This window comes from Heterocephalus glaber, unplaced genomic scaffold (assembly GCF_053883595.1).
Source record: "Heterocephalus glaber isolate CG9 unplaced genomic scaffold, H.glaber_assembly_v1.0 deba00001606, whole genome shotgun sequence".
NCBI lineage: Eukaryota > Metazoa > Chordata > Mammalia > Rodentia > Bathyergidae > Heterocephalus > Heterocephalus glaber.
In genome coordinates, this window is record NW_028258377.1 from 11120166 (window position 1) to 11192254 (window position 72089).

The 72089-nt window shown below is 45.8% G+C and overlaps 1 protein-coding gene and 1 long non-coding RNA gene across 3 annotated transcripts; one reads left to right on the forward strand and one right to left on the reverse strand.

The window, feature by feature from the left end:
• Positions 1 to 21571: 21571 nt before the first annotated feature.
• Positions 21572 to 28321, reverse strand: LOC110345492 (uncharacterized). 2 transcript variants are annotated; one of them, XR_002388874.2, is made up of 4 exons: positions 28006 to 28321; positions 27787 to 27835; positions 26445 to 26491; positions 21572 to 23633 (listed from the first exon to the last, which is right to left on the reverse strand). It is a non-coding gene; the product is annotated as an uncharacterized LOC110345492 (long non-coding RNA). The 2 variants fall into 2 exon arrangements; XR_002388876.2 differs by lacking the exon at positions 27787 to 27835.
• Positions 28322 to 43709: 15388 nt separating this feature from the next.
• On the forward strand, positions 43710 to 51754 carry Cxcl14 (C-X-C motif chemokine ligand 14). The gene is made up of 4 exons (XM_004836209.4): positions 43710 to 44145; positions 44311 to 44416; positions 47833 to 47946; positions 50508 to 51754. Exons 1-4 carry the CDS (start codon positions 44082 to 44084, stop codon positions 50521 to 50523), a joined length of 300 nt encoding a protein of 99 aa, XP_004836266.1. The 5' UTR covers positions 43710 to 44081; the 3' UTR covers positions 50524 to 51754.
• The last annotated feature ends 20335 nt before the right edge of the window (positions 51755 to 72089 follow it).

Here is a 72089-nt window from a genome sequence, read left to right on the forward strand (position 1 = left end):
ATGCTATTGTGAAAGGAATTGTTTGCCCTATTTCTCTCTCAGTGAGTCTGTCATTTGCGTAAAGGGAAGCTATTGATTTCTGTGTGTTGACCTTGTAACCAGCTACTTGACTGAATTTGGTTATTAAGTCTAGAAGACTTTTGGTGGAGTTCTTGGGGTCTTCTATATAGAGTATCATGTCATCTGCAAATAATGACAATTTGGCTTCTTCATTTCCTATCTTTATTCCTTTTATTTCTTTCTCTTGTCTAATTCCCATGGCTAGTGTTTCCAGAACTATATTGAACAAGAGTGGTGATAGTGGACATCCTTGTCTTGTACCTGATTTTAGTATGAAGGATTTCAGTTTTTGACCATTTAGTATGATATTGGTTGTTGATTTTTCATAGATGGCTTCTATCAGTTTGAGGTAGAGACCATCTATTCCAATTTTTTGTAGGGTTTTTATCATAAATGCATGTTGGATTTTGTCAAATGCTTTTTCTGCATCTATGGAGATAATCATATGGCTTTTGTCCTTGGCTCTATTGATATAGTGTATTACATTGATTGATTTGCATATATTGAAACATCCCTGCATCCCTGGGATGAAACTCACCTGATCAGGTTGTATGATCTTCTGCATTCTGTTTGCCAGTATCTTATTAAGGATTTTTGCATCTATGTTCATTAGTGAGATTGGCCTATCGTTCTCTTTTTCAGTTGGGTCTTTCTCTACTTTGGGGATCAAGGTGATGTTTGCTTCCAGGAATGAATTTGGGAGTATTGCTTCCCTTTCAATTTCATTGAATAATTTAAACAGTAGTGGCAGCAGTTCCTCTCTAAATGTCTTGTAGAATTCAGCAGTGAAGCCATTAGGGCCCTGGCTTTTCTTAGTTCGTAAGTTTTTAATTACATTTTCAATTTCATTGGTTGATATTGGGTTGTTCAGAATTTTTAGGTCTTCTTTGTTCAACTTTGGTAATTCATATGTATCTAGGAATCTGTCCATTTCTTCTGTGTTGTCCATCTTATTGGCGTATAGGTTCTGGAAGTAGGTATTGATGATCCTCTGGATTTCTGCTGTGTCTGTTGTAGTTTCACCCTTTTCATTCCTAATTGCATGGATTTGGGCCTTTTCTCTCCTTTTTCTGACAAGGTTGACTAAGGGTTTGCCAATTTTGTTGATTCTTTCGAGAACCAACTCTTGGCTTCATTGATTTTTTGTATTGTTTTCTTAGTCTCCATTGCATTGATTTCTGCTCTGATCTTTATAATTTCCTCCCTTGTATAAGCTTTGGGTTTGTCCTGATCTTCTCATTCTAGAAGCTTGAGGTTCAGCATCAGGTTGTTTAATTGGGCACACTCTGTTTTCCTAATATGATTATTCACTGCTATGAATTTCCCTTGTAAGACCACTTTCATTGTGTCCCATAGATTCCGATATGTTGTATTTTCATTGTCATTTAATTAAAGGAATTGTCTGATTTCTTCTTTAATTTCCTCTGTGATCCATCGGTTATTCAGAAGTGTGTTGTTCAATTTCCACGTGTTTATGAAATTTTTTGAGTTTCTTTTGCTATGGATCTCCAATTTCGTCACACTATGGTCTGATAATATACAAGGGATAACTTCAATTCCTTTGCACTTACTTAAACATGTTCTATGTGTGAGTATGTGGTCTATTTTGGAGAATGACCCATGTGCAGCTGAGAAGAATGTGTATTCTGATTTTGTGGCGTGGAAGACTCGGTGAACATCTGTTAAGTTCATTTGTTCAAGAGTTCGATTGAGTTCTAGTATTTCATTATTTATTTTTAGTCTAGTTCACCTATCTATTTGTGACAGTGGGGTGTTGAGGTCCCCCACTACAATTGTATTAGTGCATATATAACTTTTTGTGTTCATTAGTATTTGTTTTATATAGTTGGGTGCACTAGTGTTTGGTGCATAGATATTTATGATTGTTATCTCTTCCTCTTGGATTCTTCCCTTTACAAGGATGTAGTGTCCTTCTTCATCTCTCTTAATCAGTGTTGGTTTGAAATCTACTTGATCTCCCAAGAGGATAGCTACTCCTCAGATACAGATTTAACCCTTAAAGAATTCTGGAGGAAACATTTCAACATCGTTTCTTGTGTGGGGTTAATTGAGAAACCCTTGGCCAATGTCTCTCTAAGGACACTGAGATCTGTCTGTATACAGGAGAGTGACTTTGAAGGCTGTGTAGAGGAGACTGACCTTTCAATTGACCAACTTGAGTTACAACCATCCCATCCAAATGAATTGAGTTTGTAAGTCAAGGGTCCACTGTACCAGAAAAAAATCTAAATCTAGAATTACTATTCATTGTAGATTCCAAACTTGGCACCATGAGAGCTGACTTGTTTGTTCGAATGAAATACTGTTATTAGATCATCCTCTCATCTACGTGTCTAACTTAGTCCTGTCTAAACAACTCACATTTACTTTCTTACAGTTATGGAGGCTCAGTTATGAAGTGCAAGCTCAGAAGCCAGCATGGCTTGGAGAGGGCTCTTCCTGGCTTGCAGGTGGCTGCCTGCTCACTGTGTGAACATGGAGGGAGGAAGAGAGGGGCAGGAAAGATGGAGAGGGAAAGAAAGAGCAACCTTTTCCTTTTTATAAGGTCACCAAGCCTAGTGAATAAGGATTCACCCATATGACCTCCTTTATGCTTAATTACCTTCTCCAAATGTAGTCATACAGAGGGTTAGGGCTTCAACATGCATTTGGGTGGAAGGCGGTACACATGATTCATTCCATGGCAAAATCTGTGATGAATTTCACCATGCCTCAAGTTCAAAGTCCTTCCGGTCCAGGCATCTTTCTGTGCAATCTGGGAGGATGTCTGTGATTAATCTGTGCAACCCACTTTCTCACAAGAAACCTATAAAAATAATCTCTATCTACAGCCTGTCTTCTTCCTGTTGCTCAGATCAGTGGCCCCCATGACCCACAATTACCATTAAACTGCAGAGATAGTTACTCATCTGAGGCCTGCAGTCCTCCCACATAACCTGAAGCTATTGCCATTTGTCACAACAGATCATTTCTTGAACTCTGACAGCCAGACCTGGGAGCAGGAAGAATGTTCATTTTCCTCACCCTGCTAGAGCTTCAGAAAGAACTCGGCTCAAAATAGATGCTATTGAAGCAGGATATACACGAGGAGGTACACAGCCTATCAATACCTCCACACTGGCCTCGCCTCACCCTCCAATCCTTTTGACTGTGTGAGAGCCATACTGGAAGCTTTGTAATCTGAAGCCATTAAGTATTCACGGGCCTGGCAACCACAAATAGCAAATGAATTGGATTTCTCTTTCAAATTAGGATAATGACATTATCTGGGAAATGATGATAAAAAGAGTTCAAAATATTGGTTTGAATTTTCTTCCCACTGTTCTTCTCAGGCTCTTCTCTCTGCCTTTCACAATCTTCCTGTCCTGGTGGTTTGGAGGCCCTTGTGTTCAGTGGCATGTAACCAAGACTACGACAGGACAGGCCAAAGTCAACTTTGGCTTTGTGTATCTATTGTTTTCAAGCCAGAAACTTGACTTTTCCATCCTCTGCACTTCATCATCAGTCCCCATTGCTCTCTGAAGTTTCTCTCCTAAATATTTCTTGAATGTGCCTCTCTTCTGCATTCCATGTACCCCTCCTCCAGTGCAGGCTGCTACTTTTTCTCTCACCTAGGGAAGCACACCTGCCTCTTCATAGGCCTCTATGCCTGTAGGTTCTCTTCTGTAATCCAGCCTTCTCACGGAAGCCTGAGTCATCCTCCTAAAACACCCAGCTTCCAGCTACTTTGCCAAGTGGAATCTTTTAGTGGTTCCCCATGATCCTCAGAATAAAAGCCTACACCCACTGCAGCATGGCAGATGAGGTCTTGTGTGTCCTGGCCACTCTTCTAACTAGTGATGTCACCATGGACCAAGCCTCCAGAGGATACTCAAAAAAGATAGTCAAGACACAGGAGATGTCACACAAAGGGTAGTCTTACACACCTATTTAATCCTAATCCTCCAGGGACCAGGACTTACATGAGTAAATCACAATATGTAGTCCCTTATCTCTAGGAAGGAGGTATCTAAACCATAGCAGAAACACAACTGACGTGTCTCAAAGACCTCTTCTTCCCTTGAGTTTGACTTCAAAGGAGTTCCCTTTCCAGTGTCTTAGATAAAAAGCAAAAATACCCCACAGGAAGTTGTGTCTATTTAAATTCACATTAATGATTGGATTTAGAAATTTCTTAAGTCATATGGCTGCCCTTCATATAGGGATAAGCTGAAAGCAACCTTACAGAACAACATTTTAAATGAGCCACTCTCAAAACAAACTCTCCTCTCCAGAGTAGCCCTATTCCATTCTTCTATGATTATAGTTGTCATTTTGTACAATCAGAATGACTTTGACAGTTATGCTGATCCAGGGAGAGGAAAGGGGACAAGTCAAGCAGGACAGATTAGTTCTGGAAAATTAGTCATGTGCTGTGTTACCCTGGAGTTTTCAGCTTTGAATGTGGCCTCCTGGAGCATTAAGTAGGCCTGAAATCATTCTAAAATGAGAACGATTATAATGGAGGTTACAGAGAGCAATTCTTGAGCTGTCAAACAGACAGGAACGGTGAAAGATCAAAGGCTACAATAATGCAAAAGCACAAGCCATAGCTGCACTTCCATATCTTGGTCATGAAAGTAAGAGCATACTCTGGGCACTTTCAGATCCTTCCCAAGAAACTCATTCTTCCATTGAGAGAGACCTACCATGAAGAGTGCAGCATCAGCCAATGCTTTAAATGAGGAAGCTCCACTAAATGTCCATGTCCCACTCATTTTCCTTCTCTTCTAAACAAGTTATCTCCCCTGCTCCCAAGCTACCTGGAGAAATCCACACTTAGCACATCAGGTCTGTGATCATCACAAGCCAGCCACAAAATTCCCCATTATTTGAAAAGAAAACCACACGTGCTTCTACCTAGATGCTTCATGCCAGAAATTCAGGGTTGATACTAGAAGAGAAGGGCACACAGCTCTCACACATTCTGTTCTTCCAGCCTGCCCTGTCCTCTGTGGATAGACCATGGACCAGTGCAGAGGTGGTGCTGCCACCTTCAGGCTGAGCCCAGCTGGGAGGTATAGTATCTGAGGTGTAGGACTTGAATGGTCCTCAGCCTCAATCCTGCCCTCTTCACCTCTTACCCTTCTATTTTTAGCATCAGAAGGGAGAGAGCGATTTAACTTCCAACATTCCATCAGCTTGCTCCATCCTGAGATTCTTAGCTCTAGATGCTTAATTCAAGTCTCTGCCCAGTGCTCCCCAGACATTTTCCCCATAAGAATGAACATAGCTGTGATTTTCTCCAAGCTTTCCTCATGGTGCTGGGAGCTCAGCTTTCAAAGCTGAGAAAGATTTTTTAAATGAGAAAGGGTAGCAGAAGAAGCCTTTTAAGGAGGCCTGATGGGACTACAGCAGTCAGAAGGAAGCCTATCAAGCCCATGTGTCTGAGGGAATTGGCTGGGCACAAAAGCACCCTCTGGTCCAGACCTCAGACAAACTGAAAGATCACTCTGCAGAAGATGACTAGGTTCTGTCTCCCCAAATTCTCAGCAACCTGCTACATTCCACCTGAGTCATTTATTTCTTGGAGCAAGCATGATCTTCTCCCAAGTCCGGGAAAAGAACAAATCCCCCTAGTGGAGGTAGGGAGGTTCCCAGCAGGATCATGTAGGGGAATTTTGATCAGATCATCAATTTGGGGGGTCTTGGTACCTATAGCAGTTACTGTTGGTGCCTTGTCATTCCTCCATCCCCTTTGACTCGCCATTCTCATGTCAACCCTATGACTTCCAACTGCAAGTTTCTGAAAGCCTTTGCTCTGGGATTTTCCCTGCCCAGTCGGGACTGCTCAGCCCATGTACAGAGCAGGCCATAATTTCTAGGCAGTTAGAACTTCTACCACTTGGAGAAGCTCTCAACCTGAAATGATTGAGGAGGTGAGGCGTCAATACCCCAACTTCCTCATTCCTGGTTGCAATAAGTTTGACCACAATTCTATCCTATCTCCCAGAGTTCTCAAGCCTGATGCATCCTCAGTTGCCCCCAGGGTTAGCCTGCTGGATATCAAAACCTTTATTGATTTCCTTCTCTCTCTTACTTTCTCTCTCCCAATCCCTCCCCTGTGTCCCTTGGAATGAAAAGTTAGGTCTGTATGACTTTGTTATGGCCTCATGCAGTCATAGGTGGGATTTTTCAGAGGTGGCTGGATCTAGAGTATGTGATGCTGGGATTAAGAATGTGATGCTGAGATCAAGGGTGATTACTAAATTAGTCCACTGATTTTTTTGGCATAATTCTGGGCAGGATTAAATTCTAGATATAAGTGCTAGGAATAATTCTGGGTGTGAGTGCTACCTCCTAAGGCCAGGTAGCCTGGATAAAACATAAGGAACAGAAAGAGGGCTAATGTCATCACTTTTTGCTACTTGCTGCTTGGTACTTCACTGGTTTGCTGCCTTCTGCCTGCCATGAACTGTTTCTCCTCTGTGATGCCCTTCTGCAATGCCCCTCTGCAATGCCCCTCTGCCATGCCACCCTGCCTTGGAGCCAGCCAAATATGAACTGAAACTTCTACAAACTGTGAGTCAATTAAACCTTTCTTCTTTTAACTTTGAGCATTGGGCATTTTGTCTGAGCAATGAGAAAAGTAGCTAAGACAGACCTCAAACCCAAATTCTTCCCACAGCACCAGGCTAACAATCCTTCTAGTTCCTATGAACCCTTCAGAGACAGACACTGTAGCAGGGCACTATGGAATCCTGTCTTTGTGGCCCACGCTGACCTCTGAGGCAGCAGCTCCTGCATAGTGCTGAACTCTTGGCATTCCATGCCTGTTTTCTTCATTCACATTCCAATACAGGTGTTTGGCTGTATACCTAAATCCAGGAGGTTTCTGTTTGTTTCTTTAAGCTGGACTGCTTTATAAAGGCCATAATGATGGGAATTCTGGCACTGGATGCCCATTTAGGTCTATTTTAGCCTTGCATTTGTAAAAAGACCCACACTGCCCAAAGCAGAATAGGAAATTTAGTGAAATCCCCACCCTTAAAGTCACAGTTTAATGTCTGTCTAATTGTTGAGGACTTTAGGAAAAGAGACCATAGCCTAATTTTGGAAATTAACCTAGCACCAGCTGTAGCTTCCTGACCCCAGTGTTGTGGACATATATCCTTCTCTTCACACATATGCTCATCTGGACATGGGGTGGCCTCAGGGGGCTGAGGCATACCAGATGAAATCCCACAAATCTCCATTATTAAATCCATGAGATATTTCAAATCCCACCCTCCACCTTGGTAATGACACCTCTGACATCATTCGACATCATTCTAAATAGGAGAGAGGGAGGATGACTGGAACAAAAGAGGGAAAGAGGGTCCGCAGGTGTCTGTCCCACACCCACCATCCTGCTTTCTGCCATGTTCCTGGAACAGTGAAGAGGTCTTATTCCTGGGAGATGAGTCTCCTCCTGCAACCCACTGTTCCCCAAGAAGGATGATGAAAGGGACTGTTACCCATGGAGAGATGTGAATCTGCACATCTCTATCTCTCTTCATCCAGATCCTCAGGCTGCCTTAAGCTAGCTGGGCCCACTGGCATGCCCTCCCCAGGGGTCCACACCTAGTTTGACTTCTTTTCCATTCTCCTCTCCTCTACCAACTTACTTTTGTCCTTCTCCCCAAGCAGATGTAAGGGAAGTAGCCTATATTCCAAGTTGGGTTCATTAGAGGACAACCCAACTCCAAACAAGGACTTATAAGATATTCCGCCCTTGCCTAACGCTCCTTAGGGATTATCCCCAGGCTGCTAGGAGTATGGACTTTAGAAATCATAATACTTCCATGGAAAGGCTTTGCTTAGGTACAGATCAGCAAATGGGGGATTGATGGTTAACTCTGAGAGGTTGGAAGCCTTAAACTCCACCAATAATTTCTAAACATCTTCATGAATAACATCCCTACAACCATCCCCCCATATCCTACCCATCCTTCAAAGCCTGGCCAAATGCTGTATTCTCTAGAAAGCCCTCCCTGATTTCCTATGCCAAAAGGGGCTTCTCTTGCTCCACACTGCTCTGAGCATCCTTGCATGGAGCCTCACATCTCCCTCCCCACTGTGCATACTCCAGCTTTGTCCAAGTACAGCAGGTTCACAACAGGCAGGACCTGTCTCCCTCATTTCACTCCCACTCCTCATTCCTCATTCCCCACATCAGCATGGGGTCTTCATGAGGAGAAATACTCAAGGAATGCTAAAGAAGAGAAATAAGTAAAGAAATAACTTTTCAGGTCCCATCACGACAGAGGTGACAACAGGAGGACATTTCACGATACCCTATTTCCCTAACACGAGCACGAAAACATGCCATCTGAGCACAATACGGTGCTGATAGAACTGGGTGGGCCACCATCCCCTGCTCATACCACAGCCAGCTCACCACTACAGATGTTGACTCCTCAGCAAAATGGGAATGGAAAAAGGAAGGAAGAGTAATGAGGAGGAGGAGGAGGAGGAGGAGGAGGAGGAGGAGGAGGAGGAGGAAGAGGAGAGAATCATCCAGGTTCCAGTAAAAAAAAAAAAATGTGAAGAATGTTAATAGAAAGGTTTAACACAAAGAAAAAGTTACTGGGGTCATTGAAGAGCAGAAAGGCCAAACAAAGAAAGAGCAACCTAGAGCTCTGCACTAGCAGGAATTTGCTACCAACCCTAGGCTGAAGGATAAAAAAAGAGAGTTGGCATTACCAGAGCCAAGGCCACCAGGCAGTAGCTGGGCCACGGAGAGAGGCTGTCAGTGGAATCTGGGACCAGTGTGGAGATGCAGCCATGCCCCTAGACACTGCCCTGAACAGAGAGGAGGAACCCCATGCCATGTTGCTTCCTGCTGCCCTCCAGGATCTTGCCAGTGCCTCCCAATGGCCAAACACGTCCAGAAGGTAAGGGAGTCTGAAAAGTGCAGGGTGAGCAGCCAGCCACTCTATGAGGCAGAAGGAGGGGGTGCTGAGAGTAGCAGCCCATGGACCAAGACTCTCCTCCATTTCTCTCACAAAGTGTCTCTGCTCTCTCTCTCTCTCTGCCATGTTCTGGATTGTCCTTGGTTCCCAGGAAGTCTCCTTTCTCCCTGCATGCCTCACACCCCTTGCCAAGTGAGGCCATGAGTGGGGCTGTGAGCCTGTTCCAAGAAAAACAAGGCAGGCCAGGCAAGGTAGTTTGCTGAACCTGGGGTGATCAGAACCCTGGCAGGGCAGGTCTGGTATGGCCAGTTTAGGATTAAGGGCAGTGCAGCAAAAGACATTCACTCAGCTGGCCCAGGAGACCTCAGAAGTGCCCAGCTCCTTTAGCTACCCTCATATATTCCAATGGGCCGTAGGGTCAACTCCCAGTATGGTTGATCTGGCCTCTTAGGGCTTGTTAGGATGCTTAGACTTAAGGCAAAGACCCACCATTACCCTCTCACTCATTCTGATGAAGGCAGTAGAGTGGCCTGGTCCACAAAAGGGTAGAATCAGGAGGCCTGCTGTGCAGAAACACACACACACACAGACACACACACACACACACACACACACACATAATTCATGCACAGGTGCATAAACACATATGTACCTCTGAACATTTTCCCAAAGTTCTCCTTAAACTGATTCTTTATTTTCCCTTGATAAGCCAAGGCTTTGGCTTGAGGGCCTGATGTCCTAGCATTAAAAAGCCACTGTTCACCAGAAACATAACATCAAAATCTGGAAGCCAGTGACCAGTAATGCTGGTAACAACCAACTCTGACATTTAAGCAGAATGCTCACATGCTGTGAATGTTTACAGGATGATATGGAAGAAATCCCACTCTGCAGAGAAACAGCTGGGTGTTTAAAAGCTTTGTTTACACTTGAGGATCTGCCTCAGGAACTTGACATGTTAAATAAATTCATTGCCACCCACCTGGCCCAAACTTTCATCAAAGAAATGCGAAGGGATGGATGAGTGGTTCAGTCTCTGACCTTAGAGTGTCCCCCTCACTACCCTAAGTTGGCCTGGCCCACCCCTCCTCCTCACTGTTTGGAGGTTTTCTGCATGAAAGCTCATCCTTGGTTTTATGGTCTGCCACTGGTCATGGAGAGGCTAAGGGATGCCCAAATGCACAGAAACTCGTGGCCAGCAGTTGTGGTTCACCAAGATGTGACCCATGTGAATCCAGGGGTCCTCTTCTAGTTGTCAGCACTGGCAGGAGAGTCTGAGGAGGTTTGTTTCCCACATTCCTGCCTCCCATCAGTGACTTTCTTCCCCCTGTTCTACATGAAAAGAGTCTTTTAAATACCCTAAGCCACCACACCCCTTGGAGCCTGTGTCAGGCATCTTGGGATTGGATGACATCAACCAAGCCATAAGCTCTAGAGCAAACTTCCCAGTTGGATTGCAGGGCCAGGCAATCCATGGTAGAGCTCTGTCGCTCCATGCTCTGCCCCTCAGACAGCTCCTGTTCTGCCTGGAGGGCCCGAAGACCCACTGAAGCCACAGAAGAGCAGTGATGGAAGAGTGCACAAGAAAGTCCCTGACAAGTCATAGCCCTAGGAACAAGTTCACCTGTCAGTGGGGAATTGTAGTCCAGTGCCAGCAGCCCTGATAGGCTTATTTCCTGCCATCCCCATCACACACCCCTCATGTGGCTCTCAGGGTCCCTCAATTATAGGACACACCTTGGGCTCTCATGGTGTAAGTCTCAATGCCCCAGTCCTTGTCTTTTGTCCTCTTGTAAGGCTCTTTTCAAAAGAGCCTTTTTCTGAAAAACCCTTGCCTTTAAGAACCAAATCAACTATCACTCTGTGAGGCCATTGCTGGTCTCACTTGGCCCAAATTGGGGCAATCTCTCCTCCCTCTGATTACCATGGCTGCCATGGCCCTTGTCTTGAATAAAAGACAGTAAGGACCTTTGAGCCCACGGCTCATATTCCCCAGTGCATGGCAAGCCTCCCAGGAACAGGGATCAGGATGTGTCACCAAGTCAGGGCCAGGCACACTTGCATTCTACAACTCATTTCACATCAAGGAGACATTACCTCTTCACATCATATTAGCAGTGCTCCAGCACCTGATTTGGAGAGTAGGTCTGTTCCCACATCTGAGCTGCTGGCCAAAGGCATAAAAGTACAGAAATCCCCTCTCTCATCTGATACAACAAGGAGGAGCCACACCAGCCAAAAATACATACTGTGTTTTCCATATATCTGCACACTCAAACAAGCACCAAGTTGGAAAAATTTGATAAAGCCTCCTCCAAGTTTGGGTCAATTTAAAGGATCCTTTATCTTGCCACTACTTATTTAAGAAATCCCACAAAAATGGGCAAATCAGAAAGGCATGTTCACCTTACAAGAACCTAACACAGAAATCCATTTCCCTTGGAGCAGTGTTTTCCAAATGGTCATTCCCACACATTATCACAATAACAGCATCATCTATTCACCACCTGTGCTATGACTTACTTTATGCTTTTTCGTATTAACATTAAGATAACTCTTCTATTTAAAACTTGGCTTTAGTCATTCAATGCATTTTACGTTTCACAATGGCCACTAATCTAAACACAGAACTATGAACATTTCAAAAAGTCTATATAGGGCTGGGGATTTAGCTTAGTGGTTCCACCACCTGCCTTGCAAGCACAAGGACTCGAGTTCAATCCCCGGTACCCTCCACCCCCAAAAAAGTCTATATAACCTAAAATCTTTTTGCCTCCACCCAGGTCATGTATATCCCACTTGAATGTAGCCTTGGTGTGATCTGCCAGCTTCTTAACATTAGGAAATAAGAGGTCAACACTCAGCTCTCTTCAATCAGGGATCAGGAACAGTGGTCACAGTGCCTGGCTCCTTGGCTCTCAGGATGACTCATGGACCCAGGGCTGCCCTGGGCCCAGCCAAAGAAGCTACTGTGAGCAGAATTTGCAAATGCTGGGAGGCCAAAGGCAGAAAGTCAAAGCCAGGCTTTGTGCTCATTTCAGGGAATAACCACACCCACCCCAGGCTCCCACCAACACCCTTCTCATCCCCAGAGCACTCCTGCAGATGTAAGAATTAGCACAGGGAGCCCTTTCACACACACACACTTCCTGGAGCTGAAGGCCCAGAGGAAGGTGGGCTGAAGAGCCCTGCCACCTCTTCACAGGGCCAGGGGCAGAAGCCCTGGCAACAGCCATAGCAGCAGCCACTGTCCTAACAACCTGTGTTTGCAGAAGGCTTGCTGTAAGATCCCTCTTCTGAGTGATGGCTCGCCTTCTGCAAGGCTGGGGAGAACAGGAGAGCCATGACAACTCTGATGTGCAGGTGCCAGCTAGGATAAACACTTGCCATCCATTCACTTGAGCCTCAAATGGCCCCTCAAGGTACTTATCACCCAGGGGACTTTATTTATAGAAAGAGGACCTAAAGTGAGGGTCAGAATGCTAAAGGGAAGGGACAAGTCCAAGGTCACATGGCTCCTTCATAGTAAAACAGCAAGAGGAAGAGTCCACACCCAGTCTGTATGGTTTCCAACATCTTTGAGCCTTCTGCTCCTTTTCCAAACCTGAGACCAGCTTTCCCCAAACTGAGCTGGCATCCTCAGGTAGACAGTGTTGTTCTTTTGGGGTGACCAGAGAGACAACACTCTCACAGGCCATGTCATTGGAAAGGCATCCTGGCTTCAGAATTCCCCACCAGCTATTCTGGGCCAGCGAGCAACCATTACACTAGCACAAGGCTGAGGGCTGAGATAGGAGTAAGAGGAAAGAATGCTCAGCTAGTGAATTATATCAGCAACCTCAACATTTTCCAAGAGCAAGCTTAATACTATAGATCTTTTTCTTTCAAAGCAACAGAACCAGGAAGAGTTGTCCATGCATCATACACCTTGGCCTTGGCAGCATATTGATAGGAGTTAAGATGGTATAGAAGATGCCTTGTGATGCAACTCTCCTTTGTGCTAGGTCTGGGGAGTTCATGGTGAAGGACTCAGAAAGGGTTCTGGCCTCTCTGAGAAACCCTGCTACCCTGTGAGGCCCCACATACACTAAACCTAGTCTGCCCATCCACCCTAACACCTCCTGCTCCTCTATTCTGATTCTGGTGTATCTATTTTTGCTTCACTGACCTTATTAAATCCAGGACTACAGTCTATTTCATTATTACCATTTTTTAGTGAAAGTTATGTCAAAATCTCTTGCTTAATCTCATCTGTTTTATTATCTTTCACTAACTTTTCTCTCTACAAATATAATACCTGTACATTGCACAAAAGTGGAAAATCTAAAAAGTATGAAGAAAAACATGAAAATTGCTGATATCCAACCACCCAGACATAAAGCTCCATTAACATGTTGGTACAGTCTCCTCCCTTCTTTCCATCTTTTTTCTATGTCTTGAATTATTTTTAATAAAAAAAGTCATGCTACATATAGCTTGTATTCTGCTGTTTTCACTTAGTACCTGGTGAGCATTTTCTCATGTCACTTAATGACAGGATTCTTTTTTTAAAAAAACATGTTTTCTAATGACCACAGAGTATTCATTATATGAACGGGCCATGATTTAGTTAAATGTTACCATATTGTTGGATATTTCAGCTGTTTCCAATTTTTTTTTATTAAAACAATGTTACAAGAAATACCTGCATACGTAAGTCTATATGTGAATCGCTGACCCTTCCTCAAGATAGATTCATAGAATTTGAATGAATTCACAGAATGCCTTGGCCCCTCAGTATGGATATTTTTCAGGCTTTTGAGAGAAAAGAAAGCACTTCAGCAAACTGGTTCAGCGTGCCCACTCATCACCTGAATATCAAAGTGGCCACTTGACTGCATCCTCAACATTTGCTGGATCATATAATATTTAAAGTACTTTTCCTTATGAAATATGAAAAATGATATATTTTCTTTAATGTGCATTTCTGAATGTTAGTGAAATTTGGCATTTTTTCATATGTTTATTGGCCTTTAGTTTCTTCTTTTACGATCTGGTTATTAATATCCTTTGACCTTTTTTTATTGTACATTCATATTTTTCTTTTTGAACTATAAGAAATATGGGAGATAATGTAAATATTTCCTCATATTGTCTTCTGGCTTGATGATGGTAATCTTGACATTTATCCCTTTCAATCATCTGGAAAGTATTTGGATATATGTTATAGGGCTGTAATTCCCACACTATAATAGGAATTAGGTGCACTACACCCTCACATACATATACTCTGAAGTAAAGCTTGAGAATCTACACTTTAAGAACTGTCCCCAAGTAATTCTGAGGCCTGTGGACATGCTTCTAATAAACACTGATATAAAGTGAAAATGATTTTTTTGGTAATTGACAAATTGCCCCAGTGTATATATTGAATAACTCTCAATTACTGTGAAATGCTAAATAATAAGTTACATTTTACTATTCATTTGGATCTATTCTTAAGCTTTTTTCTCTTCTGTTGATTTCTTGCAATTCTTATGAAAGAACTATAATATTTATTAGTAAGGCCTTGATGTATACATAAGTATTTCTACATCAAAATTCTCCTGACACATATTTTTTAAAATTTTCTTGACTGTTCTTGCCAACTTGTTAGTGACTAGACAACTTTTGTAAAGTATCTCCTTGGTATTTCCATAAATTGAAAGCTTAATTTAGAGAAATTAGCATTAAAATGACAGTAGTATCTATTTAGCCATTTCTATGTAGCAGATACTGCTCTAAGCACCTTATATTAAATAATAATTGTGTGGGATAGGTGTTATTATTATTATTATTATATCCATTCTATAGATGGAAAATTGAGGCCTAGAGATATTAAGTAATTCTACCAAGATTACTGTTTTAGTTACTTTCTTGTTGCTGGGACAAAATACCCAACAAGAAGTTAAAGGAGGAAAGTTTATTTTAGCTTACAATTTGCAGAAGTTTTCAGTTCATAGTCAGCTGGCTCTAAGGCAGAGCAGAGGGGCATGGCAGGGAAGAAACAGTTCATTGCAGGGCAGGCAGAAAACAGGAAGTCCTTCTGCTTTCTTTCCCTTTTTATTCTGTTCATACTACGACCTATTGTTTGGTGCCACTTACACACAAGATGTGTCTTTTATCTTCAGTAAATCCATTCAGTAACATCCAGAACTATGCTAAACCAATCAGTGGACTAATCCAGTACCACACCCATGATCCAGTATCACAACCAAGATCCAGTCACTCCCAAAAGCCCTGCCTATGAGCCCATGAGGCTTGAGGGTATGTCTAGATATAAGGCATAACAATAACATACCCAGTAAGTAGCAAAACTGGCACTTGGATACAATTAATTTAATTACAGTGCTCTTCCTTTAGGCCTACCTGCAGCACTGTCTCACATTCTTCACAACAGTCTTTTGATTCATGAATATATTATGCTTTTCCACTGATTCAAATCACCTTTAATGATTTTTGGAAATGTTTTGTAATTTTATGAGTATGCATTCTATTTTCTTATTCAGTTTACATGTAGGTATTTTATATGTTAGACAATTAAGAAGAGATCTTTTGTATTAAACCCTTCCAAGTGGCTAGTATGGTGTAGGACTGCATAACTCTGTAATCATAAAACTCCCCTAGCCCCTACTGTGATTCAATGTGAGTAAATAGATAAAGATGCTTCCTAGTTCCAGGACACTAGATAAGATCCGTATCAGCCATAATTATCCAACTCTTTGTTCAGGACACCACTATCTATAGAACAATCTACAAAGCATCTGCTGACTATCAGTACAAATCAGGCTAATTAACATACAAATGTAAGACCACTAACCTTTGTTCCTTCTTCTGTAAATTTTGCCTGTTAACTTCCCTGCAAGCCCCTATAAAAAGAGCCTCGGACTGTGGACTGACGCCTCTCTAAGCTACTTTGCTTTGGGAGTGCCGTCTGGCCAGACTAAGGTCTGTTTCACTTTCCAACTTGTCCGGTGTGTTCCTTCCCGGGTGTTCTTCGCTGCAGTCAGCTCCTTGGAGCATTTGGTAAGGCCCTTGGTCTTACATTCTGGAGGCACCGCTGGGATCCCCGGGTGTGCTCCACTACAGTCAGCTCCTTGGAGCATCTGGTAAGGCCCTTGGTCTTACATTCTGGAGGCACCGCTGGGATCCCCGGGTGTGCTCCACTACAGTCAGCTCCTTGGAGCATCTGGTAAGGCCCTTCGCCTTACATTCTGGAGGCACTGCTGGGATCCCTGGGTGTGCTTCACTATAGTCAGCTCCTCGGAGCGTTTGGTAAGGACAGCGGTCTTACAATGGTAACTCATGAAAGCTATAGATAGAAAGCATTTATGTTGCCTGGCCACCTTACTGAACTCTCTTATTAATGTTAATGTTATTGCTTTTTATTTTAATTAGTATATGTTTGCAGTACATAATGATTACATTCCTTGTGGAGAGTTAATACCTGTATGTAGCACATCTTAGATCTTTTTTATCCCCTTCTCCTTCCCCATCCCTCCATCGTTTGAGAAAGATCTATCTCCCCACTTCCTATCACCTATCCTTTATTTTGGTCTTCATTTATATTTTGGGTTTCTCATATAAGGGAAACCATGAAATACTTAAGCTCGTGTCTCTGATCTATTTCACTTAACATTATGGTTTCAAGGTGCATCCATTTTCCTACAAACAACTCAAGTTTATCTTTCTTTATGGCAGAGTAGTACTTCACTGTGTGTAAATACCATATTTTCTTTATCCATTATTCTGTTGATGGGCACATAGGCTGCTTCCAAGATTTAGCTGTTATGAATTGTGCTGCTATAAATATGGGTATTTCTATTGAGGCTTTTAATTTTTCTTGAAAGATAATTCCACAGTTTTAAAGTAGTGGTATTATTGTTTCTTCTTTTCAGTAGCAATGCCTTTTTTTCAGGTTCCATACAAAAAGGAGTGATATTAAGTAGTAGAGATGGGAAGAAACATTCTTATAATATTGGGAGTTTTAATGAGAATGTCTCTTTTTATTCCTATTTTCTACAATGTTGACTGTTTAGACAAATACGCTTATCATGTTAAGAATATATTCAAAGGGATCTAGAATTTTAAATTTCTAACAATTTCTTCTTTTTAAAAAAACTTTCAAAAATTTATCATTTTAGCTTCCATCTCTTCTTAAAGAGAAGATTTAGAATGTAATTTACACTGAATATGCAGAACCATCGATGGCACATCCATTTACTATAATATTTGGAAACATCTGCCCTCATATTAATTCATTCTCCAATACTATGTTTCTTGAAATCAGGCGTCTACCTTTTATACTTCTTTCCTGTGTTATTAGGGTGTCATTTCTTGCTGATGTCAAAGCACCTGTTTTTACCTCTCTCTATTTTCTGATTTTGCATAGACATGTGAAATGAAAACTCTATTTACTAAAATTATGTATAGAGTGAGAATAAGCTCTCTGTATGCAATTTTATGTGAATAAAAGTGAGAGTCTATTACACAATGCAATTTGGACTGTTCAGTAGTTGTGAGCTCTGGAGAGCAGAGGATTCCAAGTAGCTGAAGTACTGGGCAAAAAAGTAAACATAAGCATGCTTTAGGAGGTTGGACAATAACAAAGGAGTAAACTACATATTAAAATAGAAAAGTAAATTAATTTAAATACATTCTTTAATCATTCAGTTGGTTTTCTTTAAGTTTATTGGGCATTTTCATCCTAATATGTAAATGATGGAAGAAATTGTTATCAACATCCTCACTACCCTGTAAAGAGTACAGAAGGGGGATGGTAAATAATCCATCAGAATAAATGAACCTGAATATATAGATTCCAGACTTAATGAAGTATGAGGAACTTTACAGGAACACACACACAAATAATTATATTAAAAATCAGCACACAGATGAGGGTTGGGGCTGTGATTTTCAGACCCAAAACAATATAGTAAGTCAGGTAGAAATGTCACAAGAGGAAATGGGTACCACACTATGTGCAGCGAGAAGGCCACAGAAAGGCCATATGGATGGTTGCCCTGGGTCACTGCACTACTCCTGGGCTCTCCATGTCACAGCTGGCCCCAGGCTCAGCCTTGGTCCCAGACCAGGCTTGCTTTCTAGGTAAATGAAAGTGTCCATATACTTGTTTCCCGACTTTTGTTACCAAATGGCCTACAGACACTTACTTTAAATAACTATACATTCATAACTGACTTTTAAAACTGAATTTTATTGCAATTTATGTACATGATTTTAAAAATCAGTAAAAACAGATACACAGTTAGGAGTAAATCTTTTATCCTGCTCCCCCAAACAATCTTCTCTGTACAACCATCAATTTCTGCTGTGTCCTTCTAGAGATATCTGTGTATATAAATATACACAAATCCCCTTTTTTTTATATTGGTGATAGGTAATTATACACTCCTCTACACCTTTTGTTTTCCACTTAATTATCTATCTTAGAGGCAGATATAATCCTTAACCAAATGGGCTCAGTCTACTTCCCATGGTCTTTGTAAGGAAGATCTGTAAGCCACGTGCCAGAGATGGTAACGGGGCTCAATGTGTGTCCTTCTGCCTAGGACATGGCTTTGCAGTTCTGCACCTCTGTCTCCTCTTGCTCACAACTTAGTATGTAGGTTACCCTTGAAGATGAGTCTTTCTTGATCACACTATTTAAGAAGTACCCTCTTCCCTTACCCAGCTCCCTTCTGCTCTACCTCAGAACCTTGTACGTTTTCTTCATACCATGTAACATGGTAACCAACCATTTCATCTGCCCACTTATTTGCTGGTTCACATTAGTCTCTTCTCTACAGTTCTAGGGGGCCAAGAGCTCGAGGGGGCCATCTCAGTCACTGTTGTATTCCTGGCACCCACCTTATGTTGTATGACAAGTGCTCAGTGTATTCTTGGTGAGTAAATAAAGCAATGTTATGACTTTGCAAAGTTCCCTAACTTCCTGAGTGAAGTGTAGGTAAAGTATGAGATTACTGGGTAAGGGCCCCAATTTACAGATGAAAAACGCAGGTTTAGGAGGAAGCACAACTATCCAAAGCCATATAAAGGATCGATAGCAAAGCGATAGTTACAGCTCAGCTGGTATGATTCTAAGACCCATGCCCCTTCCACCTCCAGGAGATGCCAATTTGTGTCCATTGAATCTCAGCTTCCAAAATGTCAGCCCTTGTTTTTAAATAAAATCTCCAATTGATGAACACACCCTATTAAAGGACCATGGCCCCTTCACACTCCTTTCTCCAATTAAGAGCTGAGGATGTGTTCCAGGCCACTCCAGGAAACAGCAACTCTTTCAAAAGATACAAACTGTTCTCTTTTTGACAGAAGTCAGGGGTCTTGGACACCAGGGAGAATTCAGTCTTCTTCCTGGCCCAGCTTGGCCAGCCCAAGGAGACTAGGGTGGGAATGGAAGAAGGCACCTTCCACATCCCACCAGCCCACCCACTTACAGCATTTAGAGCCAGCTGCGATGGAGTAATCCTGTCCTGTCACACCACCTTCAGGTATTACCATTATGCATGCACCGGCACATGCTCTGGGGGTTCCCACGCAAGCTGGAAGGGGAGGAGTGCCGCCCCATGTGGAATTCTGCCCCTCCTCAAATACATCCTCCTTTCTGGGAACCACATCATTAGCTGGCCCACCTGGAGACATTCCAAGCCAAAAGCAGATTCCTCCCTCTTTTGAGACAGCAATTGCTCACCTATGCCTTGAGCTATATAGATTTAAGCACTGATCTTTATGACTGAGTCCAGTCCTGCTCCTGCTACCATACCAGCACATGGTGAACCTAAAACATAATGGCTGTGTAGTTTATCTTCCAAACCAAGAGAGTTTTGTGAGAAAAAGGGGAGTGATCTTAATACTTACACCAGGATTTCAGCCATAAATCAGGACTGTCCCAGACAAACTAAGCAGCAGGTCTGCTGGTTTCAATGGCCCTGAACAAGTCTCCAAGCTTGAACTCTTTGGCCAAAGATTCATTCAACTGTGCACCTTCCACTACCTTACATTTATTTGTTTAAAACAATCTCAAGCACATTCATATCTGCATACTATTCTTGTGAACTATGAAAACAAGTAGAATCTCTATATTAAAAATGAAAACATTTAACCAAGGTTTCACAAAAACTAATGGTAGAGATGAAACCAGAATTCAAATCTGACTTCAGCCCAGTAAATAAACCACTTCTGCCTCTTTCCTCCACTATCATGATGATTTATGTATTCAAAGTAAAAACAGGCCCCTTATGAAATCTCCAAGACAAATTTCCTAGGAATTTCAGTAAGAAATCCTTAGCTACAGAAATTGCTCTCTTAATGCAATTTCCAGTGATTTTAACTTATTTCATGTAGAATCGGGAAACATATATATACTCTGAGAAGCATGTACATTCCTCATCCAAAGGCAATCACCAGTAGAATGTGTGTCTTATATTTCTATGATCACAACATGTCTTATTCCAGAGGGTGGTTTTGGGGATCTCCCCTGCAGTAAACTTCATAGTCCTCATCACTGGTTCACACCACCTGTTAACAAAAGACCAAGCACAAGCAGGTACTCCAATTCCCAGAGTAACAAATGACAGGTGAATAAGTCTATACACAAGGAGCTGTATGGATGCACACATGTATGCGTGCATGGAAGTGAGTTGGTCTCCTTTGATTGCTGTGTTAGCCATCACTGTGTCCATCACTGTAACAAAATACTTAAGAAAAATCAACACAATGAAGGAGTGGTTTATTTCAGCTCATGGTTTCAGAGGTTTCACTTGATCTGCTTTTGGGCTGTGGGAAGGCAGAACATCATGGCTAGGAGCGAAATTGCTCACTTCATGTGGCGGAGCAAAACTGCTCACTTCATGGTGACCAGGAAGAAAAAAAGAGCAACAAAGGAATAGACAGGGGTTCCAATATCCTCTCAAGGACATGTCCCCAGTGACTTAACTTTCTTCCAGTAGGCCTCACCTCCTGAAGGTCCCATCACTTCCCAGTAGCACCACAGGCCAGTAACCCAGCCTTTGGCATTTGGGCCTTCAGGAAACATTTAGGATCCAAACCATAATGAATGAGGAACAGTTGTGTTCATAGATCTAGATGGAACTTCATAAGTAGGTCACCATTAAATTTGACCATTGATACCTCCTGTTTTTCCCCGTTGATAATTCAAGGCCAACAGTACAAGAAATAGGGGAAGATAAGGGGCTGGAGAACATTCTCCTTTAAACCAGTGACTCAAACCAGTGACTGGGATAAATAAAGAAATCCAAGTTTCTGAGAAGCAGTGCCTTTGGAAGGCAGCAGGAGGGGGAAGCAAGCCAATTCCAAGGACACTTTGAGGTCCTAGGATCTAGGCTATGTCCACTCGGCAAGATTTCCTGAGGGCAAGACTAGCCTGGGAGTGGTCATACAGCAGGACACACAGTGGACTCAGGAGAAGAGGGAAATAGTAGAGAATTATGGGCTTTATCAACAAAGAATTCTAATTTACTCTCTTATAAGCCATTGTGGTAATTTTATCCATTTTATTGTTCCTCTGAACTGTCAAAGCAAACCAAATACACATTCAAAGCAGCTTCTCCAGGCCTGAAAAACCTCTCCTTTATGGCTGGGAGATTTGTTCAGAGGCCACAAAAACAAAGGCACCTGAAGCCGTGATGCTATTTTTCCAAGTAACTCCCTTGCTGGTCTTTTGTCAAGCACACAACCCCAGCCAATTTTCTGGCCCTGGCAGGGAAGGTGTGCTGTGCACCAGGGAAGGCAGTGGATCTTGGGTATTTGGGAAGCAAAAAGGCTGGGTTCTAATTCAAGGTCTGCCATTCATTAGGTAGGGACCCTCAGCCAAGCCGGTTAATATCTTTGAGCCTGGGTTTCTTACATTCTAAACAAACTTGACAACATGCTGGATCTCAGGGCAGTGATGAGGATGAAAAGAGGCTGCTACAAAGCACAAACAGCCAGGCTGTGACCTTGAAGTACTCTGCAGACATAGAATTAAAAACTTCCTATAGTTGATCTGCAGATAAATGCTTCTCAGATATTTAAAATAGAAAGTTGAAAAATGAAGTCAAGTCTTAACAAACCATTATAATTTCTGGAATCTCGAATTCACTTTGAGTTGAACCCAAATTAACACATTCTTCTGCCTTATCGAGATAGACCTATAACTCTGATCATTTCTCTGAAAATAAGAGCATTTTGTTCAAAAGAAAACATAAGACTTGTATAATGTGAGCCAGCAAAACTGGTCTTTGTCCAGAGGCAGGTTCAGTCCTGACAGGGGTGCATGTTAGTGCAAGTCCAGCTTAAGGATTTTTGAGCCAGTCCATCCTTGCTAAAAAGCCAGATTTTTTTTTCTTTCCTCGTGGGCTTTGATTGTCCTCACAGTCTTCTAAAGTGGCATTGTTTAGGAGAGAACTTAGCCCATTTACATAAATTGAATCTTAAATCTGAAAATAATACAATGATCTGTGAAATGCTGGCTTCCACCAACAAACTTCTCTTTGAAAATAAAAATCCTCTCCAAAGCCAGAAGACCACCTCCTCAAATCTGCATTTTCTGTGACAAAAATCAGTCTTTTCCTAGGGAGTCGAGACAGTGCTGAATTCTCCACAATGGCTCTGAATTTAGGGCAAATTTCAAGTTCACTAGCATCTTCAAAGACGTGTTTTAGAATGATCCAGCTCTCAAAAGACAGGCAACAGCAGTGAAGATGTTAGATGTGCATATTTCTTGAAAACAAGTACTCAAAGTAAGCTCAGTCAAGAGTATCCACTCTTTACCGGATACTTGCAATATTTGTGCAGGCAGGAGATAGGAGCCTTCAAGAGAATCGAGGCCCTGAAAAGTGTAGGCCATACCCAGCCTTTCTCCCTGGGCATACTGGCCATGGATAAGGCAGTCAAACAGGCATGACCCAAATCTTCCCCATCAGATTCTCCCATGCAGACACACAATACCTTTCAATGTCTCCGAACAAGAACATGCAACCTCGAGGAGGAGCACAGTATTCAGTGTTTAGAACTGATCTTGGAATCATAATGGAGTTGGAGTCTGGCATGAAGTGACTTTTATATTTTTAAATATGATTTTTAAAAATCATAAAGTAATTCATATTCACTGTAGAAACAGAAAATGTAGAATGTTTTAAAGAGAAAAAAGTCCAAATTTTTATAACATAGACATAGTCATTATTCACAGTTATATAAGTGTACATATACAAATAAAATTAGAAGCATAATGTATACAATTTTGCATCCTACAGTTCTCACCTAAAATTACTTAAAAGCATTTTTCAATGATGCCCCGTGTTTATTTTTCACAAACACCCACATAGCACTTACTCTGTACCAGACACTGTTCTGAGTGCTTCACAGGCATTAATCCCTCACGGCAGGCCTATGGGGTGAGTGTTATTATTATGCCATCTGCAGCTGGGGACACTGAGGGGTCACAGAGCAGGCAATGGGGAGCTGGAGTTCTCGCTCGGCTGTCTGCCTTCAAAATCATGTCTTGACTTCATGCTGGGAGCCTCTGTGGACAGGATAAACTTGACTTTTTCTCACTCCACAACCCTCCAGTTTGGTCTCCTGTGATTTGGACATTGCCATGTTAAAGACTTCAAGGTCCCTTCCAGCCCAAGTCTCCCTGCTCTTTGAGTTACTCTTTGATCACTTGCAGGAAAAAATGCCTTCTCAAGTCACCTAAACCATTGGCTACCAGGCAGAAGTGAGGCCCTGAGACAGGCTATTCATAATGAACTAGGGAAAATATTGCACAGGAGATCTCCATGGTAAGAGCAAGGCACTGTTAGTTGCAGATTCCTCTGACCCTGACCTCTCTGAGCCTTGTGCCCTGGGACTGGCTGACTCATTGCTCACGCAGAAAAGGTTGTTATCTTAGTTTCCTTTCCTGCGCCAATACGGGCACCTACACCTGCTACTGGGATGCCTGGCGGCAGAGATAGATACACATCAGGCACCTGGCCCAAGCTGGCTCAGGGCCAGGAAAAGTACAAGCTGCCTTTCTGTTGGGTTGTATTTGTTTCTGTTTATAGTTTGCTTGTTCAATCAGTTGAGTATCCATGTGTGCCTCATCCATGGGATGGAAAGGTCAGATTCTGGAGTCAGACAGGCTTACTCCCAAGCTTATGGGAATTTAGGCAACTTTCCTAACTGCTCTGGACCTCCATTTCTATAACAGGGACCACACAGAATTCCTGTAAGGATTAAATGAGATAGTTCAAGTCAAAGAATGGAGCACCTCACAAGCATTCAGTAAGTTGTGGCTCTTTGCCTCATTTCTTTGTCCCTCGCCCATCTTCTCTGCTTTCCCCAGGCTTTGCACTTCCCCCTCTGTGGGATTGGACGTGGGCAGGAAGCAGGGACACTGACCTGCCTTGGGCCTGTGGCATGAGATCTCTCTCCTGCCCCCTCCTGCTTCACAGCTGAGGCGACAGAGTGGGCCTGGCCATGGTACAGCCATAGAACAATGTCAGGACTCCCAGAATCATTAGCATCTTATTTCTAAGAGAACTGGGGAGCTGTGTCCTCCCATTGGGCCTGCAACACCCTGCTTTTGACCCCTCTTCCTTGGGTCCTAAGTGAGGCATGCAGGAAGCTGACTGTCACCACCCAAGCCTGCCAGCTTCTAGAGATGAGCTCCCCAGAGACCCAGGGAGGGGCAATCTGAGTGATGTGACTAGAGACAGGACCAAGCCTGCTGGGAGGCTGTCCTGCCTCATCAGGATTTCCCTTCTGCCCTGGAGCTGAAAGAGAGGAAGGGAACACTCCTCAAAGCCTACATGGTAATTGCAGGAGGCATTAAGCTTAATTAGGCTCATCATCTGCCTGAAGTCGTTCACCTTCCACCTTTTAAAAGTAACTTCTGAAAACAACCCAGAACAGCTGGGGATCTGGAGGGTACAGGTGGAGGCTCCTCAGCTAGGGTCTGGAATCCCTAAATTTCAAAGAATGTAGTGCAATCTCAGGAGCCTTGGGCGCAGGCAGAGGAAGCCCAGTAAGCCCATGGTGGAGTCAGGCAAAAAGGAACTTTTCCACAATTAGTCCCAAGCCACTATGTGGGTCTGGGCATAGGGACTGGGATGCCTTTTTTCTTCTTCTTCTGAAGCTGTTTAACTTGGTCAGCGGAGACCTGACCAAGAGAAGTGACAATGAGCAGGTCCCACAGGTTCCTAAAGGTTAACATCACTTGGCTCTTTCACTCTTGTTAGTAAGGCCTCTAGCTACCAGGGCTGAACCGACAGACAATGGTGTTCAAACAGACAGACAGATATATATCCACCTGAGTGGGCTGGCTCTTTACTAAGAAAACTGCATGGAAGAGTTTGATGTCTACAAAGCCCAGCTGGGAATGAACAATTCCTTGCAATAAGAAACAAACGCATTCTATTTAGTAACTAAACATAACAACTCAAAACTCCAGGGGTATAGATGATCAAATCACTGTGCACCTGCTCTTTTATGGTGACTGGGGGTTGGGGAGACCTTGAGGGCTGATTCCATCCCAGGCCTGCATAAGTTCACTGCCCTGGGTAAAATCATAGACTCCCACTGATTTGATATGGAATGTCTGTACCTTTCCTTTGTAATGGTTTAGGGAAGTTGTACTATTAACACAAAAGTGGGGAAATGTCCAGCTTCACTGAATCTTCCCAAGCCTTTGAGCAGCACATATTAGCACATAAGGATGGAAACATAAATTATCCTATTGTGTCCACCAAAGCTGCGGCTCCCAGGGTGGAGCTCATGTTAATGCATGTGGGCCCAGACTCAGTATACATTGTTTACAGTTCAGAGACAGGAAGTCTGTGGACTGATGCCTGCCCTCTGCTGGAAAGAACATCAATGCCTGCTGTTTGATCCTCTTCCAGGCCCACTAAGGGGCAGGCACTGTGCAAGGAACTGGTACTAAAGTCACTCCTCACGATAAGCCTGTGGAGTAGACACCGCTGACCATGCTCTGTGAAAGGCAGAAACTACAGCCCAGAAACATTAAGTGACCACCCAGGGTCACTGAGTAAGTGAGCGCTGCCAGATTCAAGTCAGTTCTTCTACCCTTACAGGGTGTCTGCAGGAATACAGGAATGCAGCTCCCTCTGACCTGTTGAGACCTGAGGCCTGAGGATGCTAAAGGCTCACGGAGAAAGGGAAGTTTCTTGGAATGAAGCATAAACCCTGGGTTCCCAACAAGATGGGGAGAGGCAAGACAGGTATTGTCTCCTACACAGGTAGGCAAAGCAAAGATACATTAAGCATGCAGAACCAGCTCAAGGACATAGGAAAATGTCCCTGGCAGTTCCAGGAAGGTAGCGAACTGAGGACAAGCCAGTTTTCTCTGCAGCAGCAACAAGAGGTACCTGTGGGAAGACATCCTCTCACCTGTTGGTGAGACGCCACACAGAGCTCCTACATGACCCTGCCAGAGCCTGCAAAGACAAGAGGCAGGCACAAGATATTGTCACAAATGAACACCATGGCATCCAGAGTTATTAAATAACTTCCCTCTTCCAGAATGACACCAGCTATCAGAACTTCCCCAGGTCACTCATTGCCCCCAGTGATCAGCCCTGTATTCTCTGGTGTTTTTTGTTGTTGATTTTTTTTTTTTTTACTTCCCACCTATGTAACAATGCCATGAAGCCAAAGAAACATTAATGGGTTCATTCAGCCATTCAGTTAGTCAATCAATAAACATTTAAGTGCCTTCCATGTGCCAGGCATTCCATCTAGGGACATAATAGTGGAAAAAACAGATGCAGTCCCTGCGGGGAAAGGCATTCCAGGCAGCAGAAAAAAGGAGTATAGAATGAAGACTAAAAAAGTGGAAAGTTAGTTAGGAGACAGCACAGGGGCCCAAGGTACCAGGCTATGGAAGAAAAGAGGCATTACCTCTCAACCCAGCCCTGCCAGTGGGACCTCTCTGCGTCTCCCCCAGACCAAGGTGCACCCTTCAGAGGACTCGAGTACCACTGCTCTTGACCTATGGACCCTCATGTCCACAAATGTGCATCCTTGAGGCTAGGCAGGTGCTACAGAGGTCCCAGCCATGGTGGGAGGACCATTTTAGTCATCTCGGCCCTAAGCTGTTTCCTTTAGAATGTTGCAGCCACCACTGACTCAGCATCAGAGCCTGTGGGGGCCCTGGAAGTGCCTCCTCTACCTTATTACTTTAACCTACTTTAAATCCATCAAAAATCACACCCAAAGTTACAGTTCCCAGCATCAGAAGCTGCAAGGGAGTCAGCAGAGGTTTCCGTGACGACTCAAACAAAGCACAGTGATGAGTGATATATTGAGTCCCAAGGGACTCGGCCAAGGGAGAGAGGAGTGTGTAGAAATATAAGTGGATTTTCCCCCCTCAGGTATGCTTTGGCAGGGACAGACAGGAATAGATTGCTCTTCCCAAGGTCATTGCTGTGTACTTCAGAAACTTTCTGTTCTGAAATTCTTCAAACTTTGTTTGAAGTTCTACAAAGTTCTCAGAAATGCTGCTCCATTCTAAGCAAGACTGTGGGTTCTAGAATCCTAGGCTGCTCCCCTAAATTCCAGTTCCTTGCACAGAGACAGGCCAAAGGGGGCACCAAGGAACATCTGCTGGATGGAATGAACAAGGGAAGAGAGGAAGGAAGGAAGGAAGGAAGGAAGGAAGGAAGGAAGGAAGGAAGGAAGGAAGGAAGGAAAGAAGGAAGGAAGGAAAGAAGGTGTAACTCTTCCAACTCACCATCCTTCCTCTGCCTCCTTCCCTCAAATATATCCAGGTCTTGTTCACTCTTCAAAAAACAAAGTAAGACTGTACTTTCCTATCTATTTCCCCAGCTCCCCACCTCCCAGCAACCCAGTGCCCTCCTTTCTCCTGTCAAAGCCAAGTCTTAACACATTAACTCCCTTAATCCTCAAAACAGCCTTATAAGGTTAAGCATGACCTTCAAAAGTCATTTACCCTCTGTATGCCCCTGCTTCCTCATCTTCAAACTGGGCTTAGTAACAGTCCTGTCCCAGTGTGCCAGAAACAGTGCTCCTTGATTTTACGTGCATTATCTGCTCACAACTGACCTACTATTAGCTCTTTCTTCAAACACGGACTGAGTCATAGAAATACTAAGCAACTCACCCAAGATCACACAGTGGATTTCAGCCCACTGCCAAGTACACCCCAAGCACTCAACTACATTGCACTACATCAAAAGGGAGCAATCTCCAAAGGCTTTCACATGGGCTGAAATCCAGGGGCAGAGGGAGCCACTGGACAAAGAAGAAGGAAGGAGGCCCTGATGGGATCATCACTCTGCCAAAGTGATAGTGTAGTAGCTATGGGGTAACACTCAGGAGGGGTCAGTGTGGTTAAAAGTGGAACATGAGGCTCTGCATGCTTAGCAGTTCACACAGAATAAGACAAATCCCCTTGTCCATATTAAAGAGTAGTGGAGGGAGGTGATGAATGAGATCACAGGTAAGGAAGGCCTGATGACCATCTGTCAGCTCTAGGAACATCTGGACATGACTGCTTATTTCAATACCCACCTCCATAAGCTCTGACCCAAAAACTATTGAAACAGTGGAAATAAGGAGAAGAGAGTCAAGGCACATTTGACTTTGAGGGCTCCAAAGGCTAAAACCCTTAGGCCAAACCAAGGCCCCTGAGAACCTTGCTTTCTAGATAGGGGCAAGAGCATGGTTTTGCTGTTAAGTCCTCACTAATTCTTTTCCTTCCCCTGGAGATTTTTCCTTGGCTGCATACCCATGAGTGAAGTCGTGTGTCTTTGTGCATAAGTTCAACAACTGTAATTTGCAGGGAGTTAATTACTTTCATACTTTGATCTAGTGGAATTTCATCTCTATGGTTACCAGTCAAGTATAAACAGTTATCACTTGTCTCTTTTACATAAAATATTCTTGAAAAATACCCCAAGAGCTCTAATCACGGCAATCAAATATACAGAATGTTCACAGTCTTTTAAAAATTTTATAGGAAAGGACCCTACACACAAAAATAGATAAAATTTGGTAACTATTGGCTCTAAATAATAATTCAAGCATTGTCTGGGCTTGCTTTTCAGTCCTAGCCTCCACTGGGTCTCCCAAATGAGGCAGGTCTGGATAGGGTAAGTGTTTGCTGAATGACGGGCAGGGCTGCCCAGAAAGCAGTGTTCAGCACCTGGCAAGGTTCACTCTGGGGAGGCCAGGGTGGGAGGCACAGTACTGAAAAGCACCATTCAAGCAAGTGAGCATTTAGTGGTTGTGGTAGTAGACTCTGCCTGCTGTGAGCCAGGAAGAGATGCCCGTGTAAACAGATACGGCTCTATCTGATTGGTGATAAGGAAAGTTGATGTATATGCAGCATGGTGACAGATCAGTCATTAGGTCGGTATTTCTTATGGAATACTCATAATACATTTATGAGGTAGACATAATTAAAGCCCATTACAAATGAGGAAATGGGCTCAGGAACCTCATGGATCTATGGAAAGCATTCAAAGCTCCTGGGCTCTCCACTCTTCTGGTGCCACCACACAACTGTCTCACAAAATCAAATGTCAGTCTGCTCAGCAAAACTCAAATTTTCAAGGTGAGGGCCTTCATGTTTTTTCTAACCTACCAAGAGGGAGCTCCCTGCTTGGGTAACCCAGGTGCCTGGCCAATGGGCTCCATCTATTGGTAGCTCTGCTGGCCTGAGGAGTGGCACCCATTCATTGGTAACTCTATATCCCTAGGCAGCGGTGTCTGTCCATTCACAGATTTCCCATTGCATGAAGACCTGTGGCAGCTCTGATCTGCAGGACCTGTGAGGTTGTGTGGAGTCACCATGCCATACAACTCTAGAGCCATATGATGGGAATGACAAAGCCCAGTAGGCTTTTGCAACACCACACCCCTGCCCATAAAAATCTATCTCCAATGAGAGCACATGACAGGAGCCACCTGCGGATGGAGCTGGGTAAGGGAGCGAGGAGAATGACACAGCCTACAGATAGAGGGCTCCGTCTGCTTCCACAGAGACTGCCGAAAAGTAGGACCTGAGCTGGGCATGGTGGTGCACACCTATAATCCCAGCACTTGGGAGGTGCAGGCAGGAGAATTGCTGTGTGTTCAAAGCCAGCCTGGGCTACATAATGACTTCAGGCCCACCCTGAGCTACATAGCAAAACCCTGTCTCAAAAAAACAAAATGGGACCTAAAGGTCTGCAGACCCACAAGGCTAAGGCCTGGTGCCCTGTCTATAAGTTGACAGTCCAAGATTCTGGTCCCAATACCACTCCCCTCTTTGCACTTTGGTTTCCGTATCTGTAAAATGGGTGTACTAATCAATGGGCCTCCAGCCTACCAGATGGCAAAGGCCCACATGAGACCACGTGTGAGTGTCCTTTTAGGGGCTGTCCACAGGTGGTGTCTGGGAACCCTCTAAGCAGAAATGCCATGGAGAAATAAACTGAGGCTCAGCCAGGCTTTCTGTCCCTTTGCTGTCTTTCACTGATCCCTCTGGCAATCGTGCCACTGTTGAGCCCTGCTGCAGGGGGAAGAGCAATTGGGTGTAGTTCAATCATGACCCCACCCACCCACACACACACACAGCCCAGACTTCTCCCATATGCCAGGCATTACAGTTAGAGCTCTCAACATATCACATGCAATCTTCATAGTCATCCTATGAGGGAACTGAACTGCCCCCATTTTACAGATCCGGAAACTAAGGCTAAAGATGTTAAGTGACCTGGCCAATGTCACACAGCTAGACAATGAAGCAGTATGATTTGAACCTAGATTTTCTACTGCATCCCACCATCTCTCACTGCACTCTCCCGTGTAAAGGGATGGACTTGGGGCCTGGGTGTGTCATTCACCAACCTCTGACCCAAGTATTCCCAACAGAAGCCACTTTGTCCCATGAGAAATGTAAATAGAGAGTAATTCTACAACTAAATAGAAGTGTATCCCAGTAGGCAACAACGCTTAAAAAGAGCAGTATTTTAAACTTCAGTCCTCAGACACCAGAGATAAAGTCAGCCCCTCTGACCTTGACCACTGAAGTCTCGGTGTTTGGGCCTGTCTCTTTGGTTTTGCATGTATTAAGTCTTTTATTGTTTTAAATGCTCAGCCCATACACTTTTTAAAGTGATTGACACTGTTCATAAAGCCAAAGCACAGAAATTTCTAAAGTAGACTTTCTCAACTTTTTAAGAATATAAATCCTCCTTTTTGGATAATCATAAAAATCTTGTAGTGTTTTGAAAATAGATGCTTTTGTCCTTTCCAACTTGCTTTTTGAAACCGTAGATTATGATGCCATCCCCCAGAGACCGACCACAGAAGACCCCATCACTGCCAGCCTAAGAAGAGTAGCTTTCCCAGGGGTATGGCTGATGCCAACTACACTCCACCAACCCTATGCCACTCTCTCCAACAGCGAGCTCTCTGAGGGCCCCAACCACAAGGCCCAGAGAGCCAGCCCCAAACCCCTTTCTGATTCTTAACAACAGAACATTCTTTACAAAAAAGTGAGTTTATTTTTTAAATTAAATAATACACTCGAAGTATAAAATTTGCCTAGGCACAAACAATTTACGGAACAATGCATACAAAAAGCACTATGGACTACATGTGATGATTTTAGCATTCATGATGATGATTTTATATCAGTATCCAACATTATAAATGGTTTTGACTGAGCCTTGTCATCTTCACCCAGAGTGACCCCTCCAGGGAAGTGTCCCTTCACCCTATGCTTATCCAGGGAATCCCTGCAGTGTATCAGATTCTGGGCCAAGTCAACAAGATGACTCGGTCTATGTGGTCAGCAAATACATACTTGAGCCAGCCTGTGGCTGGGGGCTGGTCCCAGAAGTGATAAAGTCTCAACTCCAACATTTCTTCCAGCCCTGATTCCAAAAAGAACACCAATGCCCAGGTTAACTATTCTTCCCATTTCTAGGACATTTGTTTATTGTTTAATTTGCTCATAATTATAACTAACACTATGATCAGACTCCAAAGGTATATTGACCCTGTCTCTAAGATCTAAAATATGGGCCAAGATCTAATGAAAGGATCAAATGTCTGAGTGGGGACATCTCCTCCAAGCCCCAGATGTCAGGTTTCTGCAGAAATGGGTCACTGCTTATCACCCTACAAACACTGCTCTCCACATTACCTCCTTGGGGACCCCTGGGAGCTCTGTCTGTGCTGCTGGGAACTCCAGGTGCTGCTTCATCAACTGCAAATGCTGCTTCACTTGATGGAGCTGCTGCTCCAGACCCATCAAAGCCCCCTTTTATTCTCTGATGAAAGCTGTCAGAGGTTAGAAATAAATGCCCAAAGAGTGGGGACCTGAGGTGGGACACCTAGGTTGTGACTAAGATTGACTCTGGGTCACAGCATAGAAATCCAGCAGTGGGAGAGCCTCTCTGGGAACAAAGCAAGCAGATTCCCATGGTCCATCGGTATCTGCAGACAGCCTGCTGTGCTTAACCCTGCGGCCCTCAGAGATGACAGTGCAGAGCCAGGAGGGAGGGAGTAGGGAGAGATTAGAAGGAGATCACAGGTGTAGGCAATGAGAGCCCCATTTTGCTGGGCTCTTCCAGAATTTCCCCTGAAAGGCTGGGCAGAGTATTTACCCTCTAGCCCCCACACCTGGGGTATGCCCTAGAGGCACACACTGGCCCTCCTGCCCTTCCCCATCCCTGGGCTGTGTCTAAGCGATGGCAGTGGGAGCCCCCCCCCAGCTGAAGAATGCCCGCTGTGGGCTGTCCTGCAAGAGGGCTGGGGAGTATCCCTATCTGAGGATCTGCACAGCCAGGTTACTGTCTTTCCTACAAAGCCTCTCATCCTGCAAGAGGACCAGGGCAGCCCCTGGCCCAGGTGCTGGGGAGAGGGTGAGCTAGCGGCAGCCCTGGAAAGACTCAAGCTTTACAGTCCCCCCAGCACATCTCTGTTCTCTTCCACTAGCTCAGCCCTCAGCCTTTTGAGAGCCCTAAGCTTAAGGGAACCAGGTGCCTTCATTAAAAGAAAAAAAAAATCAACAAATAAAGAGCAATTTTGCAAGAGGAGTGTGGCATGTTCCTGGGGGCTCCAGGCAGTTTTACAGGCCCAGACACAGAACAAAGCCATTCGAGGACCATGTAGCACTTCCCAGCCCCCACAGGCTGCCAGATAGTCCAGGGCCCTGGGGCAGGGATGGGATAGGGAAGGCCCCTCCTCAGGCCTCATCCTCTCGCCCTGCAGCCTCACTGCAGAGGGTGAAGCTCTGCTTGGTGACATGGTGACAGGGAGGAAGGGAATGCAGGGATCCAGAGCACCTGGAGCCTCCTGATAGAGGCCAGCCTTGCCCTTAAAAGTGCTTTATCCTGTGCAGGATGCAGGACAGGAACATGGGAGCCCTTGGTGGAAACACCCCAAACCTCTATCTCCAGGGACCCCTCAGAAAGGCAGCCCCTATCTTTGCCTCTTATGAAGACAAATCTGGGAACTTACGGCATCATGGAAGACAGCAGACTGGATTGAAAATGCATCTATAAGATCTTCCATGTTAGAACATGCAGGACATCCAAAACTCTAAGGACTGGGGACATGCCAACCACAAAATATACTGAAAACAGGTGCCCATGCAAGACCCAGAGCCCCACCATGTCTCCCGTAGTATCTGGCCTTTGGCGCGCTGACATTTGAGGGAGTCACCTGGAGCCCAACAGGACTGAGTGCAGTGCCTGCTGTCAGCTCAGCCACCTGCCAGGGCCTGGGCAGACTGTGAGGTGACACAGCTCACTTGTCATGGTACTTGGTGTGGGGGGCATGTGGCTGGGTGAAATGGCAGCAAGGCCTTGTGAGCTTCCCAACTGCTGCAGGTATGTGCTAGGGAGACTTTTTGTAAATCCCCAATTTAAAACTCCTGACCTGGGACTTACTGGCATTTCAGAAAGTCTGTATTTCACCCCAGGGTCCTTTAGGTATTTAAATTGGGGATGAAATGGAGGTGGGCATGTTTATGAAATAACATGTGCCAAACAAAGATGAGAATACACAGGTGTATGGCCAGACTGTCATCACAGAAAGCCCCTGTGACTGGATCCAAAGGATGGAAGCTCCTACGGGCCCTGGGGCAGCATCAGTGCTGCTGCACCCTTTTCAGAATGGTGAGGTTTGCTTGGTTCTTTCCTTATTTTGGCTTGTTTGCTTCTTTGTTTGGGAAGTAGGAGTTGAAATGGCCTTAGGCAGACCTAGGCACGAAATTCAATTTTCCAGTACAATTAATTACAAGCTCCTGGCACCAGCACTCAAGGCTCTCACCATGAGCCCCTTGTTGCCCCCACCCCAACACATCCTGCCTTCCCATCACCTCCAACTTTCAGCTCTGCGGTTCTGTCCCCAGGGTCCCCTCACTCCCGCTCCTCTACCTGTAGAAATAGTCAGTCACTCATCCTTTAAGTTCTGTCTCAATGCCTGCTTAAGGAAAGCTCTCCTCGGCCCTATGTGAGTACTGCCCAACAGCCACCTCTGAACCCATATTTCCTGCTGACCTGGGGTCTCTTTCCACTGAGGCCTCAAGAGAGCTGATGGCCCACAGCCTCTGCAGCCCTAGGTGAGGTCACACAGAGGCTCAACATCTGTGCATGCAGATACAATCTATTCCCCATGGCAGGCCAAGGAGAGCAACTAGGACCAGCAATTTTTTTTTACCCTTCCAAATGGATTTCCACATGCATCCCTTACACTCTTCCTTCTACAGGATAAACACAATTAGTGTATTTGTGATAACTCAAATATATTTTTGAAGAACTACCCAAATATTGGATCTTCAAGAACAAAAATGCAGGAAAACCCTGTGAAATATGTTAGTCTAACTGAAGGAGCAGTAGCAAGCACATGCCCGCCCTCGGCTTCTGCCTTTCCCCTTTGACACTGGACCTCCCAGTCAGGGCACACAGAAGACAGCCTGCCCCTATTTCCATGGCCTGAGCCAGGAGTCCTGGATTCTGTCTCAGCCAGCGCACAGTGGGAGGCATCTACCTTGCACATGGGCCCTTTCTTAGAGCCTCTCCCTTCTGCCCTAGCTCTCTCTAGCATCCACATCTGGTTTCTCTTCAGCATGACTTTCACAATGGACAGATTTTGCACTTTGAGGATTTATGGTTCCTGCTGCCCCGCCTTGCTTTTGATCATATGCTTAAAATCTGGGCTGCAGTCTTGGCTCCAGAGAGCTGTTTATGACGATTCTTTTATGGCCTTAAGTCGCTCACTGTTAAGAACCTGGCCATGTTCAGAAGCAATGACTAGTTACTACAACAATAAAAAAATTGCAATGTACATATCTCAGACCATTGCTTGAAAAAATTCCTCATGCGAGACTAATCAAGGATAGCATTCACCTGGCAGGTAAATCCTCTGCACAATGGGTAGCTGGTCTGCCTGAGATGGATTTCAAAGAAACTTGGTCACAATCCCTCACCCCAAAGCCAGTCACTTCCTCTCTCCTGCTGTGCTCCTATCTCTGGCTACCAGAGACCCCACTGACAGAAAGTTCTGCAGACACCAGCATCCCAAGTACCTCCCTCTTAAAAATGAATTTTCCAGCCTGCTGCGCAAGCGCAAGGACCCAAGTTCGATCCCCGGTACCAAAAGAAAAGAATTTTCCATTTCTGCATTGTTTTTTAGGAGTAGCCAAAGAATTACAGAAACAAGATGACAAAGCATTTATCCTCTCACCTTTGGCAAGAACTTCCCTTGACCAAGGTTTCTATTGTCTCCCAACCCCTCTCTGCCATCCCTTCTTTACCCAATAGCCAGGGTGATCTTCCTACAAGGTAAAGCTAGTCACAAAACGCTACTGCCTAAAGTCTCTTACAGATCTTTAAAATTTAGGGGAGACATCCACCAGACCTCCTTAGCAGCCCATTGTCCAGTGGCTCTGATCTACTTAATCAGCCTCACACCATATGTCCTGCTATGATTCCTGCCCCACACTCACAATGCTCTGGTGACACCCTACAGTACCCTTGCCCTTCCACCGAGCACATACTGCCTTTCCCTGCTGTCCTCCTCCCTCTCCATCACAATAGGAGTGCCCACAAGTTAATAGCGCACCTGTCTTTTCTCTCGCGCGGTGCCCACACCTGAGCCTTGGAATCACCACAGAGGAATCCTCAGACCCCCTTGAAGGAAGGACGTCCCAAACCACATTGCCACCCTCTGGTACTGCATGTAGAGTTGCCAGTTAAAGTACAAGACATTCAGTCAAATTTGAATTACAGAAAACAATAAATAATTTTTAGCATAAATATGCCCCAAATACTGCATGGATATCCTGTATTGCTCTTTACTAACCCTGGGAGCTCTGGGTGGAAATTTTGGCATGTCCTGCAAGAGGAAGAGCTGAGGCACAGGGAGAAGAAAGCAAAGGTGAGGCGGGGCAACAGGAAGAGGCCTCACCCTCCTTCTGGAAGGTGGTGTGTGAGCAGCACGGAGCAGCCAGACTGCTCAGATGTGAATCTCAGCCCTACCACTTGGGACAGGATACTTACCTTCTTTGCCTGCAACAAGACACTTATCCTCTCTACCTTCAGTTTCCCCATCTATAACACAGAGCTGACATGCTTCATGTGGTTGTTATGAGAATTAAATAACTTGTTATTTGTATAGCACTTAGAATAGTCCTTGACACACAGTAAGTGCTATCTAAGCATTTTGTAACATAAAGTAAAAGGAAATACCAAGCAAATCCACAGAGGAAGGAGAAAAGTCTAAGAGATTTAATATTTATAAAATAAAATAAGAATGAGCATTTATGGGCCACTTACCACGTGGCAAGGCATTGTGCTTCCTGCTTGTCCTATATTGGCTCATTTCATTTCATCACGGCCCGCTTCTTTATTTATTTATTACCATTTATTTATGTATTTATTTATTACTATCCTCTACACTCTGATTACAGATGAGGAAGCAGAGGCACAGAGAGGTGCAGAGTAGAATAGGATTCTCAACCAGGAAATCTAGCTCCATAATCCCAGATCAGACAATGATAAAGTGAGATCCACTTTAATTTGTCATCATTCATCCGTTCACTCTTTCACTGGGCACTGAGTATGGCAGCCCTGTGCCCATAATGAAGCACTAGAGTAACCAAGAAAGACACAGAGCAAGCCTGGAGCTCATGGCCTGATGCAGAAGACTCCACCTGAGCATTTACAAGGGCAAGGAGAGGTACTGAAGAGGGAAAGGAGCCAGGACAGCAAACAGCAGAGGCTAGGAAGGGACGGAAGGGAAATGCACAGGGTCAGGAAAGCTTGCCTGTGAAATGACATCTTTGCAGATTCAGGAAGGTAAACAGGAGCAACCAGCAGAGGCAAAGAAAAGCCTTCTCAGCAGCACAGGCAGTCATCAAAAGCCTTGCATTGGGAAGCAGCTTACACTTTCAAGAAGCTGAAGAAAAGAGGGTGTGGCTAGAGACAGGGTGAGGAGTGGGCTTAGTGCAGACCGGCAAAGGGCAGCACAGGGACCCAGGGAACAGGAGACAGGCTCTGTGTAGCCTTCGTGCTGTGATCACATAGAGCTGCAGGTAAAGGTAGGAGGCAGAGCAAGGCAGAATGAGCCACACAGCCATCAAGGGTAGAATGGGGGACAACTCTCAAGACAAGGCCTGGGCCCACAGCACAGGGCTCACCTGAACCCCAAGGAGAATATCTGCCTCTACCTCTGCCTCGGCAGGGCTCAAGTGCCTGTCACCCACCACCAAGGTCAGGTAAATGGACTTGAAGGCTGCCCAAGGCTTTACTGAATCGAATGCTCCTGAGTTTCTATTATAAGAACATTCTCATAAATTGGAAAGCCAGGAAAGAATCTTCCCAGTGATGCCCAATGTTTCACCACTAGGAAAATGTTTGTGGCCCTTTCTTCACCATCCTTTATACAGAGGTCGCTGTTTGACGTACTTGTTATCTCTGTTTGCTTAGTTATTATTTTATAAGCACTGACTGCACAATACTCCACAATCACTGCAATCACAAGTCTTCATACCAGCATAATATTTCATTAATTTTTTCATTGTCCATTTAATCCCCCATGGTTATACATGTAACTTTATTTGTGCTTTATTTTGTGCTTTATTTTTAACAAGGAATATCTGCTTTATTTTTGTGCTTTGTTTTTAACAAGGAACATCTGCATATTGCATTTCTGTTACAGAACTTTATTTGTTTTATTTTTTCTATTTTTTTGGTACCAGGGATCGAACTAGGGTCCTTGCACTTGCTTAGCAGGCAGCGAAACCACTGAGCTAAATCCCCAGCCCCCGTTACAGAACTTTAAATAGATTTTCTGAAGTTAATTGATGGGATAAAATGGTCTACTTTAGACAAGTTGAATATATACATAATTTCCCCAAATCTTGTACCGACTGATGGTCCCACCATTGATGTTTACGTCTTCCTTCATTTGACCGTTATCAGCTTTGATTATTACTATTTAAATAGTTCCTTATTGGGTAGGACCAAAATCAAAATACTGTGATGCTATAGTATTAATGTGCTTTTCTTTGAATGCTAAAAAAAGATCCACATTCTTTTTGAGTTAGCTAATATAATGACTTTTCTCCACTTTTCCCCCTCAATTGTCCATCTTTGAAAATATTTTTGCTTGTGCTCTTCATATAGCAAAGATTCAAGGAGGTATTGTTGAGTGAGTAAATGGCAGAACTAATCCTGCCCATTGGTCTCTCTTTGTGCTGCTAGCATCTTTGCCCATGTTTGGGAGACTCCCACATACCCTCCTCTACCCATTTGAGTAGAGGGGCCCCTGTCTTATCTCGAGCTGAATCCCTTGCCACCTGGCTGCCCCTTGTATCATTTCCTCAGGGTGTAAGTTGCTCAGAGCTCCTAAATATTCCCAGTGTAAAGAACAAGACGGGAGTTGTCCTCAGGAACCTTGGCTCTTCATCCGTGCCTGCTGCAAAGCAAGGCCCTGGGAAGGGGTCAGGGTGCAGGGATATAGTTAGAGGAGAGCCAGCAGAGGAGGTCCCAGCAGCACAGACCTCCAGGCAGATGGAGGGGTGAAGATTGAGGAGTAGACCTAGTTCTCTGGCATAAGCATGCAGGGACAAGACACAAGCTAGGAGGCCTGGGTGACATTAATCCCCTGGGTGACTTCATGTGAAATCTTACCTCACTCCTGGGCCTCAGTTTCCTCATATGTACAATGAGGTTAGATGGGTCCTCAGCTCCTACCAGTTCTGGACTCTGCAGTTCCTGTCCCATCGGGGAAGTAAGAAGGACTCCCTTTCTGAGAAGAAGGTCAGTCAGGTAGAGAACTGGGTGGTGGGGGTGTCTCTGAGCTCACAAGGCAGGAAACCAGTCAAGCCCCGCCTGCCCAGCAGATTGAGGAGTAAACAGAGACCTGTGGGATTTCCTGGAAAGGCACCTTCTGATTCCTGCTCCCAGGCACTGTTTTGCTAAAGCAAATGCTATGCTCTAAAGAACAACTGGCTTCCCTGGGAAGGTGGTCTGCATGGCCATCCCTCCACGTGCATGCACATAAACACTTTCTGACACGTGACCTTACAGTCTGGGTTGCCTGGTTCAGCACTGTCCTTTCACACGACTGGGTTTTTGCCTGAAACATCCCCTATTTATCCAACCGATAGGGAAAAGCATGGCTGTAGGCACTGGGGATGAGGACCCTGCAGAGCACAGGATCCCCCATGATGCACCCCCAAATAATGTGAAAGCAGCAAGCACAATCTGAGGTGGTTGTATGTGAAATGAATAAAGTGAAATAGGCATCGAGAGTGATTGTTGCCAGGCATAGTGGCAGTAAGATTACAAGTTCAAGGCCAGCCTGGGCAGCTTAACGAGATCCTGTGTCAAAATTTAAAAATAAATAAAAAGGACTGGCAATTTAGTTCAGAGGTGAGTTCGTGCCTGGTATGCACAAGGCCCTGGGTTTAATCCCAGTTTGGGGTGTGACAGCTGTTGAGGGCAGTTAGGATTCATGGTCTGAAAAGTGGATACAGGTACTGAGGGTCAGAAAGAAGAGGGCTTCCTGTGGACATCGGGCAGAGCGGTGCCGGCAGAGGGACTAGGAAGCAAGAGATCCTGAGATGGGGACAGTCTGTGTGTCTGAGTGGTCAGAGAAGGCAGTGTGGCTGAGCACAGCCAGTGAGGAAGAGGACAGGTACTGGCCAGGGGTAGGCACTGCTGGGAATTTGCCTTGGACTCCGCCTGAGATTAGGAGCCAAGAAAGGGCCTAAATAGGGGAGGCCCTGCAAGAGGTCATTGAATGAGCAGCAGGGGCTGTAAAGAGCAGGAGTGGCCTCCCTGCCATATGGCCACCCAGTTAACTCCTCACCTTTTATAGTCAACTCGGTGGTCACTCCCTCCAGGAAGCTGTCTCCAGTCTGTCCTGCCAAATCCTCTGATGAGCCTCATAGAACCAGCTTCCTCCATCACACTTACCTCTGTGGGACTTCCACATTTACCCCTGCAGTTGTGGGTTGATGTCAATTTCACTACTCTGAGAACAGGCACACACCTGCCTCTGCCTACCTTAATTTCCCAGCACCTTGCAAAGCACCTGGCATTCAGCAGGTGCTCACTGAGTATGGCCAGAATAGATAAGCAAATGCCCAGTGGCTCAGGCCATTTTCCCCTGTTGAAAGGGTCCTCCTTGGGCCGGGGATTTAGCTCAGTGGTTTCACCGCCTGCTATGCAGGCGCAAAGACCTGAGTTTGATCCCTGGTACCAAAAAAAAAAAAAAAAGAAAGTCCTCCTTCCCTTGTGCCCCACACCTATGTTAGGCTGTGGGCACCTGCATGCACACACACTCAGCAGGCTGCCCTCCAGGAAGTGACTATACGTCTTGTCCTTCACTGTACCCTGGAGACCTCTTCGAAGCAGGCAGTGCTGGCGTGCAAAGAACTGCTTTCCCATCCCCAGCTAACCCTGCCTGCACACCCACTCCAGCCCCCCAGCTTGGGCTCAGTGGAGTCTGCACCCTGAGGGCATGACAAGAGCAAGCACCCTCCCTTGCCCAGTTAGGCAGCCTCACCTAGAGACCTGCTAGCAGTGGGGAACCCCATCTTTCCTCTACTGCTGCCTTCAGAAGAGCTCACATGAACAGGGGCAGAGTCAGCCAAGATACAACATCTATCTGTGTTTTGTAAAGCAGAGATCAGCACACATAGACTGAGGATTAAAACTGGCATCTCTAACCTGCGGTCTAGCCCAGCCAACAGGGAACTTTGGTCCCTATTTTTAGGGCCTACTATTTCAAACAAACACTCAGTACCCATGTTCCCTGGTCTTCTTTGATCCCACTTAATTAATCCACGTACTATTGAAACAAATATGTTAAAAATAAAATTTCATTCATAAAAATATTTCACATGCTCTGGGAAAGCATAGTGGTTAAGAAATTCCTTTTGGGGGACAGTTTAGTGATTTGCATTAAATGCCTTAAAACAGGCATATCCAATGGCCTAGGGATTCTAAGACCATACCCAATTTTTAAGAAGCTACCCTCAAACCAAGCCATAAGAATATTTGTCCCACATCACTGTTTATAAGAGTGTATGGTTGAAAATAATCCAAATGTCCAGCAGGCAGTAATGAGTGAATTATGGCAATCTGTACAATGGGATCCTCTCTGTATCTGAAATCATCATAACCATAGTCAGCACTGACTGAGCACTTACTCTATTCTAGAAACCACATTAAAAAGCTTGACATGCACCATCTCATTTAATTCCCCCTATGCCTGAGGTACCATTAATCACACCCATCTCACAGATGAAAAAATAAAGACTGAAAAGAATTATTTGCCCAAAGTCACACCACTAATAGCTAAGATTCACACCTAGGCAGTATGTGTCCAGACACCATCCTCTTAGCCTTTATACTACATGGCTGCAAAAGATGCCATTAAAAGAGAAATGGTAGAAGCAAGACTAGCCACCTGAGGAATGTCTGCAATATACTGGTAGGTATAATAAGCAGGTTAATAAACAACCCATGCAGCCTTGTCCTCTCAAGAAAGAAGGGTTTGGAAGGCTACAACTGCTATCATCTTGGTTTAGACCTCTGAGTGGGTGAAATTATTTGCATTTTTTAGGTTTTTTCTGCTTGTGTTTTCTTATATTTATGTAACAAATATGCTAGTTAGTATTAAGAAAAATCAACTTTTAGTTTGAAAATTTACATAAATGCCTAAAAATCATTGCTTTACACTCATCTTCTGCTAAATGCAAACATCCAGCTGCCAGCCTGGCTTCAAGAACAAACACAACCATGGGCATGGGCTCTGCTTGGTCTTCAGAGCTCAGCTTCCCCTGCCTTCGGCAGCAAATGTGCTCCTGCTGGGAGGAGACAGCAGAGATCTTCAAAGTTGGTACTTAGCAAACTGTCCTCCATTCTCCCCAGAAGCCCTCCCAGAGAGCTGCCAGGCTGACAGCACAGAACTGGGCAAGTTCTGGCCTGGAAACCAAAGCCAGCCCCCTGCAAGCCTGAGTTGCTCCGCCAGCTGTCTCTGGGTCTCTCTCAAAATCTCTTCACCACCAAGTGAAAGCCCAGCAGGCATGAAGGCCACAGACTGGACCAAGAGCAGGAGTCCCAGTTCTGGAGCCACATATACAGGGACCCTCTTGGCCTAGTCACCTGCTTCCAACCTCTATGACCTTGGGCAAGTTGTTGCTTCTCTCTAAGCTTGCTTCTGCACCTGCTAAAGAGAGAAATTAAAAGTGCCAACTTGGAAGTGGCATTCTAATGCTCATATATATAAAATATATGTACTAATGAAGCCAGTAAGTAATATTTCCTGAGCACTATGCCTCAGGCACCTCATTAACTACAGCACTTTGTATGTGTGAGAACATGTACTTCTCACAGCCACCCTACGACAGGCACTGTGACTACCTACACTTCACAGACAAGGAAAAGACATCTTCAAGTGATGAAGTCACTTGTACTGGTAAGTAACGGGGTGGGAATGCCCTCATGGCTGGTCTCACACCACTATACTCTGCAGCCTCACACAATCTCTGAACAAGGGAGGGCCTGTATCTAGATGGTTACCATTGTCATGGCTCCCTCGTGGGCCACTGCTTGGCTTTGGAGAATAGCCTGAAAGTGAGGAGCGCCCAGGTTCTCCCACCTCTCAGAAGGTCACACAGCCACCAGGCCACAGACCCACATTAGAGAGGCTTCTCTAGGAGCACCCCCATTGGTTCAGTGACTGTAGGCAATGGCCTTACTGCTGTACAGCCTATGGCAAATGCCTGTCCAGATCCCCAGACCCACGCTCTGGCCACCAGGGCTGCTAGCCCTACAGGCAGGCCTAGGGTCAAGTCTGCTGGCACTCACACTTGGCACTTGCTCCACAATTCTTTCAGGTCTTCCCCAAGCATCTGGGCCCCTGCCTGAATTTCCCTGGGGCCTAAGAACAACAGGCCTGTCTGACCAGAGTGGGATCTACCAGCATCACAACAGCAATGCCCCTCAGCAGCCTCCCCAAGGCAGAACAGCTGTCCTGGAAGTGTGTGCGGGCTGTGGGCTGGGTGTGCAAGTGTGTACTGGAGAGCCAGTTATGCGCGCGAGAGGGTAGCACGTGTGCATGAATGTGCGGGTGCGCGCGTGGCTCCAAATGTGAGCCACTGCGATCGCGATTCAGTCCCAGGGCGGGTGGCAGGCGGGCTGGGAAGGTCTCCTCCCCCCACCACATTGAGAAATCTCAGTGAGTCACCGAGTGGTTCTGCATATTAATGAGCTTGCTCGCTGCGAGGGCTGGAGCGGATTTAAAAGAGGCCAGGGCAGGCGGAGGGAAGTTGTGGAGTGATCACAGAGCAGAGCGCAAAGCGCTGCTCACAGCACAAGACAGCAGCACCGGACACCCACCGACGGGCGCTGCCCGAGCGAGCCGGGGCCGGAGGCGCGCTCTGAGCTCTCAGATCCGACCCGGGCGGCGTCTCGGGCGCCACACCGACCAGTCCCCGTCCGCGGCACGGTCCCGGTGTCTCTGTTCCTGGGCTGCACCCCTCTGGCCAGCATGAGGCTCCTGGCTGCCGCGCTGTTCCTGCTGCTCCTGGCCCTGTGCGCCGCGCGCGTGGAGGGTGAGTCCGGGGAGGTCCCTTTGTCAGCGTCTGATCCCATCCCGGAGAACCCAAACACTAGCTCTTAGCCATCCTGGGATCCAGGGGAGTCTGGGTGGGCTCTGAAGACGGACGTGGAGCAGGACACCCCGGCCATCTGAGCAGCTCTCGTGCCCTCTCCCACAGGGTCCAAATGCAAGTGCTCTCGGAAGGGCCCTAAGATCCGCTACAGTGACGTGAAGAAGCTAGAAATGAAGCCAAAGTACCCGCACTGCGAGGAGAAGATGGTTATGTGAGTCCTTGCTCCTCACCGCCAGGGTGTCCCATCCTGAGGGCACCCTGGGTTTGGGTCAGGCTGGCAAACATTTCTTTCTACCTTTATCAAGTCCTTGGCAAAGTTTTGTCATGGCCCAGCAAGTCCTTAGGACGCTGGTTGGACAGTCATGAAAGGGGGTCACTGTCCTGGGCTCCAGGAACAGCATCTGAGTCCACTGTGGCCGGGACTCAATTGTCAGCCTCAGTGTGTGCACCAGGCTGCCCAGGGTGCTAGGGCAATCAGGGATCAATGGCTGGAACCCCTCGATTGGAATCATTCAGAATACACTGACCTCCAAACTGTGGGGTGTGCTGCCTTCCTGCACCAGAGAGAGGAATAATGCAAATTTTACGGTCAACTTTCCTTTCAGAGCCTTTGTTTAACCCGGGACAGTCCACCAGGATGGCCAGGGGTTTTTTGTTTGGTTGGTTGGTTGATTTTGAGGGGTTGTTTTGTTTTGTTTTGTTTGGCTTTTAGGGATTTCACTGTGAGAACTCCAAGCTCTTCCTTCAGCAGCTGGACTCCTTGTGGGTCCTGAGCCCCTGCAGTCTTGCAGGAAGTCCTCTCCTGGGGTTAACGTGCCATGAGACCTTAGCCCTGCCGGTGGGGATGCGGTGATGATTTAAAAACTGGGGCAGAGGGAGAGAACACTGAGTTTCCTTGCTGCTCTGCCTTCCCAATTAACCACTTGAGGCCAGCACCACTGTTTCCCCACCAATACGCTCTCGGCCAGGACACGAGCCCTTGGCAAAGCAGCTCCCAAATATTTGCCATGGACCATTGGCCCCTCTTCCCCTCCCCCAGAAACAGGACACACTTTATTCTCAGTCTGGGCAAGTGCCTTCCCCCGGCTGGCCCTGCTGCCCAAAGGCCTTCACAGAGTCTACAAAGGCAGGGTACTGCCCACACCCCGCTACCACCTGGGGCTGCAGGCTGAAGTGAGGGGAAAAAGCCTCCAGACCCAAGCTGACCCTAACACCATCCTGCATAGGCATTTTAATTAACCCCTTATCTTTGTCCCTTGCTTTGCTGACCAAGTCCATACAAATTGCCCTAAAATCCTTTTAGGTGGGGGCTGGGAGTCAAAAGAGGTAGAGGAGGGGCCATAAGCCCCTCAGCACTTCCAGCTTGGGGATTTAAAACAGCAGGGAACATGGAAATTTGTTTCTGAGACCATGTAGGGAACAAAAGCAGGGTATGGGGTGCAGTGGCATCTCAAAAGGACAGAATCCCTCACCAGACAGACTTAACTCTTTTTCCTGGCTAAACATCTCTGCATATAGAGGGAAACAGTAGCCAAACAAGTGCATGAGAAGGCTGTATGCAGCCTTGTGACAACGACAACGTGCAGGGGCCTCTTGAGATCAGTACCCAGCCACCCTCTCCTACCCTCCCTGACTCTTGGAGCCCCCCACCCCCATCCCACCCCCTAAGAGCGGAGGCTCCTCTCCCTTCTTGTATTCCTCAGACTTTCTAGATCAGACAAGAGGCTAGCATTTTTTGCCAAAGCAGGTTTTCAGCCACAAAAGCTGAACAAAAGCAAGTTTTCTAGTTCACCCTGAGTCACCCAGACATCTCCAGTCTGTGGCTGGGGTGGGGTGGGCGGGCAGCAGCGTATCTTCACAAGTAGGAGCCCTTGCACCCAGAAGGGGCCACAAGAGTCCAAATTCTAGAAAGGGCAGGCCGGTTATGTCTTACGTCCCTGAGCTTTGCCTCAAAAACCCTCAACATCCCAGAACGGCTGAGAGAGAGGGACATCAGATCCAGAATTTCTGATAGTTGCTGAGATCCTGAATCTTCCTGTCTGCAATCCACAACTGATCTTCATAATCCCAGTATTGTGATGCAGGATGTGAGCACCAGGGTTGGAGGGCTAAGTGTGCTTTCCTGCTCTTCCTGACCTTCAGGACTTGGGATGCTCAACCTGCACATTGACCTGAGAAGGGGACTTTTATCAGGCTTTGCCATGTCATTTCACTCGAAGTGCATAAGCAGCATTGCAGGTCTAGAGGAAAGTCCATGTGCTGGGTTCCTGAGGGTGACTAGGTACGGGGGGCGGGTGGGGGCAGGTGAGCTTCATTTCACTCTGAAGCTGGCTCCACACTCAAGCCCAGAAAGAGCCACATATCTCTCTGGGAGAACTCCAGGGAAGGCAGGGCCCAGTCACCTTGCATTATCAGAAGACCCTTTCCTTTCCCAGGTCTCTTCTGGTGGCAAGATCCCATTTCATCTCCTTGTTGACTGGGAGGCTGTGTTCATGGCAACCCTGCCCCCTTCTAGAACCTGACCCATGAGCCCTGACACTTCATCTTTGGTAGCCTGTGGGAACTAGCCACCTCTGCCTCACTTCCCACTTTCCCCTCTCACCTCCACCTACTCTTCTATGAACCTCAGAAGATGGCATCCTCACCTCTAACTTGGCACTTTCCACCTGTGCAGGGTGATCCCCCATTCTTGAATACCATCCTTCCGCCTAACTCCTGCCATCCTTCTGGCCAGCACTAGCTCACCTTCCCTCCAGGCTAGAATGCTCACACACTAAGGCTTATCTTTCCCCTTGGCTGTCTCAGCCCCCTTGGTCAATTACTAATAACAGTAACCATTCCCTGGGCCTCTCCCAGGTATCATATACTCTGCACATATTACATTCTTTCATCATCCCAATAACCCTATGAGGTAGGTTTTATCATTATACCCATTTTACAGATGGGGAGACAGATTCAGAGAGGCTATCCAAGGGACCAGCCAAATATGCGGTTCAAACCCAAGCCCCTGCACTCTGTACAAGGTCCTCATGCTTACCTACTGTATGGCTAGGAATCCACCCAGTATCAGAACAGGCTGAGAGATACCTGAGACCTTTGAGCTACGGAGAAGGGAGGTTTTATTTCTCTGCCCAAAGGTAAGATAACTTGGACTTCACACTCAAGCATCAAAATGGGCTTCAAGGCCAAGAGTTTGCTTCAGGATCAGCAAATGCCCAACCCTGGGACAATCTGCGGCAGGTGGGGGGACCTGGGGGTGAGGGGTCAGTGTCTGCAGGACCAGACATGTCTTACCCCCATGGTGGAGCTTCTGAAATCCAAGGGCAGAGGCCTTGGCGCGTACGCCTCCAGATCCCTAGGAGAATCCCCAGACCTACATTCCCCAAGTGAGCCCTAAGCCCTGGAAACAACACACTGCTGGGTGTGCAGTAGGCAGACCCCAACTGCTCCAGGGGGAAAGGGAGGCCACTCTCTCCATACAGGGTTAGGCCTTAATATGGAGTCAGAGATGGAGGGGACAACAGACACCACAAAGCTCACCAGGGAGGGAGCCTTTGAGGGAAGGAGGAGGCCACATGAGGGCTATTGTTCCACATCTCAACCCTGAACGCCCCCTCTCCATTTCAGCATCACCACCAAGAGTATGTCCAGGTACCGTGGCCAGGAACACTGCCTGCACCCCAAGCTGCAGAGTACCAAGCGCTTCATCAAGTGGTACAATGCCTGGAACGAGAAGCGCAGGTATGCATACCTCCTCTCGGCCTCCCACCCTTCCTCCAGAGCAGACTGCAGCTCTTAGGAGGAGAAGGGTCCTCCACATCAGGTCGCCTAACCCCATTCAATATGTGAATGCCCACCGCAATCTCCACAGGCACTGCCTGCATACCCCCAGGAACAGGGAGCTCACCACTTCATGAAGCAGGCTGCTGCTCTCTTGGACAGATATACATAGTAAAGATTTATCTCTTTGTGACCTAAAGTCTGTTTCGTTATAACTTTCATATTATAGTCTTAATTGCTGTTTTTTAAAGTCACATAAGCTGTCAAGTGGCTGGGCAAACCCCTGGCCTGGCTGTCCCTTGTGGATCTTGTAGGGTGAAATGTGGCCGCTTATTGACTTTGTTAACCACAAAACTGTGAGTGTAGGGCCAGGGATTTAGCTCAGGGGTTCCAGCACCTGCTGCACAAGCACAAGTTCCCGAGTTCGATCCCCAGTACCAAAACAAAACAAAACTGTGAGTGCACCCAGGAAATGATGTGGGTAACTCTGCCGACTATTCTCCCCAGGATGCCCCATGATGCTCAGAGAGTGGATAAATTCCTTCCTGTGCAGGTGCTAGAAGGGACATTGGGTCTGAACCTTTAAACCAGCACACTCTTACTCAATGGGGAAGCAGAGATGAGAGCACCGGTGCCCTGGATCAAACCCCAGCTTCCCTTGGGCTCTGTTTTCCCATAGTCAGAAAGTCCTAGCTCTGAGCCCTGGGGTCTAGATCCACACTTGGAAGGGGGCCACTTCTCAGGTGCCTGTACCATGTAAAGGTGAGCTGCCCTAGCAATGGCCCACTCCTTCAACCTGCAGGGCCCACTGTCACCTTTCCCAGGGCCAGCACCTCATCATACACAAGGGGGAAACCAAGGTGGGACTGGGAGTAGACTAACTTCTCTGGGAGCACAGGACAAAGCCAGGGCAGAAAGCCAGGCCCCCAGGCGAGAGGATCAGCCACAGTGGGTAACTGGGCTCCCCTTCCCACCACCTGGCCAGGCGCCACCCCCTCAGGCCCAGCCCTGTGACCAGATTTCCTACAGCTCTTGCACCTGAGCCTGTTTTTGCTGCCTCCAAAACTGCCTTGTTTGCAGTTGCCTGAAATGGAAGTGATGAGGGTGAGACTATTTTCTATATATCTGATGGGAATGGCGCCCTCCTTCTGCCCAGAACACGCAGCTCACACAACAACAGCAGGACCTGCCCTTTCTGCTCTCTGCCACCCTCTAAGCCCTGCGTCATCGAGAGTGGAATGAGGTAACCCAGAGCCAGCTAATGGGTTGAGAACATCTCGCTTCAGCCCCTGGGAGGCACTCACACCTTGGCCCACCTTGCCCCTCACTCTGCACCTGGGTTGTGGCTCTGAAGGCAAGGAGGCGCCTGTGAGTCTCACTGCAGCCCTGCTTTTCCACTTCTGCAAAGTGCACAGATGAGCACACTGAGAACCTCTCTGTCACCAGACCTGCCCTCCCCTCATTGGTCCTGGGTTCATCCTCCCCTCTCGGGTGCTGAGGTGTGAAGAGAGGAAGGAAAGGGCGTGCCCGTGCTTTCTCTACTCCTCCCCCGAAAAGAGATAAAAATGTCCCAATGAATGTGGAATGGAGATAAAGGAACTGTTTGAAGTCCTGGTGGGCCAGAAATGGGGTGGGGGGGGAGAGGAGGGAAGAGGAAAGAAGAAGGAAGAAGAGGGAAGAAGAGGAAAGAAAGAAATAGGCAGGGTGAGGCCTGTGAGGCCAGACAAAGGAGTTCCTAGCATCTCAGAGACCAGAGCTTCTGGCTGCCACAGGAAACAGCCACATCAGGCTTTCTACTTCAACATGTAATTTGGTGGTCTCAGAAATCAAGAGCAAGGCAGAGGGAATGATGGACTGTCAGAGTGTTAAGTATGGAGCTGGAGCAGCCACGGGACAGAGCTGGAAGAAATATAAAAACCTAAGTGGAGCCACCTTGGGAGTGAGGGGAAAGGTGACTCATGGATGCCTAACTAGTAGGGTGAGGCAACATCGAGAGAGGAAGTGCTCAGGGGCACGGACGGGCCCCTTTGGCAGAGTCCCAGGCTGCTGACCTCTCCTCAGCCCTCGGGCTTCTGGAACTGGCGTTTCTCAGGAGGACAAGCCGAAGTCTAGAGAGCGAATAACCACCCCGTGGCTATTTTCTCTAAGAGAGGGACTCTGTACAGATGAATGGAAGGAGGAGGTGCTAGAGAGGTCTTGGCTCCTTCGCCGCCGACCATCCATGGTCACTAAGCACATCTTAGGTCTTGGGCCTCAGTTCCCCCACACACAAGAGGGTTCTTGCCACAGGTCCTTGAGGATATAAAATGGGACTGTAGAGGGAAAGCTGATTAGAAAGGGCAAATCCAGACATGTGAGCTTTTGTGGCCCTTGTGATCACAATCATGTCCCCAGAGATGCCACTCCCACACCCCCAGCCAAAGTCGGTGCACCCCACAGGACCAAATGAAGCCACTCGGCAGCAGCTATGAGCAGCCTGCATCAGGTCCTGAGCCACTAACACCTGTGTTTTCTCTTCCCAGGGTCTACGAAGAATAGGGTGAAAAATCTCTGACAGGAAACTCCAGACCAGTTGCAAGACTTGAGCAAAGGACTTTGCTGGTTAAATAAAAAAACCTTTCTTTCTCACAGGCATAAGACACAAATTATATATTGTTATGAAGCACTTTTTACCCAGGGTCAGTTTTTACATTTTATAGCTGTGTGCGAAAGGCTTCCAGATGTGAGACCCAGCTCTCCTGCGCTCCAGACATCAACACAGGCGGCTTTTTTGCTGAAATGGGGGGAAACTCATGCCTTTCCTTTTTAAAAAATGCTTTTTTGTATTTGTCCATACATCGCTACACATCTGAGCTTTATAAGCGCCCGGGAGGAACAATGAGCTTGGTTGAGACATTTCATTGTAGTGCTGCTCCAGCCCTAGCTGGGGAAGCTTCCGCCCAGAGGGCCTGGCGCCTTCTGCACAGCTGCCAGGCTCTCCTGGGCTTAGGTCCATCACAGCCGCAGTGTGACTGACTCCGCAGTGGCCCCTGTCGCCGGGCAAGCGGGAGCAGGTCTCTCTGCATCTGTGCTTAGAGGAACTCAATTTAGTTGCCAGAGAAATGTGCTTCATCCCTCCAGTTCATTTTTTTCAGTCTAGGAAACATTTCCAAGATCCTGTGGGGGCAAGGCAAGTGACCCTTAAAGGAGGTGTTGGATCTTTTTTCCAACCTGAGGGTTTCTGACAGGTTTGCTGCTTCACTTTGTAATGCTTCAGAAGCACGTGAAGTTCCTACCATTGTTAGCGAAAACCTTAACAAACATTTTTTTTTTTTGGTACCAGGGATCGAACTCAGGTTCTTGAGCTTGAGCAGCAGACGGCGAAACCACTGAGCTAAATCCCCGGCCCTTTAACAAACATTTTACAATATGTGCACAACACGCAACCAGAGACACACAATCTATTGACAAGGGAAAACCTTCGAAGTGTGTTTCTCTCCCTCCACACAGTGGAACTTGCAGAACTAAAGCAGCAGTACATTAGTGGCTCCCCATGCAGCTCACCAGGACCAGTATGTCCTGGTTTGGAAGCTGGGATGCCCGAGCACCTTTTCCTTTGTACATATCTTCTGCAGAGTGCCCCCCATAGGCTGCCCTTCAGTAGAGGCCACACCATCCTGCTGTGTTATATGCTATGTAAATGTCAGAGATCATTAGCGTTGCATGCAGCTTTCATACTCTTTCTAAGACGAAAAGAAAAGTAATAAAATATATTTGAAATGTACCAACATTCTAGACTCCTGACTTTGTTTTCAATTCAGCTTAGATGTCAGTACAATATTTACCACATTCTGAATAAACAGAGACAAATGTATTAGCAGGAAAGAGGTGTTCCCCAAATCTGTAGACACTGTCACCTCTGCGGAATATGTGGGGCTGTTGTCCCACCCAGATGACAGGAAGGCAGGCCTGGAGATTAATGCTTCCCACACATGTGGCAGATTGGTCAGAGGAGGCAGGTGGAGGCACACAGGACTGGAGGGTCACATAGATAGGGTCCCATGGGGTTCAGGGAGAGGCCGGAAGTACCCAGTGCGAGGTTGTGAGACTCTGGAGCCAGCCTTCTGGGGGTGCTGAGGCTCTGTTTCCACTTCTGCAGGATGGACATGACAACACTGCACACCTAATACACTTCTGGGGACTCATAGAACTCGTAAAGCACCGAGGACACCAGGACATGGTGAGCATCTAGGGAATGAGAGCTATTTTAATCGTCACAAGACGAGGCCCCTCTGCACTCTGCATAAACTACCCATCTCCCTGTGTCCCACCTGTATCGAAGTCAGCCAGGCCCTGAAACTGGACTCTGTCCCCCACCCCCAACAGGGCAGCTCAAGGCGCCCTGTCTCTAGGCCTGGAGCCAGGAGCTGCTCACCTGCATCCCCTTCTCCTCTGCAGCGTGTTTCCTGACTGCTCACACAGCAAGTGCCCGGTCCTATCAGGGTGCTCCCACAAGCCCTTTCTGTCATACTCTCTTTTGTCCTGGCAACTCCAAGTTATACCACATTCATTTCTAAGGAAACTGAGGGCCAGAGAGGTTAAGAAACTTGCCCAGTGTCACAGAGGACCCTTCTCTCCAGCAGCTGGGCTTGCACAGCCCTTCTTCCGAGAGGTTCGGGGGAGGCGGGGGGCCCTGAGACCACACTGGGCTAGAGTTTGCAGCCTTTCCCTTCACTCCAGAGAAAGAAGAGGGGGCCAGGGGAGCAGAGCAGGAGAATGCTGGCAGGATGACACATACCCGGGCAGGGGACAGAGAGCCAGGCCCCTCCTCCTGGAAGCCCTGAACCCTGCTTGAGTCCCAGATAGGACCAGGTAGCAGGGATCTGCATAAAATCTCTGCCTGCCACCTCCAATGCAAAAGCCCCTTCTCCCCCAGACCTTTTGCTTTTTCTGTCCTGTGGCACTGAGAATGGAACCCAGGGCGTGCTGAGCTACGATCCCCAGCCCTTTTAAATTTTATTTAGAGATAAGGTCTCACTGAGTTGCCCAGGCTGGCCTTGAATTTGTGATCATCCTGTCTCAGCCTCCTGAGTAACGGGGACTGCAGTGTGTGCAGCTCAAAGGCCCCTTCTTTTGCTGGCAAGACAGCAGGTGCACAGGATGCTTGTGCTCTTTACGGTCTCCAGCCTCCCCTCCACTGTTGTGCTCACTCTAAACATACAACCCTCTCCGCCCTCTCTGCCCTTGCTGGGTGCTCCCTGCTTGTCTGTATTTTTAGTGCTGGCATACTCTGGCCTAGCCCTGCTAGCCCAGATGGTGCCTCCCTTCTCTGACTCCTCAAGTCCCCAGAGTACCAGCACCTCTGACAGGGGCCACCCACCACCCTGGCACTGTGCTGCACTGCAGATACCCACATAAGCGAACCTCTTAGTGTGGGTAAGTAGAGGAAGCCTGGAATCTAAGCCCAGTCTGTCAATGCGCACAGGGAGTAGAAATTTGCTAAGTGTGCTGCTTCCCTGGAGGCCCTAGACCCTTTCCTCCAACAGACTGCTGCTCCTCAGACCACTGAGAATGGGCTCTGAATGCCCAGACTTCACCAAACCCCACATGAGGACCCCCTGATGCCAGGGATATTCTGAGCTCAGTAAGGAAGCCCCTTTTCTGTGATTACAGAGACATTTCCTGGGGTTCTTCTCCTCTGATCATCCCAGCAGGCCTGTGAAGTGTCCACCTAGCACATTCCAGAAAGAAACGTGGTCCCAGTGCCCAATCGAGGCAGCCTTTCCAAGCAGGTCCTGTGGTTATGGCTCTCACAGGCTCCTCTGCTCACAGAGCAGCCCAGTCCATGGGCAGCATCACCTGGGAGCCCCACTTCTTTTCAAGAGGGCTCCAGTTAGGATGCATGTGTCCAGTCTCTGACACTCCATAGCACAACCTGAGCAGGCACTTGGTGCTGTACCATGCTGGATACTAGGACAGCCACAACCTCAAGCTCAGTATAGCTCTGCAGCTCATCTTTCCCACCTCATCCGCCAAGGTCCAGACCCCACCACTAGCAAAGAGCTTCTCCTGGTCACACAGAACGAAGGTCAGGACTGGCTACATAATTTGCAAGGGCTGGTCCAAAAGAAAAGATGCATAGGGTCAGGCATGGTGGCACACACCTGTAATCCCAGCACTCGGGAGGCTGAAGCAAGAGGATCACTGTGAGTTTGAGACCATTCTGAATTACATAGCAAGACCCTGTCTCAAAACAAACTGAAAAAAAAAAGAAAGAAAAAAAAGAAAAGATGCATGGTCCCTCTTCAAACACTATAAATCTATAGATAAGAATAATTTGTTACACATTTCAAATAGCTAGAAGAGAGGATTTTGCATGTTTCCAACACAAAGAAATTGTAAGTGTTTGAGGTAATGGATATGCCAATTATCCTGATTTATTTGATGACTACACATTACATACATATATTGAAATATTCCACTGCACCACACCATTATGTTACAATTATGGGCTAATTTTCAAAATTTAAACCAGAAAGAAAGGACAATTAAGAATTTTGAGATGGCCACAGCAGGGCATTAAGCCAAGCCTAGGGCCTTGTCCAGACAGGTCCTGTGCCCCTCATCTGTTGCCGGCCCAGCACGATGGCCTGTTTCCAGGATCAATGCTAGGGCCCACCTGCATGACTCACTTGGCCCTGAATAATTACATGACTTGCACTATGCTTTAACTTAACAAACTTATTTTAACTTGGACATCTAACAAGATGTGTTCTTAGAGGCCACAGTCTCCATCTTGTCCTTCTTCATAAAAACCTCCCCGAACCTATGATGTTACTTCTGAGGTACAGGGGTCCCCCTTATCTGAGGAGAATATATTCCGTAACTCCTGGTGCCTGAAGCCATGGATAGTGCCAAATCCTATCTATAACATGATTTTCCTATACATACATTCCTGATAAAGTTTAACTTATAAACTAGGCACAGTAGTAAACCAATAACAATTTACCATAGAGCTCAGCAATCTCAGCATACCATTTTTCCTTTCCTTACTAAATCCAATCATCTTCTCACTTAAATGAAGCACTTTATGGATTCTCTTTGGTATATATAGTGTACCCTCAAGTTAGGACTGGCCTGACCTACGAACAAGTTGGGTTAATTAAGTTAATGGAAGATTCATCTCCCTGTTGTTATCTATGGCGTGTACCCAGGTAAACATCCAGATCTCAGCTGTAGTGAATTAGTTACAACCAGCCCTCGGGAACCGATCAAGTTTGTAAGTCAAGGGTCCACTGTGCTAATTGCCAGCATCACTAATCTTGTGCTTTGGGGCCACTACTAAGTAAAATAAGGGCCACAAGACCAGAAGCAGCGACCCTGACAGTCAGTGTAATAAATGGGATAGCTACTGTTAGCAGCAGGGTGGCAGACACAGCATGGATCCACTGGACACAGCGATGATGAAAGTCCCCGATGGACTGAGGAGCGAGGCTGTGAGATTTTACCACATTACTGAAAAAGCCTACCATCTAAAACTTACCTATTCTTTATTTCTGGAACTTTCCATTTAATATTTCTGGACTGAGACTGGCCACAGTACCTGAAGCTATAGAAAGTGAAAACACAGATAAAGGACAACTACTGTACTCAAACACAGCTGATTAATTTATTAATATCAAGGTCTTCAGGTGCTCCTGGAGAATATGCTTTCGTTATATTCACTGAGCTACAGCTAAGCGCAAAGTTCTTTGCTGAGCGCCATGGGGAACAGAGGTTTGGCCAGCTATGGTCCCTTATCCTCAGGGGCAGAAATTCACAGTCTACACGCAGGCAAAGCCACTGCGTGAAATTACCTATTGTTCTAAGCACTGCGCTAGAACACAGCAGGCTCTTTCTCCCAGGCTCAGAGGAAGAGACCCCTGACCAAGACCTCTGTGAGACCTGAGAGGCCTCAGAGCAAATCCCAAGTTTTATCAAGTGACACACAAACTGCTGCTTCTGTCCCTGCTCTGACTGGTCCGTGCCACGAGACAGTAATGAGACAGGCCGTCAAAGGCACAGACTGCTGTGGCCAGAAAAGCTGAGAACACTGGGGAGATTCAGAGAAAGCCCAGGAACATCAGCTGTGACCAAGGTGAACTTCCAGGGAAAGCAGCCCCAGCCCCAGCCCCAGCCCCAGCCCCAGCCCCAGCCCCATCTCCCTGATCACCATCTCTGTCCAGTCCTACCAGCAACCTACCTGGCAAGGAAGCCCACCAAAGCCTCTCTTGACCACCTTCTCACACAAGAAAGACATCATATTGCTTTAAGAGCCACTAGGGTTTTTCCCTCTCCTCCTGCTTTAAGTTGAATGGATATTCTTGGAAGTCATCAGAAAGCAATAAAACCCAGAAGTAATTTTCTTGCTTTCAAAGTACTCTTCCAGCTTCCTCCACAGGCAGCCACTCTACATCTCACCACCAGAGGACAGCAAAGAGCCTCACTCCTCAGCCAAGGGCTTTCTAAACTCCCTGAGGCAATAACTTTGACCAGTGTCACTATTGCTTGTGAGCCAGACCCTTTGCTGAGGGCCTTAGAGGACTTATCTCATTAAATCCTAGTAACAAGCACATCAGAGTTCTAACTCTCTTTCACAGATGAGGAAACAGGCTTAGTGAGGTGAGCACATCACCCATATTCATACATCTAGTAGGGGTAGACCCAGAATTCCAATGCACCTGCTTCTGGCTCCATGCAGGTAATTAGTCTGAAGCTGCCTTACAGTTCCACCCCCATACACTGTGATTTCCAGCTGACAGGGCCTAGCCCTGGTGTAACAACCCCATTTCTGGAATGCAGATTTGAGATTAATCATCCAGTTAACATAGCATACAGATCAGCAGCCTTAGCCAGGTTTGTCTTGCGACTGCCTAGTTTTGTCTTTGAAAAATCTGGAGACTGCAACAGGCAGGGTTTTCCCCACTGCTCAGCAAAGTGAGTTTAGAGCTCTGGAACTACTGCTCTTCCGCCTAAGGAAAAGGAGCACACCACATCTCCCCACACCAAATAAACTGAATAAGCAAAATGACCACAGTGTCATCAAATTCAACTCGACATCTCAGTTAGAAACAAGTTGAACCCATCAAGATACCGGTTTCAAAAATTAATTCAAAGCCAGATTTAAAATAACCAGCTCCATTTCACAAAGAGGACAGAGTTGATATTCTGGGATGAGCAGTAGGTGTATCTAATTACATGCAGATGAAGCTCTCATCTAATATTCAGAGCTATTCCCAGAGCTAATGGGAAGGTGCAGCCACAGGCTTTCTTTCAACCATTGTTTCCTCACACAAGAATCATTTTTCCCCTGAACTAATGACCTACAAAGACAGACTGGAGTTAAGTATTCACATTAGTTCAGGCACAAAAATACTATACAGCAAGGAACTTACGAGAGCGGGCCATTCATTCTGCAGAATTTGAGGGGCAGCAAAGTTTAGTCAAAATAACAATAAAAACCCCAACTTCTCACCAAACTCCAGTACTGGTCCCATTTTACAGATGAAGACCTCAAGGCCTAGAAGAGCTAATCCACTTGTTTAAGGTCACTTAGTGGCCAAAAAGTCTTGAGCTGTGTTAAGGTAGGGTTTGTGTGAATTGTCACAATGCAATTATGAAGAGTGTTTCCTTCTGCTCTCAGGAGCCCTCTTATGGTTGCTATATAATATGATCGCACTCTTAGGAGCCTGGCAGGAAGGTACAGAGGGTATGGGATTATAGTCTCTAAGAAATGATTAGCTGGTTTCTCCCTATAGATAACCTGCTCCCATTCGAATCAGGGTCCTTTGAAGGCAAAGGCCATGCTTTAACTCTATCCTTCTAGGCCAATGTCCTGGCTATCTCTGTTGCACCTTGGCCTGTGTCTCCTACCAGACAAAAATTGGATCTGATGTGACACATTCTTCTCTGGGAGGCATGTGGCACTCTGGAGTTCCATCTGCTGAGTGAAGGCCCAAATCAAAACTACTGTCCCCCTCTCCATGTGTCTGTCTGCATGTGATTCCCAAGACAATTAAAGTATCAGGTTTTGGTTTTAGGAGAACAAAAGTCAGCCAAGCAGCTGCACTTCCAAGGGGAGGGAGGGAAACCTCTCTGGTTGATTTGCTTGGCATGAGGTTTAAGTTGGGGATTAGCTACTGCAGAGCAGTGGTAATAGGATATGGGCCTCTGACATCCTATCCCAGCTCAAGGAGTCTGGGAGGGCTGAAGCTCACTAGGACACATGGGGATCCTTGGAGACCCAAGGTTAGCTCCTTGCCCACCTTACCAGGAAATGATGGCTTGGTCACTCACTCTGCAATGGCGTCTCACAAATCTGCTGCCTTGCTCCCATCCCTGAGCCTGGAAGGAGCTGGGGTGGGAGAGAGGACAGAAAACCAAGATGCAGGCCACAGGGGCCTTGCTTGCTCCACAGCCTCAGGAGATTCCCAGAGGCAGATCCCCGATCTATGACTGAGGCCTTCAGGATCAGTGGCTATTTTCCTGTGTTCCTCTATGTCCAGCCCCTGCTGTGTGTCACCTGGCTTCCATTCCAACCAGATGCTAAGGGGTCTTCTTTCTTCTCCAGAAGTCTATTCTAATAGCCCCTCATGCCAAAGATATACATAATGACCCAAGAGCTCCAGCTGAATGTCCCACCCCAGGTATAAGCAGAGCCACCCAAGACTCTCTTTTTAAAACCCCGTGACCCTAGGCAAGTTACTTAATTTCTCCCCATCTCAACTTTATACCTACAGTGAGGAGTAAGTGAAATAAATATCTCAACACAGAAAGTAAGCAGTCAATAAATGATAGTTTGCTACTGTTATTACCTTGCCTCTAAAACTTCTACAGAAGACTATAGTTCTACATCTTACGGTAACTTACCTGGACTAACTTTACATTTATTGGGCATAAAAAGAACAAACTTGAGACACATATCCACAAAGAGAAGAAGCTGGAGCTTCTGTGACCTTCAGCAAACTTCTCTTCCTTGGTTTCATCACCACCAAAACAGAGATAATCATAAGGCTTAATCTCAAAGGATATTTTTGAGACGCTAAATGAGATCATTCAAGTGGACGTAACCCCCACATAGTTAATAATAATAAATTCATGCTATTCACAAGGACATATTTAACAATCCAAAGAAGCTTAAACCTTGGGAAAACACATTAGACAATAGAAAAATGTCTTTGAAGCTTTGAAACTTAAAAATGCTTTTGAACTCTGGCCACCTTGAAATGTATGAGTGCTACAGTGTTTTTTCTATGAAAAATGCACAGAATATTCTGCAAATACTTTCAGGAGCCTCATGAACTGCAGAGGAAGGCATCCTCAAGAGCCTTGGGCCGTGATTAAGTAACACCACCAGGGACCATGCCAAGGAGGAGGCCAGAGGCTGCCTGGTACCTTCACTCTCTGAAGCCACACAACACTGAAGTAGCTCCCTCCACGATATTGCTACAAGTTCTAAAAAGTGTTAAGATGCTTTCTTAAGTCAGGGCACTCAAAGATGCTTCCTGAGACCCAGCATGGAGTGCACATGGGCAGCGCAATACCTTTTCAGGTGTCAGCCCTTGAGGTGCTGGGAAAGCAGAGGCCATGCTGAGACACATCCAACCTTCTCCAAGCTAACCCTGGCCATGCCCCCAGGCAGGGCAGGTAGGTGATGGTTCCCAGGCCCTTTGCCATCTGGATCACCCTCCCTAAACCACCTCCAATGTGGCTGTGGCTCACTTCCTGCCTCAGACACAGCACTTTTACTACCCCCACCTAAGTTTGTGCTACGGTTCTTAGCCACATGATCACATCTGTCAAGTGGGCATTTAACAAGGACTTGTCATACAAGAGCAGAGTTTTACACCACACACACCCCAGTCCAGTCTTGCATTTGAGCAGTCGATCCTTTGAAACTAAATCTACCATTTTACCTTTGTCTCGATTTAGTCTTGCCAATTTCTTCTCCATCTCTCTAACCTGTGGGGAGAATCTGGAGTTCACTTTCTATCACCCAGTGTACTAATTCTGCCTCAAAGCCTTGCAATGGTCCCATAGAGAAAAAGAGAATGAGTGAGGATGGTGCATCTCTACAATAAACTTAGAGCAAAGTACCTTACAGTGTTCTCACTCAGCCTTCACGCCAGTTCTGTGGAACAGGCATTGGCATACACTGTGGCTTGGAGGTGGTTTGAGAGTGTTCCCCAAAGGTTCATGCACTAGAGGCTTGGTTCCCACTGTGACAGAGCCTCCAAGAGGCAAGGCCTAAGAGAAAGTGGTTAGATCGTGAAAGCACTGCCTTCAGATCACAAGAAGAGGCTGTTATAATATGAGTCTGGCTATCTCCACTCACTCTTTCGATTCTGGCCTTGCCATGTTTGTTAGTTAGCTTGCTGTTGCTATGACATAATATCTGAGGAAAACATATAAGGAAAGGTTTATTTTGGCTCATGGTTTCAGAGGTTTCAGTCCATGGTCATTTGGCCAGCTGTTTATGGGGCTGTGGCAGGACAGAACACCATGGCTGAAAAGGCATGGCAGGGAAAATCTACTCACCTTGTGACAGTGAGGAATCAGAGAGAAAGAACCTGCCTTGGCAGGTTTCCTCCTTCCTCCCCTTTGTTCCTTCTGGGCCCCCAGCCTATTGGATGTTGTCATGCACATTCAGGGCAGGTCTCCTCCATCAGTTTGCTGTCCCACATGCCAATCATCTCTGGAAACACCCTGGCAGACACAGCCAGAAATGTGCTTTACTTATTTCCTAGGTGTTTCTCCATTCCATCCATTTGACAACCAAAATTAACCATCAGACCATGTGATCTCATCTAGATTTGCTCCCACAATTGAAATACCATCAACTATGTTGCATGATAGAACAGAGGTAAGCAAATGCTAGTACCATGCTCTTGAATCCCCAGAGATGTAAGTTATATATTACCCAGCCTCACATATTCTGCTACAGCATCACAAAAGAGACTAACACAACATCTACACTACAATCCTTGTTTTTTAAAAAATTGAATCTAATGGGGATCCTATCACTTGCATAAGAATCCTCAGGTACCAAATGGCCTGTGTCAGAATCTCTATCAGGCCTGTCTCGGCCTCCCTCTTTCACCATACTGGAGCACTGCCATACTGAACGGTATTTTTCTAGATATATCTAAGCAATAGTAAATAGGTTTGTCTCGGAATCCCAGCTCTTGACCAGTGTCTGGCACAAAGTAGCTATTTTATGACTAATGAAGAGGAGAAATGAAAGAGGTCACTTTAGGCTGGTGAGTTGAGAAACTGCTTTTTGGACCTGAGCCCTAACATTCAGGGTTTCATTTCTCACCTCTGGGACATTAGGATATACTGTCATCCACAAGTGACTAGAAGGCTCTGCATCCCCAGCCCTTAGGACATGCCAGCCCTACGTCTGTGACATCCATTCAGCTGGGGGAGCAGCTGAGTACCTCAGCCTCTTCCTCAGGAGGGGAAGGCTGCACCTCTACCATACCTGGGACCCACCCTGAGCCCGGCGGGTGGACTCCCATCCACAGTTGGCCCCTCAGTGCTGGGGACTGTGTGGCTGGTGGGTGGGAGAAGGCTCAGGAAGCTTTTGAAGGGACACCCAAAATCTTGATTATCTCTCTCTTTTTTTATGCAACCAATTCTTAAGCCAACTCATAGGACTTTTATCCTGGGGCAATGGGTAAGGAGGAGGGGCTTAGTATGACATATCATACCACCAAAACACCACCACTGCTGTAAACTACAGTCTGGGTGTTTTCTACCACACACCACCACTTTTTCACACACACTCCTCTCACAGAATTCAGCCCCTACTATAGCAGGTACCATTTCCTATAGGATGCAAAGGGAAGTTTTTCTGAAAACCAACAAGCAGCAGCTCCACTAAATATCTTTGTTGGTTAACAGACAAGAGAAAGGAAAGGAAGGCTGGGCCTGGAGCATGTATTAAGGAAAAAGGTCACACGCGCCACCTTGCGGTTACTTTGTAACTTGCATTAGCCTGGGCTACCAGGATTAGTTAGTGCCCCCAGGAGGATTAAGGCAGCTTGGAGCAAGTGGGCTCGATTATGAATCATAAAATCCACAGTAGAATGCTTCCTTGCTGCAAAAATCGCTGTGAAGCTGGGCATGGTAGCACACACCTGTAATCCTAGCACTGGGGAGGCTGAGGCAGGAGGATCGCCTCAAGTTAGAGCCCAGCCTGGGCTACATAGTGAGTTCAGGGCCAGCCTGGCCTACAAAAGGAGACCTTACCTCAAAAAACCAAAACAAAACAAAATCTATCCGTGAGAATGAATAAGGGAACTGTATAAAGTATCAGGTAAAAGCACAGCTCTGGAATCAAAGCCCCCTGGGTTTGAAGCCTGGCCTGGCTATTCACAAACCATGTCGCTTTGGTCAAATAACAATCCAGTTGAAAACTCAGTTTCTCTGCTGTTTAAAGGGAATAATGACTGCACCTATCTCAGAGGGTGTTTAGAAAGACTAAGCTCAATCATCCACTTAAATCCTTAGAGTCCCTAAGCCACAGTATGTGAATTTCTTATTTCTCAATGTTTTGACACCATTGACGATAAGAAGTAGCACCAATTTAATATAAAATGGAACAAGGGAGAGGTTAGGAAGGTGGATAATCCATTGCCTAAAATATATGCATTTATCAGATTTTGGAGATGTTAAAACATGAAGGGAAGAAAGATCACTTTATACTTAGATCTTGCTGCACTTCCCAGCAACTGAGTTGCCTGGGCTGAGCTGCCCCAAATCCATAGGTTCACAACACATCACTTCCAAGGCCAGCACTCTCCTCTCAACCAGAGAGAGTGCACTGGACAGCTCAGTTCCTCAGACACCAAGGTGAAAATGTACCTCATTCCTGCTGAAAACGGATGATCAGGCCCCAGATCTCGCAATCCCCTTATTTCCCCATCCCCATGACCTGAAACCTTTCTCACAAAGCTTCTATTGCCTTCTGGTAGTGCCAAGCTGGAGATCAAGCTTTTATCATGCCAGCCTTTGGGAGCCACTATAAATCTAAAGAGTAGCAGCAAATAATAAGGACTGAGACTCAGGCCATCTTTGGGATCTTCAGGAAACCTGCCTGAGATTAAGCTAACACACAGAAGGAATCACAGTAAAGAAATGGAGTCTTAGGGCCAAGAGCACACGGGTTAGTTAGATCTAGAGCTAGCCTTGCTGAAGTTATACCAGCTGTTCCCAATTCACAGGAGCCAACTCATTCTGTTTTTCCCTGTTTTTAGAGTCAAAACTCTGACATTTGCAGTCAATGAAGATAAAAAATAAAAAGAGGCCAGGTACGGCAGCATTCACCTGTTATCCCTAGTACTTGGGAGGTGGGAGGATCATATGAGCCCAGGAGTTTGAGGCCAGCCTGAAAATTCATTCATTTATCATTCATTCATTCATGCTTGACATGCACACAAAATAAAGAGTAAGGTTCAGTTGCAAAAAATACATAATTCTTACATAAACTTTATAATTAAAGCTTCTAAAAGCAAATAACTGAATGAAAACTCTACTGGATTCTAATTTGATATGGTTACATAAGGTAATAAGACTTAAAGCCATGAGTTTTAGCCTAACTAATTATAATAAAAAGCTAACATAGAGAATGATTGCCATCAAATAAAGTGGAAAAAAAAGGGATTGCTGAGCATAACAGAACAATTTCTGGGTTTATTGCATTTGCAGCCTATGTAGCAATATGGAAATATCTTCAAGAACTGCTGAATTGGTCCTTTAAAATGAGTAATTCAATTTCTAGAATTCTATCCTAAGGGAAGAATTCCAGTCAAGGAAATTGATACCTACTTGGAGATGTTCACTGAAGCATTATTTATCACATATAAAAAGAAATAAATACAAACAGTGCTAAAAGGTTGAGATACAACTGAGTATATTATGGTATGCCAATTTTATTGGATATATGGTAAATAGCTAGTCTAACTATCCACATGAAGACTATGGAAATATTTATTCAAACATTGTTGAGAACCAACAATAATTCACTGCATTTTTATTTTCGACTGTTTCACATACTTCCTCATTTAATCCTGGAACCACTAAACATTAAGTGCCTTTTACAAACATTTTTGTAGGTAAGCAAAGGCTTCAAAAATCTGTAACTTCTTGGTGAAAGTGGCAGAGAAAATATTTAAACCCAGAAGTCTGAGTCCCAAGTCCACACACACCCACTCTGTTGACTCTCTGAACCTGGTGAGGTAGTGAGAAGGTCTCCTGAGTTGCACATAGGTGGCGCATGGCTTTATGGGAGCTGCTTTGTCCTTCCAGGTGATGTTCCAAGTCCTGGTGAAGGAAGGAGCCTTTATTTGCATCTAAAGGGGTCTTGTGTTAGCTGCTTGGTTTCTGTCATCTATTTTTACTTTTGGAGAAATCCTTTGGGGAAGATGTCACAACCCCCTTCTATTTCTAAGGAAAACTAAGAGGTTGCTCCAGGTCAGAGACATGGCCCCTTTACCCTTTTGTGAAACAAGTAAATGATCAAGTGAAACCATGGAGACCTGCTCAGAGCAGAGGATAGGGAACTGAGGATGGTTGGACAGCCCTGAAAGATGAGCAGAAGATTGTGCTGTAAATGAGGGACAAGGTGGAATAGGGAGAACAACATTGTATAAGTGACCATCGTTATTACCTTCTCACTCTACACCAACACTCTCCACTATGCTTTGGTGTAGTTTGTCCCCTCCAATGAGACACGTTTGATTCTCAGTGAGGCAATGCTGGGAGGTGGTGGGATCTTCAAGAGGTGGGGTCCAGTGGAACGTGATTAGGTCACTGGGGGCATCACACTCAGATCAATGTAGAGGCTCTGATCAGTTCCCACAAGAAGGGGTCATTACACAACATCCAAGACTGACCCCTTCTCCCCGGTTTCTAGTTTCCTATCTTGCCATGAGATCATTTTTCCATACACTCCTGCACACATGCACCATTGTGATGTCATACACCACAAGGCCCTCACCTGACCCCAGGGTTGTTAGTGTCATGCTTTTGGACCTCTGGAACTGTGAGCCAAATGAACCTCTTTCCTTTATACATTGCCTAGCCTTAGGCATTTTGTTAGAGTAACATAAAATAGATGTATACACCATCCGTGATTATCTCACTTCATCTAATAATGGGCCTTCGGTCTGGGCATTATTATCCCATTTCACAGATCAGGACACCCAGCAAGTAAGTGGCACAATCAGGGTACAAACCAAATAAAGGTCCTTTCTCTCTCCACCACAGCAGGCATGCTCACCAGAGCCCAGCACTCTCCACTACTAGCGGGTCCAGTCTGTGCTGTATTTCTGAGTACTAGAAACAGAGGGGGCTGGGGTAGTGTACCCCATTTGGCTCTGGGGGGCCCAAGGCTCTAAACAGCAGCAGCACAGCTGGTGGGAGACAGCAGCCCACCACCCCACTAATTGTACCCTGTTGTGGTGTTCAGTTAAGGACTCAGAAGAAACCAATCTTTGTGCCTTTTCATGGTTAAAATTCCACATGGAACTAAAACCTCAAAGCAGCCACCGAGCCAGTCTTTGTTGGGTTCCTAGGCAATAAGGGCACTGCATCTCAGCACTGAACACTCCAAGAGAAAGGGGCTCGAGCATTCAAAGAAAAACTCAATGAGAGCCTTTTTCTCCCAAGGCCTGGCAATTTGGGGCTCACTTTTAATCCCCGGAAGAAACGTTGGATCCTTTTTCTTCCCTACATTGCAACACTGTTCCTGCACATTCAGGAACTGCTAGTGGAAGATTTTCATGAGTAGTTGAACAGCTCCCATTTTCATTCTAGTAGAATCAGCTGAGTTTCAAAAATCTCAAAACCTGAATTTTTGCAAAAGCTCAAATATATATATATATAAATTATATGAATATATGGATATATGAAATACATACATATATGTAGATATACATATATTACATGTATATATGTATACATTTCAAATCCAATGCCTGAAGATCAAAAGAAATTTACTCACTGCAGTCACATCTCAACTGCTTTCCTAAAAACCAAGGTCTCAAGCAGCTTCCTGAAGAAAAGTCAATGAAAGCTGTCCTTTAAAAATCTGTCCTAGGGCTGGGGATTTAGCTCAGTGGTTCCACCACCTGCCTTGAAAGCACAAGGTCCTGAGTTCAATCCCGGATACAAAAAAAACCCAACCCTGTCTTAAAAGAAATCCTAAAAAACTCCTGTCCTGAAAAAACATAGCCCCCCCGCCAAAACAAAAACCCAAACTGGGCTTGGATGCTTGGGTTCTCCACATACCCTGTCTCAGAAAGGAAAAGGACCATTTTCAGCTCAATGAAAAATAAATCACTTCTAAAGACAAAGACTTCTTGCCTTCTCTGGGCCCAAACCCATCATTTCTAGAGCAGCTGGAATGTGCTAACCCCTACCCCCAGCCTGTGACACAAAAGACCATTAAATCCTCAAACTTTTCAGTGAGGAGGACCCCGTGTCCCCATTCTGTAGACCAGGAACCTGAAACTCGAAGGCTCTAAGGAGGTGGCAGAGCCAGGGATGAGGCCAAAGCTGCCAATTCCAGCTGAGTCTTTGGCCCCCAGTGTCCTCCTGACTGCCCCTCTCCATGCTTTGGGAAATGTTTGAATGTCCCTCCCTCTTCCACAGGCTTCTACTGACCCACTACTCCCAAAGAAGTATCCTCAAACCAATTTCCCCAGGAGAAATGCCACCACAGTCTCACTCTCCTTTGTTAATCCAGTCAACAGGCAAAGCCCCACTGGAGAATCCTTAGATCCAAAGGTGGTCTCGGTCTAGCCATTCTGTAGGACAGGGTGACAGAGTATGTTAACAATACCCATGTCTGAAAACACAAAACTTCCCAAACTATCAACATCACCAAACCAGGGAAAGTCAAATCCTCACAGCCAAGAGGAGCTTGAGACATGAGGACTAAATGCAGTGTAATTTCCCCAGAGGACTTGGACAGAAGCGGGAATGACTATGGAGCTTAGTTAATAATAATGCACCAAGACTGGCTCATTAGGTGTTCTGTGCAAAAGTAAGATGTTGTTAATAGAAGAAACTCTGTTGGTGGAGATATGGGAACTCTGTGCTATCTTTCCTGTGTTTCTGTAAATGTAAAATTACTCTAAAAAATAAAGTCTATGAATTAAAAAGTTGACAAGTTGTCAAATTTTGTCTCACTGAGCCCTCCTAGCCTGGGACATCCTGGTCCCCAACACTTTATCATTTCCAACCCCATGCAGCTCATATTCAGCCCATGACTGTGTCCTCACTGTGTCCCCTCCTCAAGGTTGTGACTCTTCCCTACAGCCCAGTAGCCCACACCACACCTATTAAATGTCTCAAAAATGAATAATTTTTTTTTAATTAAAATTTCAGATTTAAAAAATCCTGTCCAAGCCAGGCATGGTGGTGAATGCCTGTAACCCCAACACTTGGGAGGCTGAGGCAGAAGGATCACCATGAGTTTGAGACCAGCCTGAGCTACATAGTGAGTTCAAGGCCAGCCTGAACTACATAGCAAGGCTCTATCTCAAAAAAAAAAAAAAAAAATCCTGCCCACTTCTGATCAATATCTTCTGCAGAGAAATGCAAACTCCCTCTGTGAATAAGAAGGCACATACGGGACATTAGTGCAGCACTGTTTGCCATAAGGGGGACACTGAAGTCATTCATCAGTGAGGGGCAAAACCAATAAATGAGAAGTCCCCATTCTCTCTCCCTCTCCTGACTTCAAGGTTCTCTGGCCACTGCCCTGGAAACTCAGAATTTCTCTGGCTTCATTTGTTTTATCAACTTGATTCTCTTTGCCTTTCTCCTCTGCCAGTATTTCAAAGTTAGTAGTTTTTCCAGATATTGTCAAACTAAAGACCCCTGACTTGGGCTGGGGATTTAGCTCAGTGGTTCCAGCACCTGCCTGGCAAGCACAAGGTCCTGAGTTCAATCCCCGGTACTAAAAAAAAAAAAGACCACTGACTCATAATCTTGAAGATTCTCTTTTAACCTGGAAGTCTTTGGCCCACTTTCTCCCCAGCCTCTGGAGGCTAAAAGGAGCAATGGGTGGGTTCCCCACAAGACAGACTACTGTGTCCCCTATAAGGATGGCAAAGCCTCAGTCAGGTTTTGCATTTAGGCCGGTTGCTTTAAATAGTAAACACCTCAGAAGTATTAAGAAAGAGGTGTTCTCACTCACTGTTGGTGGCATATTGGTACAATCTCTATGGAGGGGAATTTAGTACCATCAACAGTTTTGGTAACATCTCCTTGACCCAGAAATTCTGCCTGTAGAAATTTATCCTATTATTATATGTGCACATATTAGATGTGGCATGTGCATAAGGATATTCAGTATAAAATGGTAATAAAATGCTGAAATTTAAATGCACTCTCATCAGGGACTATTTAGATAAATTAAGCATTGGGTAAATTTATCCAATGGGAAGTCAATCTTTCAGCCACTTAAAAAAGTAAGGCAGATGTGACTGTTGAGACAGGAAGGATCCCTCAGGCAAATCACTAAGGTACAGAATAGTAAGTCAGTGTATCATGCAGAATCCTGGCAGAAAATATGCACGACACCCTCAAGTATGGTAACTGTAGATAACTTCATACAAGAAAGTCAAGCATATTTGGGGGCCAGTTTTAGAGCTCCTGAATTCCTGCCAATTGTTGCACGTTGGTGACATTTTGTGAGTCAATTATTTAATTCTCCATAGCTTGAAATCAGCCATGGTGAGAGAACTTACACCACAGAAACTGAGAAATGCTTCAAATCAGGATGGGAATTATTTCTCCAGAGAGCCAGTTATTAAACATTTACCAGCACACTGATGGGGGAATTTATCAAAATGTGGGTAAAGTTAAAGAAAATCAAACAGGATAATACAATCCCCTGGGATTATCAACAAGTGAGGAGCTGTCAGCAATCAAGCCCAGAGAAGCAGAGTAGAGCCTGGCCACCAAGCCAAGGGAGCATAGTGGGAGCCTTTAAGAAATAATCCAGCAGAGCCGGGGATTTAGCACAGTGGTTTCACCGCCTGCTGTGCAAGCGCAAGGACCCGAGTTCGACCACTGGTAAAATAAAACAAAACAAGAAATAATCCAGCAAAGAGGAGGACAAAAAGTAAGTATCTCCAGCCCACGCTTGACATTGGTGGCATCCAGAGTGTGAGGAAGCCCCAGAGAAGTCCATAATGATAACTTCTGGGGCACCATGTAGAGCAGTAAAGGGTAGAAAGCATCACATCCGAAGGCTCCCCATTCCCAGGACGACATGGTGCCAACTGTTGAAAATAACACAGCACCCACACAAGCACCATCAAACCCATGCACAGTGGCGACTCGGTTGACCAACTTAATTTGTTTTACAATTTGGGGGGAAGACGGCTGCATTCATGTTTGTGTGGGAAAGATGGCTGTAGTCATGTTTGTCACCTGGTGTGGAGTTCACAAACAGGCAAAATTTTGCCAAACACTTTTGTATTCAAAACGAAATGTTTGCATCAGAAGCGTTCATGGGCCGGGGATTTAGCTCAGTGGTTCCACCACCTACCTCGAGAATGCAAGGTCCCGAGTTCGATCCCCGGTACAAAAAAAAAAAAAAGAAGAAGCGTTCATGAACCAAGGTATTACTGTATTTCCAGAATAGTCCCCAAATAATTGGGAGCAGCAGTTTCCTCCAGGGAAGATGGCTGGGGTCAGCAGGGGGAGACAGTCTTTTCTTTGTACTTAACTCCCTTCATATTGCCTGATATTTTTCATATAGATATATATATATCTATATATATCATCTTTTTAAAAAGAAGTGAGGGGTTTTTTAATAGCATTGATTTTTCTTTTCATACATTTGCTATACCTACTAAGCACAGAGTTCTTCATATGGTGGGACAGAAACCAGCTGTCATATTTACATGGTTTCAGAGAGCAGAAAGGTGCCTGTACAATCAGGGAATGTAACGACCCACTAGGGAACACCAGAGTCACCCTAACACAAGGCAGAATCCACACTGGGAGAAACTGTTGGCTGCAAGCTGGATCAGCCCCAGGTTGGCTCTGAGAACTGGGCGCCCCCTCCTTGCTCCAATTGCCAGCCTGGGAAGGAAGGAAACTGCTCCCGACTTGGCAGGGTAGGAGGGGGCTGGGCTGGGTGTCAAGGAATGAGGATTTCCCTCAAGGCAGAGATTCTGCAACCCCCACCTCAGAAATTTGGGGGATGGGCATTTGTCCTCTGAGCACTTTTCTTTCCAAGTCTTTTGCACCCATCTCTTAGCCTTCCCCCTCTAGAAGTGGTTCCCTGGAGTGAACGGACAGATGCTCTTAGGAGGCATGGAGCGCCACCTTGTGGCCGCTCAAACAGCCCCTGGAGGTGGCAAATGATTCCCCAAACACTGAGTTTAGAAACACTCTCCCACAAGGTCATCTACAAATTCCCTTCCTTCTCCTTCACTCCCTTTCAACCCTGTGCCTAGTGAGAAAGAGTCCCCCTTGGGAAAGCTAGCCCTAGTCCCACCTGGGACCGTAGCTGTGGGTCACTCCTAAAAGCCCCCTAGTTAGAGGCTCCTCCCACAATGGCCTCATCCATCCACTTCCATCCTTAACATGTCTTCACCCCTTGCACCCACTCCACTAGACACTGGTCATTTTCCCACTCTTCAACAGACTGTGGCCCCTCAAGGGCAGAACCTAGGCACTCCCAGAGCTCAGCCTGGCATGCTAACCTGTTATAGGTTGAGTCTAGATATCCCCCGCAAAGCCTCATGCAGTCATAGGTGGGATTTTTCACAAGTGGCTGGATCTACAGTGTGTGATCTAAATTAGTCCACTGATTGGCTTGCCATAGTTTTGGGTAGGATTAAGGGTGCTCTACCCTGAGTGTAAGTGCTACCCACCAAAGGCAGATATAATGGATATAACATAAAGGACAGAAAGAAGGCAGTTGCCATCATTTGCTGCTTGCTACTTCACTGCTTTGCTGCCTTCTGCCCACCATAAACTGTTTCTCCTCTGTGATGCCCCTCTGTCATGCCACCCTGCCTTGGAGCCAGCCAACTATGGACTGAAACCCCTACAAACTATGAGCCTAATAAACTTTTCCTCCTTTCACCTTGGGTGTCAGGTATTTGCCTCAGCAATGAGAAAAGTAACTAAGACAGAACCCTCGTAGGTACGCTGTAAACATTTGAGACCAACTGAATGAACAGCTATCAACTCACCATTAGTTATAGTATAATGCAAAAAGCTTATGAGTGCAACTTTGGGAATGCAGACTTGAGGAACTGGAAAATACAGGTGAACAAATCCTAACAGCAATCTTTTGAGAAATGAATTAATTTATATGTACAAGGTTTATAGAGCTTCCCATTCAGCAGATAACCTCTCTTAAAAAGGTAAAAAGGTCTCTTCCAGCTCTTAAATTCTAGAACTCTGGGCTTCCCACAGCCCATGTGGGTTTCTTAGCTCTTGAGGATCCAGAGAAACAAAGGCCTCAGGAAGAAAAGCCAGTGCTGAGCTGCAATGGAATCTGAACTCTATTTTCTACTTTATTCCTTCCTCTTCCTCCTCCTCATCCTCCTTTTTTGCTCTTTTTAAAAACCACTACTTGAGGGCCGGGGATTTAGCTCAGTGGTTCCACCGCCTGCCTTGCAAGCAGAAGGACCCAAGTTCAATCCCCGGTACAAAAAAAAAAACACTATTTGAAAATGGAATATATGCATATAATGTAAAAATCAGAATCAAAAACATAAGATATATTGCGAGATAAATGATCCCCCCCCATCCCCTGCCCCACCGCTTCCTCATTTAGGTAGTGGTGGGGCCTGCAACAGTTTCTTGTGGGTGTGCCTGTTTCCCAGTGCTCAGCAAAGAAAAATATTTAGTCTATATCCTGTCTTCTTTTTAAATTAAACATGGCACACCATATACATTGTCCTACATTTTATTTTTGTTGTTGGTTTTGTTCCTCCCCTAAGATACCTTGGAGACTTCTATCCCAGTGCCTGAAGAACTTGCTCACTCGTTTTGTTTATAGCTGCACAGTGTTCCTTTATATGGATGTAGCATACTTAATTCTA

Excerpts from the sequence above, each read along its gene's own strand:
- Cxcl14 (XM_004836209.4), top strand. The coding sequence starts at position 44,082 with ATGAGGCTCCTGGCTGCCGCGCTGTTCCTGCTGCTCCTGGCCCTGTGC. Across the intron at positions 44,146-44,310 it reads GTGCGCCGCGCGCGTGGAGG|GGTCCAAATGCAAGTGCTCT; the intron begins GTGAGTCCGGGG and ends CCTCTCCCACAG. Across the intron at positions 44,417-47,832 it reads TGCGAGGAGAAGATGGTTAT|CATCACCACCAAGAGTATGT; the intron begins GTGAGTCCTTGC and ends TCTCCATTTCAG.